This window comes from Trifolium pratense, linkage group LG1, assembly GCF_020283565.1.
Source record: "Trifolium pratense cultivar HEN17-A07 linkage group LG1, ARS_RC_1.1, whole genome shotgun sequence".
NCBI lineage: Eukaryota > Viridiplantae > Streptophyta > Magnoliopsida > Fabales > Fabaceae > Trifolium > Trifolium pratense.
Window position 1 is genome coordinate 364622 of NC_060059.1, and position 57833 is coordinate 422454.

Here is a 57833-nt window from a genome sequence, read left to right on the forward strand (position 1 = left end):
GCCTCAATCCACTTGCGATTTTATTGACAGAATGGCGAGGAATTTTTTATGGAAAGGATCATCTGATACTGGTATGCATTTAGTTGGATGGGACAAGATTACTAAGCCTAAGAAATTAGGTGGTCTTGGCATTAGAAAAGCTCGTGACGCCAATACTTCTCTCTTGGGTAAGTTGGTTTGGAATGTCCATCAAAATAGTGATGCCTTATGGGTTTAGGTCATCAAGCAAAAGTACCTCAAGGAGGAGCCTTTTCTCAATATAAATAAAAAGCCAGGTTCTGTTACTTGAAATGCTATCATGAAAGCTTTATCGGCTCTCAAAGATGGTTTCCACTATCGCATGGGTAACGGTAATAGCTCATTCTGGTTTACTGACTGGTCTGGGAACGCCATGCTTGTTAATCAGGTTCTATTCGTTGTCATCCATGATCTCGAGATGAGAGTGAGGGATGTTCATATAGCGGGTACTTGGAATTTTAATTTTTTGTATACGACCTTGCCTCTGGAGATAAAGGAGAAGCTAAACTCTATTATTATTAGTCTCTCAATGGGATCTATACAGCGCGGGATGGCTATTATTGGCTTAACCGACATTCTTTCTCTGTCAACACTTCAAATGTAATCTCTTGGTCCTTGCTATGGCATTTACCGGCGCCGGAGAAACTTAAATTTTTCCTCTGGACTACGATTCACAACTCGCTTCCGACTAGAGAGATGCTAACTCATCGAGGTATCCTCCATGGGAATTTGTGTCCTAGATGTAATACTCATCTTGAAACCACGCTCCACTGCTTAAGAGATTGCGACTTCGCCCAAAGCATATGGAAATCGACTGGCTTTTCTTCCAAGGCGACGACCCTTATGTTTGGATTCGCAATGACCTTCGTTGCTCCCCAATGTTTCTTTTTATGGCAACCATCTGGCGGATTTGGAGGGCAAGGAATGCTCTGTGCTTGAATAGTGAGTCAATTCCGTTTTATTCTCTTAAATTACGTATTATGGATTATGCTCTCTTGATTGAAAATTGCCACTCTAATCATCATGATACTTCGACTTTGAAACTCGTGAAATGGAATGCTCTTGGGGGTACTGGATGATTTTGAATGTTGATGGAAGTAGTATTGGCAATCCTAGTATTTCTTGTTTCAGAGGGTTGATTCGTAATGCAGATGGAGCTTGGGTTCATGGCTTCTTTGGAAACCTCGGAGTCACCAACATCCTTCGTGCGGAGCTTATGGCTATTTATAAAGGTCTCCTTTATATTTGATCTATATTTGCTTGCATTTGTTTTCAATTCTAGCACGGAATTTTCTTGATTGTTGACCCACTTTCCCCAAGGTGTTCGACCATAGCACTTCCCATCTTAATTCGACAGGTTGGACCAATTGCTAGGCTTCTTGGTTGAACGATAGAGAAAAAGGAGTTTATTTTGTTCCAATATCTTTATTGATCACAAAAGGAAAAAAGTGAAAAGGAGAGACTATTGTCCTATGATAAAATGTTGTGGTATTTATAAGGAAAATATACAGGCTCTAGTAGCAGCTTCTGACTCAAGAAATATTGCTGCTGGGGCACTTCTCAAATACAACAATATCTGATAACAACTTTTTCATCCAATTCTCTCATAAACTCCCTCGCTGAAAGAAACCAATTTATCAATTTCAAACATCATAGAAGTCATTTGAAAAATTAAAATAGCAAAAAAACTTTTATGAAGTTTTTTTGCCTTGAAAAAAAATTCCGGTTTATAGAAACCGAAATTCCTCCGAATTTGGTTTCTACGAACCGAAGTTTCCTGCAGAGGCAAAATTGAAATATTGGGGGTATAAAAGAATGGCGAGGGTCGAAAGAGAAATTTTCCCTAAAAGTGTGACACTCTGTCACTATAGTCCTTGTATGGTCACCAACATTTATAAATTTTATATCCATTATTTGGTCATACTAATACAAAAAATACATATTATTTAATTATTTTCTCTTTCTATTGGGTGTTCAATGTTGAGCCAACACTTGCCACTCAAAATGTGTTTTCAGATGAAATATACTACGAGAATAATGTTTTCAATAAGTTGACTGACAAATCATCGAACAAAAAAAAATGACAAATGAGTCTAGTACAAAATAATAACAAATGTGTTTTCCGAAATTTCTCAACACTGTTCGCTACTTGAACAATGTTTTTTTATCAAATTTTTAAAATAGATTTTGTAGTGTTAGAAAATTTTGTATAAAAGCTTCAAATGAAAATTTTGTTTGAATAGTTATTCTTAAAATGTTATTTTTGGTATTTCTTCATTTTATTGAAAAAAATTGGATATCAAAATTTCAAAAAATAACTTAATTTTGAAGCTATTTCAAATAAATTTTCACAAAAAATCATTTTTAAAATACAACTTTTTGAAAAAATTGCAATTTGACTATATTGTGAACGTCAATAGTGTGTATTTATGTTATATGATATCAAAATTAGAATTTCAATTTAAAAAAAAATGAATACAAAAAAACTTGTAGTATTTTCAAAAAACAATTTTGCAAAATCTATTTTAAAAAATATAAATAAAAAATTTATTTTTTTAAAGCTCAAACAAACAGGTCCAATATGAGGCCCAGCGGTTACATTCACCCGCTTCTTTTGCTGGCGACGGTATAAAAAGAAAAGATCAACCAAACTTCATCATCTTCTTCATCAGAACCCTAATCCAACGAAATCAATTGATCTGTAGAATCAAGCAAGATGGTTCTCGCACAGTTAGGAGGGAGCATTACTCGTGCTCTTCAGCAGATGACCAATGCAACAGTGATCGACGAGAAAGTTTTCAACGATTGTCTCAACGAAATCAATCGAGCTCTTCTTCAATCAGATGTTCAATTCAAGCTCGTTCAAGACATGCACACTAACATCAAGAAGATCGTTAATCTCCAAGATCTCGCCGCAGGCCATGACAAACGCAAAATCATTCAACAAGTAACAGATTCTATAAATTTTCAGGTTGTAAATTCAAAAATTTACTAACTAATTTTTTTTGTTCATGCATGGTAGTTTTTTGTTGTAGGCTGTGTTTAACGAACTCTGCAAAATGTTGGATCCTGGAAAATCATCTTTTGTTCCCAAAAAAGGGAAAACAAGTGTAGTCATGTTTGTTGGATTGCAAGGTTTGTTAATTGTTAATTCAAATTTTGATTCTTTATGTTTATGATATGATATTGAATTTAATTATTATGTAATGTGTAGGTGACATAGATTAGGTTATACGAAATGATAGATATACTAATGTTATGTATATTTTTTAAATGAATTTAGGTTCTGGAAAAACTACGACGTGTACAAAATATGCGCATTATTATCAGAAGAAAGGGTGGAAGCCTGCTTTAGTTTGTGCAGATACATTTAGAGCTGGTGCATTTGATCAATTGAAGCAAAATGCTACTAAAGCTAAAATCCCTTTTTATGGAAGGTACATGTTTATCTGTAAGATCCCGATATAGTATTGTTGTCTTGTTGACGAGGAACACAAAGGTGGATTAATGAACCGAACTGTAGAGTAATGGATCATAGCCTTAGTTATTATTTATTCATGGCTTGCATCTTAGCCACTTACATTGTTTATGTTAATTATGAAACTATGAGATGAACAATCTTAGGCTTAGCCATTTGAAGTATTTTCGGTTTCATGGACTCCTATGAATATACTTGATTTGTGTTTTCCCTCTTTTTCATTCTGCGTGCTAAAAGGGCGAGAATCTTATGTTCCCGTGGAATAGAGGTTATTTTCAAACTTAGCCAACTGTAATTTCCCACCTTCACCCATTCTACCACTTTTTTTAACTAAATACATTTAAAATATTCGTGGGAATATTATGAAATTGCACCTGGATATTATATTCATGGTAATATTATTCCTGGGAATATATGTTCTTATACCTTTAAACAAATGCACACTATGGAAAAAGACGAGGGTGAACTTAAAAGGTTAAGGAAATTGTTGGAATCCTCTCCATTTCTTCAAAGAAATGATGGCAAATGCAATTACTATAGTTTTGATGTAAATCAAGAATATAAATGCACTTCTTTTGAGAATAATTGATATTATTGGAATATTTAAACATTTAAACTTTAGTACTTGCATTTGCCATTTCTTTTAAGAAATGGAGAAGATTTCTACTCCCCCTTTCTCTGTTTAGTCTTTTTTGTGGTTTCACATTTCATTTTTCTTTATTCTTTGGAGGGTGCATCCATGCCAACCATTTGTATTCCTGTTAAGTTGTTACAAGTCCTTACAGATTAGTTATGATAATGCAGTGCTTAATACAATTTAGTTATGAGTTGCATTTAATTGTCAATGATTTCAATTATCAAGTAATTATTGCATTGCCGTGCCCCCATTCCTCTACAGCTATATGGAGTCAGACCCTGTCAAAATTGCCGTAGAAGGTGTGGAGAGATTCAAGGAAGAAAACCGTGATCTTATAATTGTTGATACCAGTGGGCGGCACAAACAAGAAGCGGCTCTTTTTGAAGAAATGCGCCAAGTGTCGGAAGCAACGGTATATCTTGTTTTTGCTATATGCATTTGATATCTATTTCAAAGCTGCAATAAATGATAGTATATTTTCTTTGCATTGTTCAGAAACCAGATCTTGTTATATTTGTCATGGATAGCAGTATTGGTCAGGCTGCTTTTGATCAGGCCCAAGCATTTAAACAGAGTGTTGCCGTTGGAGCTGTAATTATTACCAAAATGGATGGCCATGCCAAGGGCGGTGGTTCTCTTAGCGCGTAAGTGTTAATACCAGGGGAAACTATATTTACTCTCAATTTTTGCAACTATACACAACTGAATTCAACAGCAGGTTATAATACACTGTTATCAAAATCATACATGCAAGTGTATTGCATATATTTTCGTCTAAATTTTGAACTATCCTCATGGTTTCAATTCTATAGTATATGGAAAATATATTTGTATTATTTGAAAGAATTTGGAAAATTAGTATCATACGCTTTTTAAATTATCGTGTTTGTAGAATCCAGCTCATTTAAATTCAACAATTCACTCTAGAAATTAAAGCAAGTGATCTTAACTGTTATTAACAAACTCAATTGTTTAATATTACATGCATAACAATTTATGATTGTTTTAAAATATCGGCAGTTGACTTTGTCATCGAGAACTGAGATGTCCTTCTAAAGTGAGAGCTCATCTTAGATGAGGCAAACCTGTATTTGTAATTTTGTATGTAAGTATGTATTATGTGCTTTGGGTACATTGCTCTTGCTAATGTTATATGTGCAGTGTTGCAGCAACAAAGAGTCCTGTCATATTCATAGGAACTGGTGAACATATGGATGAGTTTGAAGTTTTTGAAGTTAAGCCATTTGTTAGTCGTCTATTAGGTGTGTACTTTTTTATTTTCTTGTTTCTGCTCACTCAATATTATACATCAAGGACATGCGATACCTACCAAATTCATATAAATATATAATTTTTAATCATTGTCAAATGCCTTTTGAACTAGGCATGGGGGACTTGTCTGGGTTTGTGGACAAAATACATGACAATGTTCCTATGGACAAACAGCTTGAATTTCTTCAAAAGTTATCAGAAGGCTTCACCTTGAGGATTATGTATCAGCAATTTCAGAACATGCTTAGTATGGGTCCTATGAGCCAGGTTAATAACCTTATTATGTTTCATTGACTATTTATTTCGTGATATATTTACATTCGATTTGCCATAAGATACTAACTAATAAGCGCTTGTTTGATTGTTTCCATATACTAATTAACTATTAGGGGTGCTATTTTATTTGACTGATTTCGAGTTGATATGTGTAGGTCTTTTCTATGCTTCCAGGATTTAGTTCTGAGTTAATGCCAAAAGGCCAAGAGAAAGAAAACCATGCAAAAGTTAAGCGTTACATGACAATAATGGATTCAATGACAAATGAAGGTATGCGTGATCGTTGAAAATACCAACTTTATGCATACAATATTTATGCTCTCATTTAAATAATGTATAATATATCTTGATGTTCCAAGCTTTAGTGGCTAATGTTTCAGAGTTGGATAGTTCAAATCCAAAGCTCATGAATGAATCACGTATGATGCGAATAGCCCGAGGTTCTGGTTGTCCAGTTAGGGAAGTGTTAGACGTGATGGAAGAGTACAAACGTCTTGCAAAGTCATTAAGCAAAAAGAAAGGACTTAAAATACCAAAGAAGGGTGACATGAGTGCCCTATCTCAAAATATGAGTGCACAGAGCATGGCCAAAGCCCTCCTCCCTCCATCGATGCTGAAGCAAATTGGTGGCATGGGCGGGTTACAAGACTTAATGAAGCAGATGGGATCTTCTAAAGACATGATGGGAATGTTTGGTGGTGGTAAATAGTTGGTTGGGCAGGACTTTAATAGTGGAGCATTCTTCCTGACGACTACGGACATTTCAGAACTACACTATGTTTCACAAGTGATGCAGTTTGACGGTACTTAATCTGTTAACTGCAAAAGCCTCAAACGGATGCTAGTTTCTTTATTGTACATTTTTTTTTCTTTCTTGTGTATATGTTGACTTATTTAGTTTTGGATAGCAAAATCCAAAAGTAATCCTGATATAAATGATAATTTTTCATAATTGAGTACCATGTAAAACAAATGCTACATTAGTTTTCCGTATTTGATTAAAGGAAATAGGGCATGACAACGGGTGGGGGTGGATTTTGACCTCCCCAAACCCAAACCCATCTCAATTCTAAGCGGGGATAAAATGTATAACTCCAAACTCATACCCAACGGGGATCGGGTATCCCCAACGGATTTCGGGTATCTCCGTTTACGCTTCTTTCCACATGAATTATGATTGCATTTTAATATTTTTTTTATTAAAAAATAGTTAAAAGTCCAAAACTATTTCGTTTGAACAATTTTTTTTTTCTAAATAAAGAAAAGAAATAGAGAAAATGATTTGTTTATTACTCAAATTAAAAATAAAAAATAAACACATGAATATAATTTAAGAAATTGTTTAAGGGTATGTAATTTAAAAGAAGTAAAATCTAATTTTAATATAAGCGGGGCGGGTTCGGGGACGGGTTTGGGGTGGGTATCAATGGTCTCATTACCCGCCCCAATTCCATCTTTTGAAATCAGGGAAAATCCATACCCGAACTCAAACCCAATCAACTTGAGTTTTCCCGTCAAAGCGGGTAGGGTTTGGACGGGTACCCGCGGATATGGGTTTTATTGCCATGTTATAAAAAAAAACATAGGAAAATAGCATCAAGTTGATATTAATTGCGGTGGAATTATAAACACTTGAAATAATTTATAGCATCAAGGTAGGCATGGTTCCCTGTTTTTGAAAGCGACCAATCTTTTTCAAACGCAGGGAATCCTATACTTTCACCGAATCTTCATACCAACTAACATCATATCTAAGAAAATCCTCCCAAGGTGGATCTTCTATTTGTTGGCAACAAAATTGAAACCAATGAGTAGCGTTTCTTTCGATAAGATGACCACCGATCTTAGTTTCTATGAACTCTTCACATTCAAAGGTGAATATTTCCACTTGTTTTCATCCAAGAGTGCGGTTGTTCTCGTTTTTCACCATCAGTCCCGTGCCATCCATCATTGTTGTTAACAGATTTCACTACAATTTTAGGACTTTTTATTCTTCTTGAGTTCAAAAAGTAACTCATCATAATCTTATCAAGTAATCATTCTCTAATTTGATCTATATTAGCTGGAATTTGTTTTCAATTCTAGCATGAAATTTTCTTGATTGTTAACCCACTTTTCAAGGTGTTCGTACGATTATCTGTAGCACTCACCATCTTTGATCTGACAGGTTGAACCAATTGTTAGGCTTCTTGGTAGAACAATAGAGGGAATGGAGTTTATTCATTCCAATATATATATATTGATCACAAAAAGAAAAAGTACACAAGAGAGACTAAGGTCCTATGCCCGATACTCTCCGGTTCAAATTAAACATAAAGTCAAAAGATCTTCCCTAAAGGCAACCTCATTCTCTTTGTATATGGAGAAAAAAGATTGGCATTACAAGCTAACCAACTCTAACTACATGACAACCTTTTATTTGGGTTTTCCCACTCTTTCCTATAATAGACCTTCATTATTTTTTTGAACAAATAGACCTTCATTATTAATTACCCACAAGTCTATCATTCACTGAATATGATAATTAACTTTGAGCAAAAGGCATACAGAAGTAACCTGGTAACATACATACGGTACATACATTAGTAACATTACATAGTATTGAACATGTCATGTCTCTAAGAACTTGCTTAGAAAAGTTTTTTGCAAATGGATTTCGTCTTCCTCATTCTCCTCAGATTTGATATTTGCAATTAAAGCACGACGGATAACAGAATTGACTTGTTTCCTTAAACTGGCGTTGTCTACAAATATATCTGCCAGCATTTTCCTTAATTCATTGGTTGTCCCAGTATCATCTGTAGTTGTATTTCCTTCCGCAGCATCCACAACATTTTCTACATCTTGTGCCAAGAGCTGTGCCTGATCCCATAAATTTTCAGACACCATGCAAACAAAGTTGTGATTAGAGGAGACACCATATAGAAGGCTAAGGGGAAGCAAGCAGTAAACATGGTACAACATAGATGATAATTGCTAGGTGAAATTTCAGAATCTTGTCATAGGAAAATTGAAGAGTGTCTGCTTTTTAATGAAAAAACTCAAATTTGACAGGACTAGTGAAACACAAATTATCATAGATTCATGCTGGCAAAACAAAATTGAGTGTAAACCCTATATCAATTGTATTACTCTGGAAGATCCGCCCTTTGGTATGGTTCTCGTGAAAACAGATGCCAATGAAAATAATAAATTGTTAAAAGAATAGAGTAATATCCAAAATAGGAGCTCCAATATAGATCGTAAACGCAGCTTGTAAAAACATGGGCCTTTAAAGAAGCATAATGCATAAATGAAATGCAGATGGAAAAAGGAAAGCTCAACTTAAAATTACTAATTCTGACGACAAGTGACCCAAAAAATATTTTATCTCAAACTTCATCATGATGTTTCTGCACGTGCTTAAGTTGCTCTCTAGCCACATCTAACTCTTGCTGCAACACTTGCTTCTCCTGAATAATGGATGCTTTTGTTGATTCAGTGTATGTGAATACTATGAATACTATTATGTTTTATTCATGAGTTCAATGCTGGTATTTATAATAAGAGTATAACTGATTATAAAAGGAAATAATAGAAAACATATGAAAAACTAGAATCTTCTATAAATAATGAAATAGGAAACTATATATTTTCCAACACCCTCCTCAAGTTGGTGCATAGATATATATCATGTCCAACTTACCTATCAAATGCTCAAAGGTGGGTCTTGCTAAACTTTTAGTCAAGATATCCGCAGTTTGCTAACTCGAAATTACAAAAGGTAGACATATAATTCCGGCATCTAACTTATCATTTATGAAATATCGATCAATCTCTATATGCTTGGTTCTGTCATGTTGAATTGGGTTATGAGCTATGCTAATAGCAACTTTACTGTTAGAGTATAATTTCAACGGAAACTCAATTTTCATCTTAAGCTCTTTTAGGATTTTGTGGATCCATAATACTTCACAAATACCTTGAGTCATAGCTCTAAACTCGGCTTCTGCACTACTTCTTGCTACGACGCCTTGTCTCTTCTGTCAGTGATTGAACCTGCCCAATCAGCATCGGTAAAGATAGACACATTTCTTTCACTAGTCTTTTTAAAAAATAATCTCTTTCTAGGATTTGCCTTCAAATATCTCAGTATCCTATAGACTGCCTCAAGATGTTCCTCAAAAGGAGAATGCATAAACTAACTTACTACACTAACCGAGAAAGCAATCTCAGGTCTGGTGTGTGACAGATAAATCAATTTTCCAACCAATCTCTAGTAGCTTCTAGTATCAATAGGAACACTATATTCTTCCCAAAGTTTTGCATTAGGATCAATGGTGGTATCTGCTGGTCGACCTCCAGGCATTCATGTTTCTTTCAATAAATCTAAAATGTATTTTTGCTAGGAAACTACAATACCATCCTTTGATTGAGCAACCTCCATACCAAGAAAATATCTCATGGATCCTAAGTCCTTAATTTTAAAGTCTACTGTTAATTTCTCTTTTACTCTTCCCATTTCAACTGTATCATTTCCAGTAAGAACAATATCATCGACATAAACAATCAGGATAGCTATTTTCCCATCTTGGGAGAACTTTGTGAACAAGGTGTGGTCAATTTGTCCTTGAATTTACCCTTGTTTCTTCATGGACTGGGTAAATTTTTCAAACCAAGCTCTAGAAGACTGCTTTAATCCATACAAAGACTTATTCAGTTTGCATACATTTGATCCAAACCTATCTTCAAAGCCAGGAGGAATGTCCATATATACTTCTTCTAAATCTCCGGTGAGAAATGCATTCTTAACATCCAACTAACGTAGGGGCCAATCCAGGTTAGCCGCAAGAGATAAGAGAATTCTGACAGTATTCAATTTAGCAACAAGAGTAAATGTCTCTGAGTAGTCTATACCATAAGTCTGAGTAAAACCCTTAGCTACCAATCGAGCCTTATACCTTTCAATTAACCCATCTGAATTATACTTCACATTAAACACCCATTTGCATCCAATTGTCTTCTTCTCATTCGGTAGTGTCATAACACTCCAGGTTTTGTTCTTTTCAAGGGCTCTCATCTCCTCAAGTACAGCTTCCCTCCACTTTGGAACTTCTAGTGCAACCTGTACATTTTTTGGAATTTCTACACTAGACAATTTTTAGGTGAAAGCATAAAAAGATGAAGACAAATTTGAATATGATGTGAAATTGGATAAAGGGTGTTTAGTGCAAGATCTAATAGGTTTTCTAGAGGCAACAAGATCATCTATATCGGGATACAAGATACGACTCTCAGAAATAGAGATAGACTTGTCTTTTCTGGTTTTAGGAGGTTGATCATTCCCCGGTTCAGATTCATGACGCTGTTGAGATGTGGACTGATCACTTTCTTTGCGCGCGGTTTTTCCTCACAAAAATCTTTCCTTTCCAAATAGCGTTTCCTGCTTTAAACCTATTCTCTTTAGATGGCTCATTACTTTGTGACATTTCAATTAGATCATCATTATCACCACTTTCAAAATTCTCAAATTTTTCTTCATGGGAAAATGTATGCTCAGATTCACCAATTTCCTTACTCATAATAGGAGTAGGATCAGATAAAGAATCATGGTCATTTTATGTTGGTGCAAAGGTATAAGTCTTAGAACTTTGTGATTCATGCAAAGATAAATTATTAAAGAAAATCATGTCATCGGTATGAAACGAGTCTTCGTTTAAATTCCCCCTGAAGATGAGTGTCATCAAAAAAATATTTGTTTTCAAAGAATGTAACGTCTATAGTGACAAACATTTTCTGGTGTTTTGGTTCAAAACATTTATACCCTTTCTGTGTTGGGGAGTATCCAACAAAAACACATTTTATAGCACGTGGTTCAATTTTTCAACATTTTTATGTTCATGAGCAAAGGTTGTGAAACCAAATTTTTTTAATGCCAAATCAATTGAAATTAGAGTACCTATGAAGCCCGGATACGTGACACGATACCGATATGGCGATACGTGAAAATTTTCAAAATTCCCGATATGATACAGCCGTGATACGTTATTTAAAAATTAAATTTAAAATTAAATATATAAATGCATAATATATAAACACGAGGAGTGCTAGCAACACACTTTCTAACACATACCAACACACTCTTTTTTATTGGTTGAAATTTATATGGGACCCATGTAAATTTTAACCAATAAAAGAGAGTGCATTGAGATGTGTGTGTTAAAGAGTGTGTTTTAGCATTATTCTATAAACATAACAAAAATTGGTAATGATAATAAATTAACATTCAAATTACTCAAACTGAGCAAACAAGTGACAATTACATATCTTAAGTTAAATAAATACTACCCAAAAAGGACATAACTTGTACTATCTAAAATAATATCATCAGTACCACCGAACGAACATCATACTTTAACATTCATATTGTATCAGTCTCATCTCCTCTAATTCTATCATCAAAGACCATTATTTGTCTGATACTTCTCTTCTCTGATACGCGTATCGGAGAAGTATCCAACACATATCAGTAATTTGTTTTAAAAAAATAATGTTAATTGTCTGATACTCTCCGATACGAGTATCGAAAAGTATCAGACGAGTATCGGGGCTTCATAGACGAGTACTAGGAAAACATTCTTTGAAAGTATTAATTAGAGTTTGAAAGTTTGGAACTTTTGAATGCATTCTATTAATTAAATATGCAGCAGTTAAAACAGCCTCACCCCACAAATAGTTTGGGACTTTACTTGAAAAAAGTAAAGCTCAGGCTACCTCCAATAAATGTCTATTTTTTCTTTCTGCAACTCCATTTTGTTGAGGAGTATTAAGACATGAACTTTGATGTATAATTCCATTTTAAGGAAAAAATCACCCAAATTAATGTTAAAATATTCTTTGTAATTATCACTTCGAAAGACTTCAATATTAGTTTGATATTGATTTTGCACCGTTGCACAAAAATCTTTTACAGCCTGACAAACATCTTATTTCCCTTTTAACAAATACACCCAGCATACCCTTGAATGGTCATCGATAAAGGTGATAAACATTTATTTAAGCGAAAGTGTACTTGTACGGTTATGGCCCCAAACATCACTGTGAATAATAGAAAAAATTCTGATGGTTTATAAGAATGTATTGGAAAATGGGAAAGATGACGTTTTGGAAATTCACATGCTTTACATTTAAACAAAGAAATATCCTTATTATGAAATAACTTTGGAAACAAGTGTTTTAAATAGGAAAAACTAGGATGACCTAATTGTAAATGCCACGACATAATATTGTCATCATTATTATTCAAAACAAAAAAAGACTCAAAGCAGGAACTGATTGTTTTAGAAGGTAGTTGTGATGCAGATTAAACGTCAAAGTAGTAGAGTCATCCACTCCCCTTAGCGTTGCCAATCATCTTTCCCGAGTTCAAATCCTAAAAGACACAGTGAGATCGAAAAAAATTAGTTTGACAATTTATATCTTTGGCTAATTTACTAACAAACATGAGACTACAATATAAATTTGGGACATGAAGGACATCTTTAAGGGTTAGGCTTGGAGACAACACAACTTAACCTTTAGTGCAATGGCTGAAAAGAGCCATTTGCAACTTTTATTTTTTGATTACTAATAAATATGACATAGTTTATACACGTAAGCACAATAAGAAAGGAGGAGGGAATCACTCCTAAATAATAGTAACAAACTCAGTGGATTTGGCCAAACTATGCCAGGTGTCCGAGAGAGAAAATAGGATTTAGATACTATAATTATGGAGAGCACGATGGGGAATATTCATTCAGATATTTTGTTAGTATCGGTACTACTCTGGGAGATCCAAAGCTTCTCGAATTGCCTTCCTTATTTTTACAGTCATTATCGTTTTTTCCTTTCTCATTTATACTAGTTAGTTGAACCCCATATGAACTTCAGCTTCCCTATTTGGCTATTGTTTTGTTGATTTGTGTTAGCAATATAGAATTGATCCTATGAATTACATGCACATGGATTATATGAAGAAAACAAAGTAGAATCACCTGTCATGTGATCACTTGCACCTGAATCTACTATCCAAGCACAACTGAGACTGACACTAAGAAGGAAAAAATTACCTTTTGGGGCAATAGAGCAAGAAAGAGTGTCAAATTCAAGAATTTTGTACTGTCTGGCTAGTTGTGAAAGGAAGCTGAACTGAGGAGGATGATTGTCATTTACCAGAATTACTAGCTTGGAATGTATGATCCTCGCCTCCACTTTTATTCTTCCGATTTGAATTTTCGTGGAAAACCATGTAATCTCCAACATTGAAAAATAGTATGTCCCTCTTTTCTATAATTTCTCTCTTGTATATGTGTATGTTTTGTTGTTTGTTTGTTGTCTTTCTTGATTGTCTTAATTTAATTATACTTGTTGGAAGAGAGAAATTAATTAAAGCAAAAGACATTCTTATATATCCTTATAGCTAGCTTCAAAAGTACTCCCTCCGTCAGATAATATAAGCAGAAAAAATAATTCACACTTATTAAGAAAAGTAAAATGTGATAGTTTGAAGTATGATTTTTTGTGTTTTTCTTGAAATAAATTTCATTGGAAGAAGTAAAAAGAATTTTGATTGATTATTGATTATAGAGAAAAAAAAAGATAGAGTAAATTTTATGAGAATAAGTAAAAGTAAACTTTGGAAATGGTAAAATTGGTAAAAATAGTTTTCTTTACTTATAATATGGACCTGAGGGAGTATATACTAATTATGAGTATAAATCAGGTGAGGAAGAAGTTAAGTGATGTAATGACAGAGCTGCACCAACTAGTTTGCCCATTTGGAAGGGTAATTGTGAAACTAATTAATCACTCCATTATTATTATTATTTTACACAATTAAGCATAATTTAATATTCCCTCTAATCTTGAATATTAGAAACAAAAAAAAAAATGCACACTCTTTAAGAAAAGTGGATAAAGTATAAAAAAAATATGTCATTTACTATTTTACCCTTAGTTTTATATGGTTTTCAATGTGTACTTTTTTATACGGTTTCCAAGGTGTAGACTTGTAGTAGTATAGAAAAGTAAAATAAAGAGTAAAATTGAAATATTCAAAATAAATGTAATGCTTATAGTAAATTTTTCTTATATTTAAGACTTTGTAAAAAAAAAATTGTTTCTTATATATGATAGAGGAGGGAGTATCATAAACCATTGTTTGTGTTAATTTGGTTTTCAAAGTAGCCTTTCATGATTCAAGTTATGTGTCCCTCTTTTGTCATTAATTAGAATTTCGCTTGATGTGGTTCACGTTTGCAGACTGACACAGCTTCTGTATTGTCTGAAGTCATTGGATACATCAAGTTTCTTCATGGTCAAATTGAGGTCATGTTTCTTATTTATTAATTTATTTTGTTGGACTATAATAATTAAAAGGGATAAATATGTTTCTCGTCCCTATAAATATTCCGAGTTTTGTTTTTAGTCCCTCAAAAATTTTCAATTAACACTTTTAGTCCCTCAAAAATTTTCAATTAATACTTTTAGTCCCTACTTTCAAATCAACTCATGTGTAGACTTCATATTTTTTAATGAAATTTTCAAGAAAAATGTAGAATATTTTAAAAAGTGTAGAATATTTTTCAATGAACTCTCGATTGGTTCGGTTTTTAGTGTTTTTAAAAAATAAATCCAAACAAAACTCATCGGTTTGGTTCGGATACTTTAATCGGTTTTAGAGCGCATTTTTTCCCGATGTATTTCATTTTTTTTTCCCCGATATATCCTTTTCTCATAACTTCATCAAATACAAAATACAAATTTTTTCCCATAAATTCATCAAATACAAAATACAATTTTTTCCCATAAGTTTATCTAATAAGTTCTCATTTATGTAAGGAACACAATTATTGATTGGTAGTTTTATTATATGACCAAAACATGTTTATTCTTATGTGGTAAAATACTCAAAATCAAGAACTAAGACCAAAACATATTATATAACTAATCAAACTAGCTGCTCTATTTGATTATCAGAAATCACAGAAAAAAGTATAGCAGACTAGCGTTGAGAGTAATTCGATACAAAAAATCAAAACAGCTTTTGATAGGAGGTTGTTTGCGGCTGTTACTAAGAGAGAGAGAGAGAGAGAGAGAGAGAGAGAGAGAGAGAGAGAGAGAGAGAGAGAGAGAGAGATTATAAAAGAATTATGGGAACTCAATTTTTTGTTAATTTTATGCAGATTTCATACTCACTTGTTCTTACTGTAATTTTTCAAAGTCATTATCATGTCATGCCAATTTTTTTGTTTGTTATAATCATGATACTGGTTGACGAAGCTTGTTGAGAGAGTGAATGAATTTGGAATAGGGAAAAAGATGAATTGTTTTACTTATTTTGCAAAAGGAAAGATATGATTTGATTTGTTTTAGCTGGTTTTTTTTTTTTTACAAGTTAGATATTAAATGAATGAAATTGAGCCATTAGATCAAATAAAAATAAATGGATAGGATTTTGTGTCAATATAAATTCTGATGTCAACGGATCCTGACTCATATATATATATATATATATATATATATATATATGATTAATTTTGATGTATCTCAATAACATATCAAATGATTTTAGATTTGTGTTAAATTTTACACAAATGATCTATATGTTATAAACTTTCTATCCAATGGTTGATTTTATAAAATTAATATCGGTTAAAACGTTATTGAGAGGTGTAACATTTGGTGTCAAACAAATTGGTGTCAGTTGATCCTGAACCATATATATATATATATATATATATAATTATCAATTTTTTTATATATATATTGGTTTGGTTTGGTTTGGTTTGGTTTGTTCATCGGTTCTTAAAATTGGAACCGAGAACCAAACAAACCACATCGGTTTTTAATTGGTTTGGTGCGGTTTTTTATCCGAACCATAAATATCGGGTTTTTTTCGGTTTGGAGCGTTTTGGATCGCCGATTTAATTGGATTTTTCTGATCCGCTTACGCCCCTACTTATAATAAGTGGTGTAAATAGATTAACAAACTAATAGAATGTTGCGCCTGTTTTCCGAGAAGCCACTCTGCAACGAGAGGCACTTGGTTCGAAACTTGTCACATGAGAGAAGAAGTAATAGTGTTACAAATAAGTGGTGTAAATAAGATTTTTGTAATTATTAATCAAGCCCGATAGATTTAGAATGGTCTATTGGAGCAAATTAATGCTTGTACAATTTTCATAACATTGAAATGCAATCAGACATATTTTCTACATGGTATCACAAGTTTCCAGTTTTGGGGGGCTTGCTTCCCAACATAAACCTTAGTTGTTGTCATTGCAGTTTCCTTCCTTTCTTTCTGCCTTCATTGCGGTTTCTTGCCCATAATTTTCTCTCCGCCGTTGCTGCTGGCCTTTGACTACTATTGTTCATGCGTCAGAAACATTGTTTGTGCTATTTACTAAATCATTGTTCAGACTTCAGATGCCATCAACACGAGTACGAGAACAATGTTCACACAGACGCCACTGCTTGTACGTTGGTGGTGCTCACTTGGTTAAACAACATTGCACTGGGCCCCTTTTGTTGCTGGTTTTTCTGTAGGTCATTGTCTTCTTGGTTTCTATTTTTTGTAGGTGTTCCTTTCATTTTTCTGATTGCTTTTCTCTAGCGCTTATTCCTGTTTAGATGTCAGGTGACGTTAATTCTAGTGTTATTCATTTCATAATGAAGGTTGTTAGAATATATTAAGATATGTATAAATTTTATATTATATTTGTTGAAAAAATATATTTAGATTTTTTTATTTTATTCTCTATAATTAAGGGATTTAGTTTAGATTTAAATTAGTTCACTTAGTTATAAATACCAAGATCGTCATACTGTTTTATTATGTAAATAATGTAAACACTTATTTTAGGTCATTGTCAATATTATTCTTATTCCTTATCATTTTCTTCCATTCCTTTGTTTAAATTACTAAAATAAAGTATAATTTGAATGCGGATTATACCCAATTTCAACAACTGAAGCACTATTAACCATATTAGAAGTTGAAACAGAGTACAATTGGATTTGGAATAGTAAAAATCTAGTTTTTTATATCTCACAGGCTAACTTCTAATATGAATGCTTCCTATATGTCCGTAACTCTAACTTATAATTTCGACATAATTGGGTATCGGATTCAACCCAACTTGATCATATTGACTTATAATTTAAGGTTATTAAAAATCTAGTTCCAAATATCTCAGACAAACTTATAACAAAAGGGGAGAATATGCAAATAACAATCACAAAATTTAAGTGGTGCCACATCAAGAGAAGGCACACCTTAAGGAAGGCAACCTAGTCCACACCATCTTATAATCATCTATCTATAGATAACAAAGTGAACTTTGTAAATTGAACCACACCATAGAAAATCAATGAGACAGCCAATATGGTTCAGTGTTTGAAGTTCACCACAGTAACGGCCACCACATAACATAATAATCAGTTATATATCATTTTACGGGAAACCATAAGAGAGGGATAGGGATAGGCAGAGGGAGAGGGAGAGAGGAAGAGAGAGAGATTTGTATTATTTGAAACATTTGGCCAATATCATAGAAAACCAGTGTGGCGGCCAATATGACTATGGTTTAAGATATTGACCGTTATTTTTTAATTCACTATGATTGTTCAGTTTTTGAAGTTCACCACAAATAACGGTCATCAGATAACATAATCAGTTTTATAGTATCATTTTCATGGAAACCAGAGAGAGAGAGAGAGAGACTCCGACACGCTTCCATGAGATGAGTGGAAGATAAAAACAAAAGCTTAAATTTTTCAAGGGACAATACTACCATAAACTTGTCACAAGTCATAACCAATATAATGTTCCGTGCAAAAATTCTTAGTTACCACACAGCTTATTTAAAAAGACAAACAAACAGTTCTTAACTAACACCAGCAGAAGTAAACTCAGCAACAGACAAAGAAATCAGTCAACATGCAACATATCAAACATAAACATCACCATAAAGGCAGCACCAGAAGCAGCAAACTCATCAGTCAGGGACCCCGCATAATTTCCATCATAAACACCGCCATAAAAGCAGTTTCATAACTGACACCAGTAGCAACAATCTGATCAACAGCTCGCGCAAAAAAGAAGGCTTCATCAGCTTCATCTGAATCATACCCGGATTCATCAGGAGCATCAATGTCAACTAATGGAGTGCCAACTCCCCACAACATGGAATTTGGATTGCCAGATCGTTCAACGGTGTCGATGTTCAGAATAGAATTAAGTTGAGCCCATGGCGTTGTGAGCTGGTTTACGACGCAAAAGTTATGGTCTCTGCGTATCTTCTCCCGGACCTCTTCCACAGTGCGATGTCTCAGATCATCACAATTTTGTACTGCAGTGAAATTGCCTGAATACCTAATGTACCTATAGTACGCCACCAAACACTCATTAAATGTCCAGCCATCAGCCACGTACGCTAAGGAAATAGGTCAAAAAAACAATAATGAATTAGGGAATAAAATCACACTGAACTATTGAATTCAAACAATTAAAATTAGTTTGCTCATTAGCACAAATGAAGCCACCAGAACTCAGCAAGTAACATAAAAATTAATCAGCAGCAATTAATTTAGTTATCTAAAGAAAGTAACATAAATAGGAATTCAAAGTTCACTAAACATTTTGTATACATAAAAGAAATCACAAAATCAGCAAAGCCCATAGGAAAACGATTTTTGTGATTTTGTGATTTCTTTTATGTAATTATCATCAGCTGACCCATTTCCGTAAAAAGTACTGATTTATTTACCACCACTAATAGCAAGATTATTGTTTTTGCTTTCTATCATTGCCATAGGTGTCAATACAATAATTTTTTTATGGTTTGTTTGAAATTTTCAAAAATTGTGGCCCAGTAATTAACTGTGGCCCAATAACTAACTGAGGCCCAATTAGTTAGGAATTACATCAGTATTAGTTCTTTGATATTGTTTTTGCTTTCTAGCATTACCGTAGGTGTCAATAGCATACTTTTTTTTTTTATCGTTTGTTTGAAATTTCCAAAAAATTATGGCCCAACAATTAACTGAGGCCCAATTTTTTGGTTATATATAATCAACAAAACCCTAATTTGGCAGAACCCTAATTTGGCAGCTGCCTTAATGGATAATGATAATGTGGCTGTTGAAAATCCTCATGCTGCGATCTTGGCAGGTAAATCCGATCTTTAATTCTTTCCCAAAGGCCTTGGATCTTTGATAATCATAACATCTCCAGGTTACACTAACAAAGTAGCCATACAAAGAACTGAAGAATTTGAATCCCGATCTATGATTTTACAATTAAGTTTTTCAGTTATTTTGTATGTGTATTTTGTTAGTGTTACTTAGAGATCTTATAATGATATTATGATGGTATTATTCTGAAGATCTTTTTTCTTTCTCAAAAAACATCTGTTCTATGATTTCTCTTTTGTTTTTTTTTTTGTGAGTTTGTGCTTGAATTTTTATCCAGATCTATGATTGCACAAATAAGTTTTTCAGTTCTTTGTATGCGTCCTTTGTTAGTGTTACTTGTAGATGTTATGATTATCTTGAATTAGTTTATCAGTATTGTTTTGAATATTATTATTATGATAATGTTAGGCTCAAATGTTAAAATGTCACATTGTCACACAAACAACTAATCTGAAAATGTTGAATCAAAATTCAAATGTAATACAGCCTAAGGAGAAATGAAGTATCTAATGTGTCTGGAAAATGTTTGATAAACTTAATTTTGATATGTAAAATTCATCTGGTTATAAATAAGTTGAAGCTTTGTGTTTTTTTCAGCTCTATTGGCTGCGCCTGCACCGTTGAACTAGAGTTCTCCCTATGATAGAGCTCTAGTTCAACGGTGCAGGCGCAGCCAATAGAGCTGAAAAAAACACAAAGCTTCAACTTATTTATAACCAGATGAATTTTACATATCAAAATTAAGTTTATCAAACATTTTCCAGACACATTAGATACTTCATTTCTCCTTAGGCTGTATTACATTTGAATTTTGATTCAACATTTTCAGATTAGTTGTTTGTGTGACAATGTGACATTTTAACATTTGAGCCTAACATTATCATAATAATAATATTCAAAACAATACTGATAAACTAATTCAAGATAATCATAACATCTACAAGTAACACTAACAAAGGACGCATACAAAGAACTGAAAAACTTATTTGTGCAATCATAGATCTGGATAAAAATTCAAGCACAAACTCACAAAAAAAAAAACAAAAGAGAAATCATAGAACAGATGTTTTTTGAGAAAGAAAAAAGATCTTCAGAATAATACCATCATAATATCATTATAAGATCTCTAAGTAACACTAACAAAATACACATACAAAATAACTGAAAAACTTAATTGTAAAATCATAGATCGGGATTCAAATTCTTCAGTTCTTTGTATGGCTACTTTGTTAGTGTAACCTGGAGATGTTATGATTATCAAAGATCCAAGGCCTTTGGGAAAGAATTAAAGATCGGATTTACCTGCCAAGATCGCAGCATGAGGATTTTCAACAGCCACATTATCATTATCCATTAAGGCAGCTGCCAAATTAGGGTTCTGCCAAATTAGGGTTTTGTTGATTATATATAACCAAAAAATTGGGCCTCAGTTAATTGTTGGGCCATAATTTTTTGGAAATTTCAAACAAACGATAAAAAAAAAAGTATGCTATTGACACCTACGGTAATGCTAGAAAGCAAAAACAATATCAAAGAACTAATACTGATGTAATTCCTAACTAATTGGGCCTCAGTTAGTTATTGGGCCACAGTTAATTACTGGGCCACAATTTTTGAAAATTTCAAACAAACCATAAAAAAATTATTGTATTGACACCTATGGCAATGATAGAAAGCAAAAACAATAATCTTGCTATTAGTGGTGGTAAATAAATCAGTACTTTTTACGGAAATGGGTCAGCTGATGATAATTAAACAATTCCACAAAAATATTGGTCAACTGTGTAGTCAAAATTCTACACAAATAATGACAAAAATACTCTTAGAGATCTGGATAAAATAATCCTTTCAAAAATTAATGAGTAGAGGAATTGAGGCAAACAAATATAGATCTTAAGAATGATATTCTCATAAGATGTCTAAGAAACAACTAAAGATCTAGATAAAATCAATCAATAGATGCAAAATCTCAAGAACATAACAATTTCAATTGATATATAAAAATAAAGTCTTGATACAAAAATTGAACCATCCTTAAAAGTATTTCTTAAAATCTTCAGAATAGTATCATCTCATAAGTCTAAGTAAACCTTAGAGATATGGATGAAAAAAATTCATCAATAGATCTTAAAATTTCAAGGACATGGCAAGAAACAAATTCGAAAAAACCAAATACATGAGAAGTAGCATTTGAAAAATAAATAAGATCCTATAGATCTATATGAGAAGTCATCCATAGATGAAGAATTTCAAGGACAGCAATATTACAACCAAAAAAACATAACAGGACCTTAAAAAACAAGAATAAGATCACCATAAGATGTTTAACTAACACTTAGAGATCTCGATGAAAATTCATCAATAGATATATAAACAACCATTAGAGATCCAGGTGAAAATGAAAATTCAGATGCGACAAATTTCATGGACAAACTCGAACAAAGTACACATAGAAAGTACATCGATAGATCATTATACGATCTCTATGTAACGCTAACAAAGTACACATACAAAAAACTGAAAAACATATTTGTAAGATTGATCTGAAAAGTAATTCGATAAGAGATGAAAGAGCTGAGGCCTTTGAAAAATAAATATAAAAATAAATATAGATCTTCAAAATAATATTATCATCAGATCTATAAGTAACCATAAGAAAGTACAGAAAACCAAAGTACATGAGCCAAACTAGTGAACGACGGCCAACTGATGAGTTGTTAGATTTCACTTGAAAGCCTTATTTATAAAATACTTGTTTATGGGCTTGGTGTTTTTTGTATCTATATGGGCCTTGGTTGTGGCCTTTGTGCCAAAACCTTATTTTCTGAAATTGATTAATAAATCACATTATTATGTTTGTAAAAAAAAAAATCACATTATTTTTTTTCAATCTAATCCAATAGCATAATAATAGTGAAAACTTCACCTTAAAAGTGAATAAGGTGAGTGTCATTATGTTCGAAACTCTCTCATTCATAATATATCTGATGTTCTTGCCATTATTTTGTGTCCGTCATAATTTCATTAGTATTTCCTTCGGCCCATAAAATCTAAGTTAAATATGAATGATTTTTCTGTCCAAAGTGAAAATGTGCAACTTGCTAACTTATAACTTCATGTTTTTAGGTGGGTCTAAGTCAGCAAACCCTAATATTATATTATATTTAATAATTTATTTAAATATGAAAAATGATACAAATTTTAGATATTTTAATTTTTAAAGACGAATAGCGGAATGGAGAGTGATATTCCACTCCCATTTTCAATCCACGTGTTATTTATTTTCCGTAATAATCTTGCAAGGATTTTATCAACATAAAAAAATTGAATAAGTAAATTCTATATTATTTTGTAGATGAAGGTCAACATACTTCGTATTTTTTTTTGTTAATATATATTACTGTAAATTTTATGTTTTATTTAATTCAAGATGTATTTATTATTTTGATAAATTTAATTTCTTTTAGCATATTTTTACACATGTACGACAAATATAATGAACGACATATACATATGAACGCGGTAAAATGTTATTCTATATTTGTTCTTTTATTTTCGTAAAAATAGAAGAACTGGATAAAATATATGAATATAGATGTTGTCATTATTAATTATTTTTTTTATAAGCGTGATTATTAAATTCAGATCAAGAATTATGAATGATGGTATTATAATAAGAGTTGGTTAATCAAATTTAAAAATAAAAATAATTTTCTTCTGATGAAGCATGAAAATAACAAGGATGGATTCCCTCCCGTGAAATCTCCTCCGGTGAAGTTCTAGTAAGATCCCGACCATTGAGTTTTTTTTTGCTATTATTTAAGTTTTTAAAATTTTTGTGTGGTTTAGATTCCACGGGATCCCTCCTTTCACTAGAGATGATCTAGTCTCTAAAATAAAGTAGGAGTGATGATAATTGAGAAAGAAAGATACCTTGAGATAACAAATTCACAAGGTTTGTATAACACTTGTCTCGGATCAGATAGAATGTGCGCAAAACAAAAAGTAGTGATTGGCATTGACTTTTTCTCGCAATCGGTAAAAGCACATTTGCGGTTGTAATTTTCTGCTACAACATTAGTTGGTACTTGATCTTCCTGGAATGCCGAAAGACATGTCTCCGCAATGTATACTCTTAGTAAGAACCTTAGTTGGTTCATGAGAAGCCAATATATGTCTTGATAGTATCTGGACAGGCGTCTGGTATTATGAAGACGACGCCTTAGAAGCTCAGGGTGGGTGAAGTGGGAGGCACCTGAGAGTGGACGAGATCTGCTTCCGCTGGAAATGGTTTCTAATTGATCAACATTCTCATCATTTTGGTTTGGATTGTTGATTGGGAGATTCATTTTGACTGATTCACTAAGTGACAGACAGACGTTGTGAAGATAGATGAGAGAAGGATTGAGCAGCCGCAACAACTTTAAACAAGATAGAGATAGAAGAGAAAGGCAAGAAATTAGGTATACTACAAACCTATAAATATTTCCACATTAATAACTTTGCATCTCTCTCTTGTTCTGGGCTCGTGGGCCGGATCATTAGTATGATTGGGTCATACATATAAATAAGGACATATTTTTATGACTTTTGTTATCTATTACTCTTTTTTGTTCTTTCTATAAGAGATATTTCACCTTTTTAGATTCATTAAATAATTAATGTATATAGTCTATATTATAGACCAAATACATTAATTATTCAATGAATTTCAGGATATTTTAACATTTTCATCTATATCAAATTATTTATCATCTTAAAAAGTAAAATTAAAATGTTTCACTTTTTAACTTTTTGGTCAAGGTTTCACTTTTTATTTTATGTCCACTTTTTTAATATGATTATAAAATAAAATTCTACAATGTAAAGTAAATTATATGTTAACATGATATTTTATATAAATTTTAGAATATTTTTTTTGTTTATAAAAAATACAGTCTCTAATGTATATATATAGTTAGTCAAGTTAGTCAAAGTATAATCATTGACTATCTATTCTATTGATTAAATTTATGTTAAATTTTTTCTGTTCATTTGTAAATAGTCAGTTTTATATTTTTGGCTTAAATGCAGTTTTGCCCCCCCTATTTTGATTAAATCGGAATTTTACCCCCCCTGTTTTAAAACGCGGACTTTTACCCCTCTGTTTTATAATTTGTTGGATTTTGCCCCCCCTAAAATTTTGCTTTCGAGTCACAACTTTAAAGCTTCGCACACAACTCAATTTTGATCAATAATTTACCAAAAAGATACTGAAATGACCGTAATCGAGTTATCTTTCCACATAATCAAACCCCACTGAATTTGGAGTTACAAAGAGAGATTAATTACCGTTTTAGTGAAAGTATGTCCCCCAAAATTCTGCAAAAAATCTGCTTTCGAGTCACAACTTCAAAACTTCGCATACAACTCAATTTGGATCCATAATTCACCAAACGGCTACCGAAATGATCGTAATCGAGTTGTCTTTCCATATAATCAAACCCCACCGAATTTGGAGTTACAAAGAGAGATTAATTACCGTTTTAGTGAAGGTATGTCCCCAAAATTCTGCAAAAAATCTGCTTTCGAGTCACAACTTCAAAGCTTATCATACAACTCAATTTGGATCCATAATTCACCAAATGGCTACCGAAATGACCGTAATCGAGTTAGATTTCCACAGAATCAAACCCCACTAAATTTGGAGTTACAGAGAGAGATTAATTACCGTTTTAGTGAAGGTCTGTCCAATTACTAATTCTGCAGAAATCTACTTGTGATCTTCAAATTCAACATCGTCTACCGAACACATTGTAACTCCAAATTCGAAGAAATTGAAATGCCAACAAGGGTAATTTCGTTAGATTTCCATACGATACAGGGTGAGAGGAATGACGAAAATACCAGTAGTAGTTTCATACGATAATTAATTTGAACATACCTTCACTAAAACAGTAATTAATCTCTCTCTGTAACTCCAAATTTAGTGGAGTTTGATTCTGTGGAAAACTAACTCGATTGCGGTCGTTTCGGTACCAGTTTGGTGAATTATTGATCCAAATTGAGTTCTGTGCGAAGCTTTGAACTTGAGGCTCAGAAGCAGATTTTGTGCAAAATTTTGGTGGGGGGGCAAAATCCAACAAATTATAAAATAGGGGGGGTAAAATTCCGCATTTTAAAATAGGGGGGGTAAAATTCCGCATTTTTCAAAATAGGGGGGTAAAACTGCATTTAAGCCTATATTTTTTAATTGTAATTCTTATGATTAAAAACTAATTATTTTAAGAATTACTATTTATTGTCCGGTCAAACAATTATTTTTTTATTAATGGTCAAACATAATAATTACTATGAAAGTGTAAAATGAGAATATTGGTTTGTTTGTTGGGGTAGAGGGATAAATGTTGAGGTAGGAAAACAAATTTTCATAAAAAAAAAAAAAAAAACATTGAATCCCGCATCTGCATGATGATTCAGAAATCCCGCATTTCAATCATCACATTTCTTAGTAAGCTAAGCATGCTTCTCTTTGTTAATGAAGTCCTTCGTTGAATCAAAATTCAATGTACTATACTATAAATTATCATTTATACCCGTAAGGAACGTGTACTACTTCTTGGTATGAACTATGAAGCTAGATACAAGACATTGATGGTCAAAACTTGCTAAATAAATGCCTGTCTGTCTAATGCATAAATAAAATATGACATTGTTGGTTAAGTACTGCGTGCAAACCTAACCGGGGTTAGATTTCAACGGATTTTGTTTTATATGTATAATAATAACAATAATACAGTAATATATTTCGATCTCTAAGTTGAAGTTTACTAAGTAGCTAGCAACCAACGCTGGACCACTAGATAAACACCTAAAAGATACGTGTTCAGCACAACGAGTACCCTCATTTTCAATATTATTTACCCATATATAAGAACATTATATAATATCATGAAAAATGGATGTGAAAAATGGATGAACAAGACCCGTTGCTTTGTATTGTGTGTATGCATGCAAATATCATTCATTTTCTACAGAATCATAATGGTCTTTATCAACACTTTAATCTCATAAAGACGAAATACCCACATTATGTAATAATAAATGTAAAGAATAACACAATATAGATAGAATGGGTTTATCAGGAAAACAAATATAATAAGGAGAAATCAAATGCCCAAGATATAAAGAATAAATGTAGTACAAGTAAATCCACATTGATATGCCAAAAGCTCTTGCGAAGCCATTTTCTATGCTCTATCAAAATCTTCAGCAACGGAAAGCACTGGCTTGTTCACCAGCTCACGAAGCCGATAATTCATGCCTGCCTTTATGAAACCTACTTTCTGCGGAAAGGTATCCTAGAAAGGCAGCAAAAACTTTTTTACTTTATTATTATGACTTTAAACTGTGTGGATCATAGCTATCAGATATCACCAAAAAACATTCTTTGAAAATTCCTGCAATGATATGATGCACACATAAAAAACAAGTGGATTACTTGAGGTATATAAAAATACGTCATAAACCATTAGAAAGTGACATATCCGAAAAAATCATTTAACAAGTTGACAAACTATCTTATTAAATATATGAAAATAATTAACCAGGATTTCACAGAGGCAACTATAATTGAAATGGACAAAAAAACATACAGTAGGTCAATCTAGGTGGGGAGAAGTGGCTGTCTCTCATCATGCCCCACTCGATGACTGGCCTGGAAATGAGCACATCAACCACAAAATAAGAGATATCAGTTTCATGCATAGGAGACACTCAAAATAAAACAATATATGGTGACAGTCTGTACCTCCTCATTTGCTCCAGCTGCCATATTTATAAATGAATCCTTTGACCTGAAATAAACACAAGAATTTGTTATTGCAAAGGAAGAAGGAAATGGGTTTCTTTTCAGAAGTTTTGATGTCATATGGCCACATTCAGAATATACAACAACTATGCAAAAAAATTGTTTTTTTCTCTTCCTCCCCAGAACAAGCATGTGGTTAGTCACCATTTCATAAAGTCCGGCTATCAAATATATAAACCACAATTTTTCTGGGGAGCCAAAATTAAGCAGATACACAACATGTCAATGATAACATTTTGCACAAACAAAAAGATAAAAAATTGAGAGCAGTAATGTGGTAGCACCTTTGTTTATCCTGAACATCATGCAGTTCCATCACACCATTCTGTTCATCTCTGACTTTTGACAATGGCGAAAAGAACTGAAGCGGCAATGAGCACGGTGTCATAAAAAAATAGCATTAACTAAATTAAAGAAAGAGAAAAAACAAGTCGCTTATTTTTTAGTCTTTAAGATGAATACCTGGTGCATTGAGATGAATACAATAGAAATGCCAATAAGAAAGTTCATTGTTAATTTATGTCCAAATAGTACTGCAGATGCTATGCCCGTAAAGATTGTTGCAACAGTTGATGAGTACTTCTTCAAAATTGTATCTGCAACATATTAAATAAGTTATTGAGAGAAGGGACAAATAGCATGGCCATCTACAAAATAGAAGGCAGTCCAATGGAAAAAATAAAAAAAGTAAATCTGAATTATTGACCTGCATATTTGAAGAAGAAAGAGGATAATATCCCTTGGGCGGCATTGTTTGCAATCAATAACATAGTGGCTTTTGAATGGCCTTCTAGGATATCAAAGCTGCTAGGACCTGGAACATTTGAAACCACATTATTAAATATGTTCATAGTTTGGGCATCAGAAAAAAGAAATCTATATGCTGCAGGTTTAAAAGCATTAAATAACTTTTCTATCAATAGATCTCTCATTTGTACATAATAAACCATCAACAGTTAAACTATCTAATAAAGAAGTTATCAACGAGGTTAATTAAACCCAAAACTGAAATGTGTGTATCATAATCTGAATAAGTTTATATCAGCAGATATCAAATTCCTGATTATGGTCATCTTATTTTTTAAGTTTGTGAGAAAAACTCAAGTGCCGTCTGTATTTATGTATGATTTGCTCACTAGAATTTTCAACTGGCTCTCAAATGGATTACAATTGAATTCAAGAGTTCAGCTTTCAAGGGATCATTTTTCTTACCTTTGAAAATAGCAGTCACAACTATTCCGAGAAAATTGAACATAGCTCCATACCCATATAAGAATAAGTTCTGCAAATCAAGAAATAGAGAATTATTATTCTATAATATAAAATACATTAAAGCAGTTAAAAGGGTCCTATCAGTCTGGCACCACTAAAGTGCAGTTCTTGAAACCACCCATTTATCTTATCTTATTCTACCGTTCATTACAATTAAATCATGTTAGTTGCTTTTCGAAGACATAGTTGACCGAGGTTATATTTCCAACATAAACTGTAATACATATCTATTTCGTATACAGCTTGAGACAGTGTGTCTCACCACAATGGGCATGTGCGTGGGCACAAACTGGATACTAATTAAATTGTTGACCAAGATACATGAAAAGGCATAACTAGAACAAATTAACATAATTTGGTCAAAAAAATAAAAGAAAAAACTAACATAGTAGACTGTCCAACATTATAAGGACATGATAATTTAAAATCCTTGAAGAAACACAATTTTTAACTCATCAAAACATATTCAGGACTTCATAAAAATGTGGTCCACTTATGAATTATGATAATTTTATTCCTAATTCTCTATACTTCACCTGCAAATATATGCTTGTATCATATTGGCTCTTCAAAGCATACTCATTATAAACAGAGGCCATTGATGGAACAGTGACCTGCAAAATATTTCCTAAGTTAAAGTTCAATAAATAAAAAAGAATCTTAATAGATGAAAATGCACTGGTTGCATAATATTAATAATAATCAACATACCGAAGGAACAAATGAAAAACATCACTTACAAAAATAAAGGTATAGAGATATGCACCCATTGTGACAGGAAGACCCAAAGCTGTAGTTCCCTCGGGTAAAGATCGTAGCTGATTAACACTTATACCAATGAGCAAGAGAGCAAGAGCTTCCCACTGTAGCAATGAATAAATCAATTTTCCAGCTAGATAAAAGGAATAGAAGCAATTGAGATTTATGTGATGATTTCAACTTGTTAAACTCGGTAGTACAGAGCCAGGCCAGCGTGCCTCTTAAATCCCTTATCCTATAGACATGACAGATCTTATGCACTGACCTGAATGATAGAAAACCGGCGCTTCATAACCACCTTTAACAAAAGTGCTATCACTAAAACCTGCAACATGCACAGTCAACAGCCGACCATTAAAAACAGGTTTAACTTCAGCAAATTATCAAGAGAAGAGTATTTCCAATTGTCTCAAGGAATCATTGTCAGAAAACAGCATAAAAGAATAAAATATAATGAAAAGAAAAATTTGATTGAAAACAATGTCTCAAAATATATGAAGTATCCATCAGCTGTCACCGGATTTATCGTGCAATGCCTAAGCAAGCCACTATTTGGCTAGCAAAAATACTGAAACCAGTCATACAGCACAGTGAACGAGAAATTACCTTCAAATTACTTAACATCTTCACAGTAGCAGGATTAAAATAAAGCTGCAGGAAATATGAAATCAACCCATAAGTTACCTCATTAAGACAGCGCCAAGTAAATATATCAGGTAGTATATGGATGCACAAGCAACACAAGAATTCATCAGCTGATTACAATATGAGCAACATATTGAAATTAGAGGGTCTAGATGGAAAATTAGGAAAGAGAGAAGATAGATGTGTCATAACAATCAATGTCAAGTCCTAGTGTAGTACTACTAATACAACGCTAGCACTATTAAGATTACCAATAAAATAAGATTCCTAATTCCTAACAACTAAATAATCCTAATACTCTAACAGACAATGAGAAATTCATCTTGCTTTTAGAACAGCATTGAATTGCTAATATGGAAAAATAATCCACAGCACAGGCACTGGATAAAAGTATGTACCTACCATATGTGGGTCACATCTATTGACTTAGGACAATAACTGTCAAAAACAAGAAGTTACCGACTCTTGACTTTATAGGTATGTGCATATCAAACATAAAAGAAAGAAAGATCTCTAAAGACAAGCATTCTTATTCTAGCCTAAAACCTTATATATGGCATATGCAATATTTTGAGGGATAATTCTATATACCTGCATGACAAACTTCAGATAGTTGTTTATAGCATACAGAAATGCTGGAACGGCAAGAAGGACATTGTTGCGAGCTGCCTACAAGAGAAAAAATGACCACATAAAGGAAAAATATCTAGAAGCTATTGGGAAAATCTTGCATCTAGCGTTTTGGAATTGTTTAATTTCAAATATACAAGTAATGAAAAACTCAGAACATTAAAAACAAGATGCTCTCCCTTATTCCTTATTCATTATAGATATGATTCATATGGATCACAGCTTATAAAGTAATCAATATCAGGTAGCTAAGAAGAAGAGTGAGAATAAACAATTGGATATATAATCTAACTAGTCCCAAGAAGCAGGAAACCTAGACCTAGTAATTCAAAAACAGTGAAGAAATATCTTATATCAATAAAACTAAGTAATATATGGTCTTCAGATATCTGTCAATCCATGCAACATTAAATGTTATAAATAAATCATAATACCTGCATGAGTGTAGAAATTGAGAGAAGAGGTTTCTCCCCAACTTTTTGATTCCTAGCCTGCACAAATAATCAGACCTTCGATAAATGGCAAGATATATCACTCGATAAAGTTTTCTAGATCTTGAATTCTTCAGCATTATGTTACCAGCTATTATATGCTGCTAAGGTTTAGTTTATATTTTCAATCTCTAGGGGTTTTAAGTGTTTTTGCAGTCGTCAAGACCTGGGTGTGGGCTTGAGATTTGTGCTACCCATGATGTCTTACTGACTCTTATTTTGATGTTCAAGTGTTCTTCACTAGTTTAGGATCATTGAGAAGCATAAAGCTTTATGCTTTTGTAAATTAGGATTCCATTTTTTCTAATGCTTATAAGTTTGGCCAAAGTCTCCTTATAGATGTAAAGCTGCTGATAAGAATAATATGATTTCACAAGGAACGACAGGCCTCTAATCCATTGTGAAAAACTTATCAACCTAGAATGTGGTGCCTAAGGAGCCCAGAGTGAAAACCCTTTGGCCAATTTAGTCCTACAACTTAAAACATGTTTCCCTTCAATTAACCAGGCGTCCAAGATCTGTTTTCGTCTGCATAAGAATTTATAACTATCTTTCCAAAACTAGGATTACCTTTTGCTTGAATTTGACATTATCCAATAAGCCTAAAATATAGTATCAAAGATCACCACAAAACACTCAAATGATCCTAGCATGCCCTAAATTATCATTCAGTAAACCTACTTTTCTTCCATTGCCATGGGTGCGAGAAAATTGAGAGATGTTGGTGGGTTTGTTTTCTTATAGAAAAGATAGTTGGAGGCACCGCCACATGGATAACTGGCCTGCATTTTATTAATAGTATGGATATAGAAGTATAGATGATCAATGAAAACCCAAACTCTAGACATTCACTGTGACTGACAAAGATAAATGATAAATCCATACCCTGACATCCACTATAGAGCAACTCTAACCTATTGTGAAACATCTGATCTATTTAAGTAAGTAACTGAGAAAAGGATAATTGCAAACCAACAAAACTCTTTTTTGAGGTTATAAATTCTAGTGTTCTATTACCCTTAACCATAACCATGGAAAGTAAGGTGGTATACTGATACTGCTCCCACGACTGGTGATTAAATCCTAGATGTTTGTTTCGTTAATAATCTATGTAGTTGCAGTTGAGACGTACAGGTTCTGTAATTAATTAATTAATTAATTAATTAATGTGATGGAAAAGACAGTAGTATATATTTGAAAGGGAAAGTGATGTTTACCTGGATAAGAAGCATAACAATAGCAAAGAAAACCTTTGTGATCTCAGTTAAAAAATTAACACTAATTGGGCTAAAATTGAATTTGCCATCCACCTTGGACATATAGACTAGAATAGGCTGGCAAAAGAAAGAAAGAAATAGTATAATATATGTGAGTGAGGCAGTAAAGAAAGAAGAATATGAAGAACACACACAACACAACACACAGAAAGAAACAACAAACAAACCTGGAAACCAACTAACATACAGTCACCACCAACCAACAAGATGTTAAGTACGCGTTGTTTGGATGTAATTCTACTTTTGTGGCGATCATAAGCCCTTGATATAGTTTTGGTGGCTGGCGTTACCAATTTAGAATGGCAAACACTGCATTCTATCATCCCGTTGTTATTCGTCTGCATCTGCATCTGCATCTGCATATCCCTCCTCCCACACACACACTAACTAACTAACTGTGATGAACTCGATCTGCATCCCGTTAAATCAACAACATACATTCATCATCATCATCATCATCCATCATCCATAATAATAATAATAATTGAAATAAAATAAATAAAAAAAACAGGTCTCATTAATTATTCATTCGGAAACAGCTAAACTAAACATGTGATTTAAAATAAAATAAAATAAAAAAATAGAGATCGTGAAGGATAAAATAGTAGAAAATGAAACAACATAGGCAGGCATATGCAGAAGTGAGATCTTACAAATCACCGACAGACAAAATGAGAGAGAGAGAGAGAGATGGCGTGCGTAAAGAAGAATTATAGAGAGAGAGATGTGAAGAAAGAAGAGAGAGAAACCAAACCAACCTAGATCGAGTCCAAACTGTGCATTGACGGAAAAACGATTCTGATCTGGAGCTGCCGGAACGTCAATTCAGATTTCAAATTTGTATGAATGAATTATGAATCTATCAACGGAATTTAGGAGAAAGAGAGAGAGAAAGAGAGAGAAAGTTAGATTTGTGAATTTTGAGAACGTTTGTTTAATTATTAAGTTTGTTATATGGTGTGGTGTTTTGGTGGTCGATAGCTTTGAACTCACACAAAATTAAAAACTTATGTAATGTAATGTAATGTGTGTATGCGGTGTTTGTGTTTGTTTGGGAAAGAAAGAAAGAAAAGAAAGAAAAAGAAAAGAAAGTATACTACTACTGTGATTAATGACACGTGACGGACCAATGAGAGTAGAGTCAAAGGGGGATTTTCTTTCTTTCTTTATTTGTTTGGTGTCACTCACTCGCTGTCTGTCTTAAATTAAATCTTAATGCTTCATTAGTAGTAGTTCGGTGGTGGAATTTTCATTTTCATTTTTTATTAGTATTATTATTATTACACATGAAATCAAATTATTAGTGTATTTTATTTTCAGGTTAGATGTTTCTTTCGCTTCAGTTTGCAGTATTGTTGTGAGCTGAGCTGTGCGGATGCGTGCACCAAAATTTATAATTTACTTTTATTAGTGTAGTAGTAGTAGTCATTTATTTATTTATATACCAATTATCAGAATATTCTTCTTCTTCTTCTTCTTATAAATAAATAAATAGATGCCGACACTTTCCATAATTCATTACTCCATCTTTACTGTTGCTCTCATTATTTTTACCTTACTCTCATTTCTTCAAATCACAAAATTACATGAATTACTATTTAAATAATAATAATAATCATCTCCTTTGAACTTTTTATTCTTTCACTTTCTATCCCTTATATTTCCTTCATCAATTAAACTATTTGTAACAAAAAAAAATAATAATAATAATCATCTCCTTTTCTCTCCTTTGATCAAAAAAAAAAAATCCTTTATATTTCTTTCAACAATTAAACTAATAATATAAATAAGATATGGACAAAATATTGGATATCCACGTTAAGATCATTTTAAAAAATAATGTTCTTAATTTTTAAAAAGAAAAATAAAGTCTCTACTCAGCTTAAAAAATCAAGTTGCAAACAAAGATTTAAAATGGAAATATTGTCCTAGAGAGAGAGAGCATGGCATGGGCATATTGTTGCATTCAGAGAGAGCTCCCCAACAAAATGAAGGCTCAGTTTCACGTTATTCAAAAAATATACTAAAACGGATCTTCCCCTTATACTATTTGGGATCTGCCTGTCTTATTAATCATATATGTCATTCTTGTGTAAAGTACAACAAATCATGATCAACTTTATGGCAAAGTTGGTATTAGTATCACCATTTTCTCCTCTTACTTTTCAATAATCCTAACAAAACAAATGTAGGAAACTATTTGTTTCATTTTTAATAACAAACTCAAGTGTAAAAGAAGAAACCTTTTAATGATGATTATGATAATTACTATTATTATTATTTTATTCAATAGAAATTATTATTATTATTATTATTATACATCACTAAAATAAACCAACCATCTAAATATTATTATTGCATAAACAGAAAATATTCTAAAAGAATAATGCATTCTAAAGTATATGTAGGCAGATATTATCTTTCATGGTGCTATGCTATGTTGTCTTCAAGTTGACCGGCGCCATGATTTTGAGAATGGATCTACACAAATGAAGGAGGATTAGATTAAAGAGTTGGAAGCTAAACCAACACACGATAACTCACATGCAAATTGAGGGAGTAAATCAAAATTTCAAAAACACAAGTGTAAAAAACAATAATTACATCCACATTATTATGCTTGTCTTCTCTCACAATAGCACATCTAATGTCAAAACTGACTTTTCAAGTAGTCGCGAATATAAATGTACATATGGTATGACTGTTAAAAACTTTCAATCATGACCATTCGAGAATATAATTTTTGGTGTACTGTAGGTGCAAAATGGTTGACACTGTCAACACATCGCAATGTCGTTAGTGGTTATAATAAAATTCAAAGATTTGTAATGATCTAACGGTTATGATTGATTGACGGTGTAAAAACTTTTTACACCGACAGTTTATATGAATAAATCCTTTAAGTAATGGTTACATGTCATGATTGACCCCTGAGGCCCTCATATAAAAATCTTTGTAGTGTCATCATATCCAATGTGGTAATACTCTTTAAGAAAGATTAAACTTTCAATCTTTCTAGACCATTTAAGTAATGGTTACATGTCGATATTTACTCCTCAAAAAAATCTTAATAGTATCATATCATCACACCTAATCTGGAAATTCTATTTTTTCAGAAGGGTTCATTATGACTGCGTCTAATGATTTAAACAACTCATGCTAGTTCCAGATACAATTATATTACAATTGAACTGTATGTATGAAGCCAGCAAGCATTCATTAGCACAAGATCTAGAAAATAGGGTTAGCAGATTCATACCAAACCAAGGGCTTCTCTTGCAATCCCATGACTGTCCTCGCTGCAAACTTGACCAAAGAGAAACATAAGGTGTTTTCTTTGTTCTAATTTCAAGTGTTTCTCTAGTCCCCGACTAACCATCTCCATTTCAGGCTGCAAGGAGACACAAAAATAAGCTCTGTTAGAAAGCAACAAGTCATTTCATAAATCATAGGCTGCAGCAGCATAGGTAAGCACAAAAGTCCCTCTATCTACTAATCCAAAGTAACATCTAATGCTTATCTCTAGGGAGTGGCCAGTTCACACATGTATTGCGATTGAGCAGATTAGTTGCACCTTTTACTTTTTTTAACCCAATGTGTTTTGTTCTCTATACTACAGAGGATTTCTTATTCACCACTTCCCCGAACTTTCATATGTTATCTTTCTATAAAAAAAATACTTTTCTCCAACACCATAAAATATTAAATTGAATAACTTCAATGAGTGGTTATATTACGGTACTTGTGTCATTATCTCAAATTGTCCCGGCGAAGTATTCACTCCCCATTCATGCATACAATAGGAATTATCAATTATGGGTGAATTTACATTTACTGACAGCATTAAAATATCTAAAACTGATAAATATGAATCCAAATATCTAATAGCCAAGACATTGTAAATGGTAATGCCAATGTTGACAAAGGATAACTGTGAAGAGACAACTAAACCCAAGTCCTATCATACTGAGTGAGGAATAAATAGAACAGTAAGTACATATTCATTTGAGAGAACTGGAGAAATTCAACGGATATTTTTTGCAAATTATTGTTTTAAGGTACAAACCGAAGATTCCTCGGGAGGAAATATTCGTAGAAGTAGGCATATCTTTGACAGTTCTCCCAAAGCTTCAACATGTTTGCCTTGCATTTCCAGAGCCTATAGAAGAAACACCAAAAAATCATGAATTCTAATGGAGCATTTAAGAGGATACACATAAACTTCGTAGAGAAAGAGTTATTGAAGGCCTATACTTCAAGCATTGAGTTACACACTTTCAGGTAATCACTAGTGTCCATCTAATTATTTCATTTGTGTAACCAAATTTAATGGCATTCATCATGTCATACAACATTTAAGAAAGGTTTAGGAATCTAGGGCATATTTCTAGTAACAGAAACTAATATAGATAGCCAAACAGTATTCTAACTGAAAATATAACTGTCTTTCTTATGCTAGTAGTTACAATAATGTAATCTTGTAGAAAAAGAATAAGAATATTACCCAAGCCTGCAAAAGACAAGAGCGTGTGCGTGCAGCCACAGCTGCAGACACAATTGTTGCGGCACGAACATATTCAAGGCCAATGTTTTCAGCAAATCCAGCAAGGAATTGTTGAGAATCCTCACCATTAATATGAACTGAAGTAGAGTAAGTCGGTGCACTGAATATAAACAAAATAATCATTTAAACAGAAGTATAGAGCATGATTAACAGCTGCTACCTAATAGTAGTAAACAAAGGGACAGATACAAATGCAGGGCTATCGAAGATCACACCTGCTACAAGCATCTAAAACAAAATTAACAGATGCTCGATACAAGGAGTCCCGCATATTTGTTGGTTCAACAGACACTTTCACACCAGAATTTCTGCACAGTTGACGTAACTGTTGATGCATACAGAAAGTTCACATGAGTAAAAGAACAAATCTGGTTTTATTATATGCACAGTTCAATATAAGAATTAGAAAGCATGGAATATGGTATTTTAATTATTGAATGCTGATGAACTAGACAAATGCTTCACCTGCATTTAAAAAGTATTACACAAAACCTAGGTAGGTATGACGTTTGGTTATGGCAGTTAATATACTGACTAAAAGGAATAGGTTTTTGAGTTTAATAACTATGTAGTTGCACTGCAATGTTTTCTTACTAAGGCAGTAAAGGAAAAGCAATATGGAGCTAAGCAATGTAAATAGTTATTTATCTGATAGCAACAAAAATCAGACGATGGAAAGAAAAAACTAACTTGAATGATATCGTTCTGGGAGATGTCTTGTGCGGCCATTCTACTGTCGATAATTGCTGGAAATGAAGTTGAATTAAAGGATAGGAAAACAGTATATAAATTATATATGAAGCTGAGAAGTGTATCATCATTACCTCGAACGAGTCTGTAAGCATCCGTCTTGTATTGGTCTTGCTGATTGACATCCAAATCAAAAGCATTGGCGTTATTGTTATTATTATTATTATTAACAGTTGGCCACCATTTGGGCAATTTCCTTTGAGACATAATCTTATTATTAATCTTCAAAGAACGCTTAATTGATGATGATGATGATGATGATGATGATGATGATGATGATGATGATGATGATGCAGAGGTGCTCCTATTATTATTATTGTGATGAATTGGACCCAATCCAACAACCACCTCTTTTCCCCCAAGACTACGGTCTCTACGCACCATAGTAGTCTTGTTATTGCTAGAGGCGTTTCGACTCCACCACGCAAATCTAGAAACCAATTGAAGCAATACTCTCATAACAGAAAAAACGAGGAGGGTGAAAACCGCTGAAGTTCCTACGAAGTGTAAGGTAGAAGGGCGACATGAAACGACAAGTTTGCGGTTATCGTCGAGAGTGAATAGGGTCTGTAAATCGTGATATGCATCTGTGGCGGAGGAAAGGAATTGACGAACATTGGAATGGAAGGAAGGGAGGTCTATGACGGTTTCGAGCTTGGGTTCTGAATAGGGGGTGGTTCTGAAGAAGAGGTTGGGTTCTGAGGAGTGTTTGAGTTTGTTTTGACGTTTGCGGCGGCGGCGACTACGACGTACAAAGGAAGAGGAGGAAACTATGAATGATTGTTGTTGAGAAGGAACAAGAGTTGAACAAGAAAACAACAACATGGATGAATTGAGAGATATTATCAATAATCAATAATCAAATCATGTAGTAGTAAGTAATTGCTTTTCTGTGTGTAAACCAAGTCTCCTCAAAGCAGCAACTAAATACACCGGCCACAATTTTGTCTTATTTATCATCTCCCCACTACACTACACTACACTACACGACACTACACTCACTAACCCTGCACCCAATCTCATCCATCCATTCATTTGGCCTCCGCAAATCTAGACTTGTGCACTCAAATGACTAAAGGCAAATGCTAAATAGTGCCCCGGGGCACTCTTTAAGTCCTTAAATAGAAAACTTTTTATAGAATTTTTATCGGAATGCGTAAAGTCAACGCATTGGAAATTGTAATGTTTAACTTTTTGAATAAAAAGTTTTTATAAATGGAATGCTTAAAGAGTGCCCCGGGGACACTCGTTAGCTAGACCCATAACTAAAATCTGATTTTTCAACCAAAAATCAAATTTCACATCTTAAGAAAAGCTCATTAACCACCCGAGTAAATTCAATTTCTTAACAACTCAACTTCAATACACACTACTCATCACTAAAATAGTTGTTGATGACATTTTGCTGTGTCAAGTAAACTTATGACTTATATTTTCATTTTTATCTCAAATTATATTTTCTGTGTCAAGTACACTTTTTTTGGCTGCCTAAGATATTCCTATTTCCTACCCAAAAGCTAGAGAATGAATAATCAAAGTAGGATGATCCATTTAAGGGGCTTATAAGATACATAATACGATACTATAAAATACATAAACACATGTTTTAGGGACCCCTGCAATCCATTTCTCTGTTATATGTAGTATGTCAAGTGTGTGTCAGACCTGTTGGTATTCCCATGTATTACTACTTTTTTTCTCCTTATAGTTATAGCCGCCTTATAGGTTTTCTCCGACGGAGGTAATCATATCCGTAGTGTATCAAACGCTAAATGTGGTAGAATGGTAGTCTAGCCCCTTTTGCTAAATGTCGAGCAATTTAATTGTAAAGAACTTCATTAAAAGATTACATTAGTACAATATAAAAAATAAAAATTAAAAACATATTTATAAACTCTTAGAACCATACAGTATATTTTATGCATCATCTAATAAATTATAACCTTAGAACCATACAGTATATTTTATGCATCATCTGATAAATTATAACCATACATGTTCTTGGCTCCATCCCAGATATAAAACATAAGACCTCAAAAAGTTGCAAACTGGGAATTCAATTTTCAGATTGTCCAAAATATCTACCCGAAATAGTGGCCAATATATTCAGCATTACAACCTCGTCATCCAGTTCTGCCTTTCCAGCACGGATGCAGGCACACTTCCGCAGCAGACTCCTCAGAGCAGCGCACGTGTCTGCATCTAGCGGAGCATCTACTGCTGCACAGAGAGCAAAAAGCCACATGCACTCAATTCTTGGGATGGTGTTTTCAGGCTCTAGCAGGCGAATTCGTTTCAGCAGCATTGATACTCGGGATACAGAGTCCATTCCTAGGATTGCAGAAAGCATGGGAGGAGTGACACAGCTGCTGCTAGTTTGATCTGTGGAAGTTTTCAATCCAGGATTCTCCATAGGCACAGTGCTATCCTCATCTTTAGCAGTCAAGTTAGAAGGTTGATCAGCCTTACCAATGCTCATGTTATTAAAAAGTAGCACATCTCTGTTCACAACTCCAACATTATTGCCAGGTAGCTTTGACGAATGAAGAGATTGTAGATTACCAGAATGCATGGCACTTGAACCTTCATCAAGACATGACAGATTCTGGAATAACAAATTAGGAAACAAAGGTAAGTGCTAAATCAGTACATGCATATATAGTATTAAAGCAAAATCAGTACACGCCACTCCCAAACCGGACATTTTGTTACCGAGAACTTCAATTAGCATCCCACAATAATTAATAAATAAAAAAAGATGAGACTCTATCATAGAGCATCAATCATTCCAAATGAAAATGAAGGAAAACGAAAAATGGAGAGAAAAAAAAAAGAAGATAAGTTCTAGAACAACATACCGCTCTTAGTGCTGAAAATTCTTCAAGAAATACATCCTCCCACTGTTTCAACGGTAACAGATGCTCAGAACACTTGGCAATATCAGGAATCTGGGGCATATAAGGACTTTGTTCCTTATTAAGTTTACTTCTATCAAGTTTGGATACCTTCACTTTAGGAATTTGATGTGCCTCCCACCTAAGCAATAAAAGAGTTTAAGAAACATGTTATTTCTCCTACTAGAGGTAGGCAACAGTGAAGTTTCTTCTACTAACCATCATTTAACAAACCAGAAACCTAGATCTATACCAAAGTTGCTTAACTTATTGCCCTAATGCTAGTATTTTAAATGTGTTCTTGGAAACCATTGCATGAAATCAGTCTCCAATTCCATCCCCACAAGATAATTTCCCAAAATTTAACCCACAGAGCTCACAACCGTATACATACTTTGAACAATGATTGAAGGAATTTAAACAAAATGTAAATACCCACTGGCAATTGTAAGTTATAACTTATAACTGGAACCCTGTCTTTCTTAATAATAAAATTTGTGAGGAGGAATTAATACCTTCAGACTTTTTATTTACAATTTCAAGAAAATATGTCCACAATGATTGTAATACTTGTCTTCATTTTGAATTTCAAGACTAACTAGATGTTTTACAATACTGTAAGTTCACCATAAGTTTGATGTATGTGCCTACTCAAAACCTTTAAGAAGGAGCTAGACCCATCCACAATAATATTGAGAATCACTATTATAGGCAGCACAGAACAACAAAAATAAATGATCAGCAATTGGTAGATGAGAGTTACAACAATACCTGACACGCCTAAGATATTCCCATCCGTCTTCTGGTGGACCAGAATCAAAATTAGGTTCTCCATCTACCTGAAACGCAGGCCTCTGGATGCTAGCATAATCATCCTCACTATCATCGTCTTCAATGCACTCTTCTGAAACTGGACTTACACTTCCACTGTCCATATTTCCACAATACACTGCACCTGAAAGCAATAACAAAACTTTCAACATATGTAGACGGGTTGAAGAAGGAATAAAATTTTAATTTAGCACATGTAAAATCAATAATCAAGGCAAAAAGTGTACTCATTCAAACACAATGTAGAAAGGAAAGTGAAATTTTTATTGAAAAATTGACTATATCTCAATATACAAAAGTGGACAACAAAGCATCCTTATTACTGTATGACCTAAGTAAGTAGTCTTTCAAATTTACAATCAAGCCTACAACACAAGACTTTTCATGTACAGTGACTTTATACAAGTAACTATGCAACTGAAACAAGTGCCTAAGTACAAAAAATTTAGAACATAGTGAACTAATGTGGATCTTTCTGGGGTTTCCTTTGCTCATTCTTCAAAGTTCAATGGACAAAGACATTCATATATCTGCATCTTCCATTTGCAGCACCCACACCTGTCCATCAGAAAACATCAAATTGACACAATATGAGCTAACAACCAGGAGAGACAGTTTGGACACGAAAAAATCAGACAAATAGAGTTTTACACAGTTTAATCAGAAAGAATTGATTGTTATCTTTGCAGAAAAAAAAGCTTCTTAGATCAACCTCAACACCCCCAATATACCCAATTCCCAAAACAAACAAAAAATCAAGTCTTTATACCAGTGTTTTAAAAACCGGACCGGTCGTCGAACCGGCGAGGACACTGGGTCACTGGTTCATTGGTCGAACCACTAAGTCACTGGTCGAACCGCATGATAAACCGGATTAAAACGGATTAAACCGATGGAATGAACCGGTCTCTATATAGTTATTGAACCGGTCTATATATAGACTATAGTTAAAAAAAATCATAAAAAATATGAAAATTTAAAAATTTCATAAACTCATAATGTCACAAGTTCTTAAATTTAAATCTTAAACATTGTCATCACACATTAAAATAGTACAAAATAGAAATCAAAATAAGTTTTAAACAATAACATAAATTTATAGAGTTTAACAATTGACATAGTAATAAATTATGATAACAAAATTGCAATTTTCTTGTCTAAAAAATGTATTAGTAGAGTTATTAAACACACAAAAAACATAGGAAAAAAAATTAATATTTATTATAATAGGTATAATAGGTATTTTTTATATTGATTATAATAGGTATTTATCTATTCAATATAGAAAGGACAAAACTTATATGCATTTTTTTTTTTTATAATAAACTTATATGCATTTCTTTAGATGTTGTTTTTCCTGTTCCTCTCACAAAAAGGTAGTTATTTATATTTTTTAAATAAAAAAAAATATATATTTTTAAATAAAAATAATTTTCCCATATATCTAGCATAATAAAAATTGTGTATATGAAACCGTATATAAGTTTGATCCATATAGAAACTTTCTTTTTTTTGACATAGTCCATATAGAAACTAATTATTATAATTTATTAGTCTTTATCATTTTTTAATAATCTTGTAAGGCTCATTGACTCATTCAATTCTAATATAATTGTATAATAGGTACTATTAATTTATGAATTTAATTTATCAAAGTTATTGGCCCAAGATAGAAAGAAAACAGGTTGCTATTATGAAGGCCCAATATACTCCTTAGATTATATTAAAAAACCCTAAAATTTTGATGGAAACAACATGTTTTCTCTTTCTTCCTGCTGCTGCTGCCTCCTCTTATTCCCTCTTATTCTCTTAATACGCAGAATATTATCCTCTCATTTTTGCCTTCCATCTGTTCTCCCTTTCTTTATTATTTCTTTGTTATGCATCAAATTGTTAATAAATATTTATTTGAAAGGTAATCAGAAATATATTTTATCCTTTGTAGCTTCTCAACGATCCACACCATGCCTCTGCTCTGTTTCTTTATTTTATTTTTTTTGGTATACTATGCTCTGTTTCTTTCTATTTCTTCCTTCTTCTTCTTCTTCTTCGTTTTTTTTAAATTATAAAACGGCGTCGTTTTGTGACTTAGGTAAAGGAAAAAAAAAAAAACATTCAAACCGCCGGTTTTCCAAAACCGCCGGTTCATCGGTTTTGACCGGTTTTGACCGGTTTTTCCGGTTTTGACCGGTTCAATAACATACACGGTCCAACATTCAGACCAGACCGGTGACCCCTCCGGTTCGCGGTTCAACCGGTTCAACCGGCCGGTCCGGTCCGGTTTTTAAAACACTGCTTTATACCACACGGTTGGGCTATGATCATGCAAGAAACAACTACAAGAATGGATTAATTTGATGTAACAAGAAATAGAAATGAAGAAGAATAGATTACTGACCGGTGAGAATCGGTTTCTTGTTGGGGATAAATGGAAGAGGCTGATGGTTGTTGGAAGCCAAGGTATCATACTCGTCAGCGAAAGCAGATTGAAGTGCAGCGTATATTGTTATCCAGAAATTGCGCTGTTTTGAGACATCCACAAACCTCAGAGCCTCCATCTCATCACGAGAGTACTTCTTCTTCTTGTTGTTCATCTCAGAGCCTCCTTCAGTGACGGTGGTAACAGTGGTCTTCTTCTTGTGAATCTTCTTGGAAGGCCTTTTTCTTGATTGTTTCCCATTATTATTATTGTTCTTCTTCTTTGGAATGGAATCGAGCAATGCAGTTTCGTCAATCACCTCAATTCCAAACCCTAAGCAGTTAGGTGGTTTTGGAATCGGAGTGACCAAAGCAGATTCGAGTTCTTCCAAGAGGCGTTTCTTCTTGCCATCGAGTTCTTCTTGCGGAGCAGCAAATGAAATCTTTTCATTTCCGGTGGTGGCGGTGGCGGTGGCGGTGGCGGCATCAAGGACGGGGTGTTCTTGCGAGTTGGAAACGGCAACTTCAGCCATCACTGTGTAAAAATCTTGAATGAATGAATGAATGAAAGGGGTTTATAGTTTCTACTTCTAAAATGAGTTTCGGTTCCCATTTTATAGTTCTACATTCGCCCCTAATGGGCCGTTATCCATCTATAATCCATTGGCTCATGCCACTAATCTAAACAATTTACGCTAAAGTGTGTCAAAACTCAAAACAAAATACAGTAAGAGTTTTGTAAAAAAAAAATAAAAAAATACTGTAAGAGTGAGTCAATTTTATGAGAATAAAAAAAAAAAACATTCTTGAAATCTTTTTTCTTATAATTTGAGACAAAAAATGCGATTTTTTCTATATAATTTGGAACGGGGGAGTATTTAGTTAATAGTTTTATAAATTTTGTTCGAACAATATTTAGAAGTATATTTTCCAACAAATTTCATTCTCAGATATACATCTTAAGAGGGGCAATTTTGTCAAAAAAGAGACACTTGTTGCTTCAACATAATATCATCATAAATAATATTTGTAGTAAACATAATATCACCGTACACATAAACAATCAAAGATATTAATGGTGTTAATTGAAGAATTAGGAAAGTAAAAATTAATGGGTCAAGAATTCAAAAATAAAAACATTCTCTTAAAAATTATGCAATTAATTTGTGAAAAGTTTAAAAAATTGTATTAAATGCATTGATTGATTATCATTGAACATGATTTGTTTTGGTTACCTATAGGTTGAACTTCGATAGGTGGCTCTGCAAAAAAAAAGTAAAACCATAAAAAAACTAAAGGAAATTGAAAGTCACCCATTGTTCAATACTTTGAAGCCAAACCACAACATTTTCTTAAGCATTACTTAATCACTTCTTATCTCAGTGGTTCTTACATACCTTTGCATAATATTTTAATCATCCAGTCCCAAGTCATACAACTATATTGCACTTTGTGTAATAACATGTTCAAATCAAATATAATAATCTAAAATCTAAAGTTAGTAATAGTGTTAATTGAAGTATTACAAAAGTTAAACATAATTTAACCTTGGTTTTCTTCTTCAACAACTTATTAATTCAACATTTTCTTCAGAAAACCAGCAAAACCCTTTTCTTCTTCAACAATCCATTTCCTAGAAGGCGCGGTGGTACTCAATGGTAGATTCGCATACATTTATGGAGGATGCGTTGCAGCTGCGGGAGATTATGCAGTCCATTATTTTTCCTATTGCATGGGATTTTGATATGGAAAAGTACCGTGATTGTCCTTGCAAAGAAGTTCGGCATTTTTTAAGATTTATTTCTTTATACCCGTAAGTGTTCTTTATGTTCATATATGATTAATGAGGGATGTATGTATAAGTATAATTTTAATTATAACTTTTTAGGTCTCTTGATGATGAATATGTTTCGTGGATGTTGGATCATCCCTTGCTATGAAGTTCGTACGAGAAAATATTGTTAATGAAAGAATTGGCAAGAATTCGTAAAACTAATCAAACTCCATATAATTGAAGTATTTATAAGAGGGAAAAACAAAAGATGCATAAATATATCCAAATCATGACTAAAAGGGATTTCAAACTGATTTAGAAATTCCTCAAACCAGTGTCATTAACACATCTCTATAAAAAAGCTTCATTGTCGTTGTTTGACGATGAAGAAAAGAGACAGCGATGTAGGTATTTAGGTTTGTTAATGACAATGAAGCTTTTTTCAAGAAATTCAAGGAGTCCCTAGAGAAGTATAAAAAAAAATGTTGACAATGAAGGTTTTTACAAGAAACTCAAGAGTCACTAATGAAGTCTCGGAGAAAGATATAAATACAAGGTGGGAGAAATACAAGGTGGGAGAAAGACTGAGAGAGACGGTGGCTGCCGGACGGTGGTGGTGGTGGGTGAAAGACTGAAACCACCGTGGCTACCATTACTCCCGATCTGAAGCACCCATTTTCCATACATAGAGAGATGCAATCGTCAAAATCAATAAAAAGATCATCATAGATCAAGATTCAGGGTTTAGCTGGGGAGCTGCTGCTGACGTACCTATTTCTGAAAAGTCCCGCTCCGACGGCCTGACGAGTCGTCTATTTATTACAATTTTAACCAGAAACAAAGTAATTTTTGAAAGCTCTAAAAAGATTATTGCAAGTCTTATATCTTTTTAACAAGAGAATAAACAAAGCGCTTCTATCAGTACTAAATTTTATAAATTAATGAAATAACACGGTTTATTCTAGTTAATGAGGAGATTGCTCAAAGCCTCAAACGTTATGTTTTTATGCATTCTTCTCTTATATGAATCCTTCCTGATAAAGGACAGTGCTCAAAAGTGAAATACTTCACAACACAGCCTAAGAAGTCGCCTCTATAAAAGGAGACTATAAAAGTGCTTAAACAAACATTGGACGAGTAAGAGTAAAAAAGAATGCTAACATTCTGAAGAGTATATAAAAAATCAAAACCACATCTTGTATGTGAATCCTGAAACTATTATAACCCAAAGAATCGTGAACATTATTTGTCACCTTTTCTTTTATAAAGTGATCCAACTTGCGTTCCTCCAATCCACAAGTAAATTGACATGACAAAGAAAATCACAACATCGAACTATAACCCAGTAAACGTATAACAGAAAAGAACAGACAAACAAACAAATAATAAGTCCAACAAATATAGGTCTTTAAATCCCAGTTCAGTCAAGAAACAAATAAAGAATATGGGGGGATTAGCGTTGAGTGACAAGCAACATTTACCAAACAAATATCCACCACGCAACCCAAAGTCGCACTATATGGCTCTACAATCGTCTGCATTAAAGTGCAATAGCAGAAATACATGGAATTTAACAATGACATGAAACCAGCCAATCCAATCCTACACATCCAATCTCAAACAAAAATAAAAATATATATTATATATATATATATATTATTATTTGCAGTATTTGATAATATCTGACTCAAACTGTGGAGAAGATGCAGAAACTCAAGAAAAGCTTTTTAACTTGAATCTCCTTCAAGTTTCTGGTGCAGGTGCGGGAGCCTTCAAAAGTGGTTGGAGTGCTTTAACAACAATGCTCATATTAGGCCTAAACTCAGCTTCATATTGCACACACAGTGCTGCTACAGCTGCGAGCTGCACGATCAATCAACGATATTCATTGTTAAAACCGAGCTCAGAATAGAAGATCCAAGGCCCATCCGACAAGTATTACATGTGTGTGCGTGTAAAGGGAAAGAGAGAGAGTGTGTGTTACCTTAGCAACTCCTTTTGGGGGATATTCTCCTTTCAGTTTTGGGTCCACACATTGTTTCACTTTATCTTCACTTAATCTTGGGGTAGCCTACAAAAATATATACATCTGTCAATGAAATATCTACACAGGCAACCATTGGTAAATAATTGAAATTGGGCAGAGATGAGGTATGAGATTAAGAAGGTAAACTGACCCATGTGACAAGACTTTGCTGTCCTCGAGGCATGGTATGATCAACGGGTTTCCTACCTGTAAGAAGTTCAAGAAGAACAACGCCAAAACTGTAGACATCACTTTTTTGAGTTAACTGACCAGTCATGGCATATCTGCAAAGTTTGGCAACAAAACATAAGCTAAGAGCCAATCAACAAAATAAAATCTAACAAAGGCAAGTTTAGACGAGAAACCAATAAATTTAACATTAAAAAAGAAAAACTCGGCAGGGAAATGATACCAATTCGGTTTCCATAAAATCATTTTAGAAAAAGAATACAAGATAGAAGATACCATACACAATTTATACACATGACAGTGCCACTTTAATGAATTCTTAGAGCAAAAAATATGCACATAGAGATATAAATTAAATTCAAAGCTATAAGCTTATGGAAGCTTACTCTGGAGCATGATACCCAAAGGTTCCCAATACACGGGTAGAATGAAGACGTGCAGCCATGTCAGGGGCCTGATTAGAGAGGTTAAAATCAGCTATCTTAGCTCTGTAATCTTCAAAGATAAGCACATTGCTTGACCTGATATCCCTGTGTATAATTGATGGTTGAACTTTCTCATGTAAATACTCTAATCCCCTTGCTGCATCAACTGCAATTCTAACTCTCTGCATCCAGTTAAGAGTTGGCCCTGGTTGTGCCCCTTGAACTCCCTTTCTACCTGTAATAGAAAGCCAACCCAAATTACCGATGGAACTTCTTATATAAAACGAAATATAAGTGAAGAAATTATATGAATCTACTTACCGTGCAAAATGTCATGAAGAGAGCCCATAGTAGCAAACTCATATGCAAGTACACGAAGATTTCCTTCAACACAGTATCCATGCAACTCAACAAAATTGTCATTCTTCAATCTTGAGACCATGGAAACCTGAAATAGGAAATACTGAATGAGAAAGCTAATAAACTGAAAATAACCATGCAGGAATCAACAGACTTCCCATGTATATATATATATATATATATATATATATATATATATATATATATATATATATATATATATATATATATATATATATATATATATATATATATATACAGTTTGTTTAGCTGATAGAAGAAAAATGCCTGGGTAAGAAACTCGTTATTTGATTCGGGTTCAGAAGAAACATCAAGCTTTTTCACAGCCACAGCTTTTCCATTGTTTAATGTTGCATAATACACTCTCCCATACGACCCTTCACCAATCAATGCCTTTGACCCAAAGTTGTCAGTTTTCTCCTTCAGCTCATCTAAGGATAATGCTGGAACTTCGATAGGTGGTGGTGCCTTTTGTGTTTCAGGTTTGGCAGGAGCTGACCCCCTTGAGCCTTTTTGGTTGCCTAAAGCAAATAAAATACAAAACATAAGGAATCTTAATCAAGAAATGACCCAATACATCTATCTGATATGTTGAACTATGAGGGCAGTGCCATTTTGAACTCCATATAATTGAAGTATTTATAAGGAAAAAACGTTTAATATATATGAGGTAAAATGAAATCTAAATGTTGAATCGACTACAGCTTGATGAAATAAACAGAAGACATAGTGGTGTATTAAAATAAAATGGCTGGCAATTAACAGCTCTCCTCTTGATACTTTTTATGGTTTATTTTTGGTTCTTTCTGGAGTAATTAGACTACAGCCATGGATTAAATTAAGGAACTGACCTTCTCCAAAACTCCTTGGGCTTTTCAGGTGTTCATTTTCATTTGATGGATAAGACTCCTCCACCTGACAAGTGCAGCATAGCCAACGACGCATCCTTGTTCTCTTCCTCAAATAGATATCGTCTTTGTAAGTAGAGACAAAGTAATCAGGAGTAGCAGCATGCGCCTACATGATAACGTCACAAGACGCGTAAATATCCAAAACATGACGTCATTCGATAATCAAACTAACTGATTTAGAAATTACTCAAACCGGTATCATTAACATATCTCTATAATAAATGTCCATTTCCCAAATAACAATTAACAATTATGGCTTCATTCCCCGTTGTTATCCGATTATAACTTTATTCATTGAAGTTAATAATTAATAACGAATACATCCAAATGGTAAAAGCATAAATTTTATGAGCTGAGACCACAAAAGTTGCACCAAATCCTTAAAAAAAAAATAGTTGTGCCGAAATTCACACCTAGATGGCAGCATAAACAACAAAATATTGTTTAAAAAATCATACAATATTTTGTAATTCAAAATGTAATCAATTGATGGCAGATTTCCGACAGGAGGTTAATTGTAGAATTAGAAAATGAAAAGGTAATTTAGCCAGCCCCTAAAGGATGAATCATTGAAAAGGAATTGTTAAATAAATAAATAATGGATGATGAAATTGATTAGAGGTACATGCAAGCAAGCAAGCAAGCAACAACAGAAAACGAAATTGACATAAGAATGATCGAAACATAACATACCAAATGAGAAGGACGATGGTGAGGGTCTCTGCGGTGGTCCATCAAAAGAGAAAGAGAAAAAGAAATTAAACACGAATCCAAAAAAAGAAGAGGCAAAATCGGATTCGGTAAAATGCAGAACACCCAAAAAAGCCCAAAAAAAATAATGAAGAGGCAAAAGCAAAGAGAAAAGGAAAGAAAGAATGATAGAAATAATAGAAACGAGAGAGATAGGTTAACCAAAATTAGAAGCGAAATAAAAGGTAAATAAAAAAGAATGAATGAATAGAAAATATACCTTGCAAACGCAAACACGGTAGCGTAGCGTAGCGTAGCTAACTAGGGTTTCATTTGTTTCAGAATTTATGCTTATGACTTTATGTTTATGTTTATGTTATGCAGAGAGAGAGAGAGAGTGTGTGAAAGCCAGGTGGGTTATGCGTTGTGCTTTTTGGATCATCCGGTTGACAAACCAAGCTACGCGCACAACACCCTTTCATTCCGGATTATTACACATTAATCACTTTTTTTTTTTTGACTAAACATTAATCACAATTTAATTAAACTGTAATAATTCATCTTCATTCAAAATTTTGTGGAGCATTAGATAAATTTATGTTTTTTAACCCAATTTTTCCATTTACTCTTGATTACTATCTATCTATTTAATATTAACACTTTGACCATTTACCAAAAAAAAAAAAATTAACACTTTGACCAATTTATTTTTTAATTTTTAATTAAAATATAATTTATGCATAAAATAATTTTATACTAATATTCAATAAGCATTCTTGGTAGTAAAAAAAAACAATAAAAAATTTTAGTGTTTAGCAAGTGGAATTTCGACCACGATCAAAATAAGTTTTTTTTTATCAACCGATTAAAATTGGTTTTAAAATTAGTTGAATTTCAACTATTTTAAAATATAAATCATTTATCAACCGGATCAACTTGTTGAGTTATTTAAAAAAAAAATTATGAATTTTTATATATTTTTTTTTTTGAAGAAGCTGTGAATTTTTATATTATAATTATGTTTTTTTCTAGATGTTAATATAAAATTAATTCAAATTATGCATATCATTTTTTCCAATAAGTATCACGGCTATTACTTCATCATTTTTTACCAAAAACATAAATATTACTTTAATTTATTTTTTACCAAATAAATATTACTTTTATTTTGACTATCATTACTTCTTTTTTTAATCAGATAGTCTAGTGGCTTGAAATTTCACCTTTAAAGATAGATACGTCATACGTGGAATGTTCGAGGTTCGAACTTTGGCTCTTGCATATAAAATGTTGATGTCTCTACCAATTGAGTTAAACTCAGGGTGACTTTTGACTATGATTACTATTACTCCTTTACAAGTATATATACTTATTTGATTTTTTGTATTCATTTAATAGTACTAAAATTTGGGTACTTTTACTCAACTAAAATAATGAATGAAATAGTAAATGTATTGTTTATTTGGATATTTTGAATTTGTTTACTTGGCTTGGTAGGAAAGGAAATGATGATGATGGGAGAAGGTATCTCTATCTCTCTTTCTATGTGGCCAAGCCAACTGTTATTTATTCGTTAGTAGGAATTGGTCTTTGGTCGGGAGTTAGTTGGGACCCTTTCTTTCTTTATCTTTCCCTATGCGTTGGCTTTGGCCGTTTTTATCTCCTTCTTCTTCTACGAGTACTTGTACTTCCATTTTCTTAGGATCGCATCTCATTACGTAGGTTTGTTTCAGAATTTCAGACCTTCCGTACACCCTTTTTTTTATACACTAGAGGAAAAACACAAATAGTACTTTTTTCTTTGAAGAAAAATAGTACTATGTTGGGAATAATTAGTTTGGTTTGGTTGAGTTGAGTTGATTGTGTTGTCTAAAAATATAATTAAAATAAATAAATAAATTAATATTTCGACTCCCTACATTTTCAAACAACTTCACAATACATCCATACTGCATTTAAATAAAATAAATTCATACAACATCAAATACAAATACATCCCTCACGAAATTAAATAAGTTCATACTGCATATTCAAAAGGATAGTTTACCATCTCAAATTACAAATACATCTAAAATGATACTTCACTATCCTAAAATTAAGTCAGTCTCAAATTATTAAGCTTTGGTTAGTCCTAATTGCATGATAGATTTCTGAACTACCTTTGAAAGAATGTAAATGTAATAACTTCGTAAATGCTCGTTGAGCTTTGAGGTCTTCTTTATCTTGAACGAGGACACAATTCCTTTACCCTGAATTTCTATTATAAGGAAGGGAAAAGAAAGAAAGAAAGAAAACCTAAAATGCGACATATATGAAATGAAAACTCAACTTAATTTTATTTATTTACTTAAGTCATTGCACAAACACTTTTTACGTCAAATATAACAACTTCAAAGTTTCTCACTTTGCATATAGAGTGCACAAGTTCATTTTGCATTGCATTTCCGTTAAGAATGATTGATATTTTTGTTGAAGAGCAATGCAATATAATGACCAAAATCAAAGGTGCATATCATACCTAGCCAATTATACCGTTGGTTGAAAACTAGTACCCTTACAACTTGCGGAAACGGGAAAAACTTTCCGTCTATAGTTTAAATCCTCAGTTGATCACAAAATGCATATCAATGTTTTCCCTCTACGCTTGAGTCAGCAAATTACTTAAATAATTTAAAAATAGAGGAGAGGAGATGAGACCAGAAGATTCAATCATCAACCTCAGGGAACAAGTATGGTGATCCAAAAGAGTGGAAAATAGAACTTGTAAAACAATATGCTTATAAATATCAGAATCCTTTTGTCAAGAAAAAAAAATCAGAATCCAAATTTACGTTTTAGACGCATTAAATGTTTGATGCTACAACAAAACCAAAAATTATCACTAGACATGCACAGTGGTCAAAACTTAAAAGTGAGCAAAAAAAAAAATCCTGATCCTATCAAAAGCTCAAGAAGTCGCAACTTGCTAATTCAGACTCTGCTTGCTCCTGGTTCTTCTCATCTTTGCCTTAAATCTTGACTTTACCATCAGAGTCTGTACAGTATTTTGAAAGTTCCCAATGGCCATTATGACCAACAGGAGACCGCAAAATATTACCTGCCCAACCAAAGAGTTACTTTCATTACAAGGCTAGTTTACGTAACAAACAATATCACCGGAATTGGATTCATTTTCATGTGTTCCTTCTAGTCAAATTATGAAGTAAAAAAGCAAGCAGGAGCAAACTTGTACCTGCCATTCAGAAACCACCCCAACAAATGCAGTTTTGAGCAACAATAGTCCAACATATGCCTCAAATCCCTGAATAAAGACAGGATCAGAAATACAGATCATGATTATCCAAGCTTTTTCATGTTTAGGTGATTTCCAAAACGCGAAGAAATCAGATAATTCAATTTTAGCAAATTAACACTAAATAACATACAATGTCAGAACAAAAAATTTGAAAGCATGTATATGAATGAAAGGGTCACACTTTTCCAGGATACCACACGATCTTATGGAACCATATTGACACATGATATATGCGTCTCAACTAATTAACCATCACTCACAGTGAATTTATGAAAGACAAATCAACAATATTAAAGGAAGATGAATATTGCACACAAGAAGCATCATACTAAGTACTAACACCAAAAAACGTAGGCTTGATAACAATTTTGATATCTCTAGTTTGAGCTATGTATGAGTACGACTTTGGTGCCTCTAGTTTTTTCCAAATGGTTTTAGTCCCTTTGATTTTGTATATAAGTAACTAACATATATTGTAAGTAGCCATGCAGTGTAGTTACCTGCAATATGAAAAGTATGGGACACAGCAACCACAGTTGGCCGTCCACACCAGCTGTTTCTCCCCATACAACATCCATCCTCTTAGCCTATAATTCAGAGAAAAACGAGAATCAAAACTACATATCTATTTCCAATCAAATATGCTTGGAGAGAGTTAACTGTAAAATTAATGCCATAGGGAAAAATATGAGTTTAATCAAGTTTATATAAAAAACTGTGGAGTTATGACTACACTAAAATAACACTAAATAGCGAGTCAAAGACTTGGGAATTGAATAGACAAGGCATGATGCCGGAAAAAGCATGTGATATGTGAAGGTAAAATATAACTACAAAAGAAAAAGAAAGCAAGTAAAATATAATATTTAATAGTGGCACCTTTCCCAATGCAATACGAGTATAAAGTCTTTGCCGTTGATATCTATTTTGCAAAAGCATTGCGACTCCTTGCATCATAGCCCACTGTAGGAAAAGTTGTACACCTCTCTGCACGCATTATGGAGACATATATGATAGATGCATATTATCATCAAAAAGAAAAAGCTAATGCTCGGGGAAAGAATACTAACCTGCTTTTTTGCACAGTCTGGTTGTCCTTTTATTTCCCAAGTGAGACTCACAAGGGCCATTATCATGGCACAATAATGATGGTATATCCACCTATAACCGTATAGTAAGTTTATTTGCCAAATCGTTTAAAAAAAAAAGAGTTTATTTGCCAAACAATGTTATCCCATGTAAAAAAAGGAATGATAATCTCAACTCTCACCCCCATCCGATCACGCTTTACAAGGATGACAATTTTAGCAGGCCAAATAAAAAATTCCCCTCCCCTTATTTGTACTCAATCTAATATGGAACCAAGGGGTGTCGATTATAATTCTCTTATAAGATTATAAAGGAAAGATGTCCTCTTTAAGAAAAACATAAAAAGAAGAAATGAGCTAAAAAAAGTGGACTAATTGCTTTGAAAAATAGCCAAAGGAATCCACAAAAAAAAAAAAAAAAAAACCTCAAATAAGTTAAGAAACAAGCCTGTCCTAACCTTGTTTAAAAAATAAAAACCCTGTCCTAACGAAACACCAATGACCAACCAATAAAACAGTTCCCAAACAGCACATTCTCCTCACTACCAAAACCTCAAAAACAGAAACAGTTTAAAACAAAGGCATCAATTTAGTCGTTGTTTCGGCCATGCTTACAAAACTGTAACATCAGGAAATTTGGGAAGAAACTGTAACATCAATAAATTTGGGAAGAAACTGTAACATTATGAAACTGTAACACCCATTCCAACTAATTCAATAATGTATGTAATATCCTCGAAAGCATAAATCGAGTTGTAGGATTTGAATGGTTGAATATAGAAGAGATTAAGTTATACAATTTGAACATGCGTGATTAAACAACAACGAAGACTGAGCACAGAATGAAGGCAGGCTCTATTACCCATTAATTAACGCAGTCCATTATTGTTACATAAATATATATGACTAAAATACATACTATTAAAAACCCAAATGAAAAGGGTTTGAGGACTGTACCATGGACGAATATCACTTCCATTTACTCTCAATATGTTCTCTCGCAATGCCAAACCAGTGTAAAGAAATAGCAGCCAGGCCTGAAAGATGGTAATACTCAATGACATGTTGTAGACATATATTTCATGTAAACAAGTAAATACTAACAGCACATACATCAAGCAAGAAGGGTTTAAAAGAAAGTACCTGGTAAATCTGTACTGGGAAAGCCGGCAAGCATCCCTCCCAAAGCCAAGATCTTAGAATAAGAAGTGCTGCCGGAAAAATCAGGAATAGCAGAGCAGTTCTATCCTGAACAAAAGACGTGTCATTTTCATAAAAGTTTCAGAAACGTTGTGTGTGTGCGTGTGTGTTTGCAGAACAAGGTAGTTAATTGTGGGATATAGCGGTGCTATTGCGAGATCATGATGTCACGTTTTGACTTTTGACAAAGCAGCCGTCATGCCTGTTAAGCATCACGGTAGGTGATGGTGGATTTGATTCCTCTCATGTCATGGCTACCCATCTAGTTGTAATTTGTGTTAGATCTACTGCTGTCTAGACTATGTAAACCTTAAACTTTGCATGTCTTTGGTATAGTGGCATCAATCTGCTATCCACCCACCTAGAGCGTTTTAATGGCAGGGCAATATCTAGGATGGCCTAAAACAAAGTGGAGTTTGATATGATGAATATAGTTTATTTGAAATGAAACAAACACTTGGTATGTATATATTCCATCCATATGTTTTTGTTACAAATGCTTAACCATTGGCCGCCCCGGGCAGTGCTTATGTATATTCCTAAAAAGAGTGAGATTTAAAAATTGACATACTTGCGAGAGTAGAAAGGAAAACGGAAATTACCCACCCTGTAACTGTTGTATTCCTCTTTGACCTTGAGCTGAACATCTTTGCGAGAGGCACGAACATTAATAGGACCCAAAAACATTCTGAGAAACTTACCCTGAGCATGTCCTGGAAGGAGAGAAGAAGCATCTCCATCAACAATGATACATCTGGCTCTTTGTAAATCTTCATCTAACTGTGAATGGATCGAGCGAGAAATGAATGAATGAATTAGCAAATTGAGAAATTGAACAAGAAGAAGAATAGAATATAGAATATACCTTATCGGCAAGTGATGGATTGATGAGTTTATTTGAAAGGAGAGAATCGAGAGAAGAACGAAGTGAATGAATTTTAGAGTCGAGACGAAGGGATCTTTGTCGAAGTGGCTGTTCGTCGCTATTAGTTTTAGAGATGTGAGCTGAGATTGAATCTTGAAGCTCTTTTGCTTCTTCCAATACGCTACCCACTGATTCTTCAATCTTCTCTTCTTCTCCTCTTGAATCTTCCATTATTTTCTTCTTCTTCTTCTTCTTCTTCTTCTTCTTCAATACTCACTCATTCACCATACGCAATAACAACAACAACGCACCAAATCAAATCTAATCGATCACTCTATTCTATTCTTTTTCCCTTAATAATAATTATAATAATAATAATAATTAATAATTGGTTTTGTTTTTCGCCCACATAAATTTTGGATTCGATGATTGTATTGTATTGTAGGCTGTAGGGTGAGTGAGTGAGGGATATGATATGATGTATTTGTCCAATATAGAGTAGACATTCGGCCACCCCCCAGATTTTTATTTTTTTATTTTTTTTTATTTTAAATCAAAAAGTATCCCCCTGATTAATTTAATTACCCTTCTTTTTATTTATTTTTATTTTATATATCCATCTTTTTTGTTTGCACTAAATTACCAATTTATTTTCGATTTCATTTATAAAGTATAAACAAATTTTCACATTTCCATAAAAATAAGATTGCG

General features: G+C 33.2%; 6 protein-coding genes across 9 annotated transcripts; 1 reads left to right on the top strand and 5 right to left on the bottom strand.

Moving 5' to 3' along the window:
* The first annotated feature begins 2586 nt into the window (after positions 1-2586).
* LOC123903077 (signal recognition particle 54 kDa protein 2-like) lies at positions 2587-6633 on the top strand. 2 transcript variants are annotated; one of them, XM_045952949.1, is made up of 9 exons: positions 2587-2965; positions 3054-3153; positions 3302-3455; positions 4395-4545; positions 4629-4777; positions 5295-5395; positions 5518-5672; positions 5837-5951; positions 6062-6633. In XM_045952949.1, exons 1-9 carry the CDS (start codon positions 2735-2737, stop codon positions 6388-6390), a joined length of 1485 nt encoding a protein of 494 aa, XP_045808905.1. In that variant the 5' UTR covers positions 2587-2734; the 3' UTR covers positions 6391-6633. The 2 variants fall into 2 exon arrangements, with proteins under 2 accessions (XP_045808905.1, XP_045808904.1); XM_045952948.1 differs by having other exon boundaries at positions 2627-2965; positions 6047-6633.
* Positions 6634-26945: 20312 nt separating this feature from the next.
* LOC123908700 (CMP-sialic acid transporter 3-like) lies at positions 26946-34009 on the bottom strand. 2 transcript variants are annotated; one of them, XM_045959416.1, is made up of 16 exons: positions 33580-34009; positions 32989-33232; positions 32762-32878; positions 31488-31544; positions 31015-31092; positions 30385-30429; positions 30044-30103; positions 29760-29882; positions 29556-29633; positions 28960-29029; positions 28454-28561; positions 28210-28343; positions 28032-28108; positions 27688-27733; positions 27533-27594; positions 26946-27337 (listed from the first exon to the last, which is right to left on the bottom strand). In XM_045959416.1, the coding sequence occupies exons 2-15, from the start codon at positions 33181-33183 to the stop codon at positions 27544-27546; spliced, it is 1239 nt and encodes a 412-aa protein (XP_045815372.1). In that variant the 5' UTR covers positions 33184-33232; positions 33580-34009; the 3' UTR covers positions 26946-27337; positions 27533-27543. The 2 variants fall into 2 exon arrangements, with proteins under 2 accessions (XP_045815372.1, XP_045815381.1); XM_045959425.1 differs by having other exon boundaries at positions 26946-27238; positions 33580-33914.
* Positions 34010-35065: 1056 nt separating this feature from the next.
* LOC123908691 lies at positions 35066-39064 on the bottom strand. Its single transcript, XM_045959407.1, has 7 exons — positions 38210-39064; positions 38076-38131; positions 37601-37710; positions 37326-37485; positions 36888-36980; positions 36081-36212; positions 35066-35302 (listed from the first exon to the last, which is right to left on the bottom strand). The coding sequence occupies exons 1-7, from the start codon at positions 38958-38960 to the stop codon at positions 35252-35254; spliced, it is 1353 nt and encodes a 450-aa protein (XP_045815363.1). The 5' UTR covers positions 38961-39064; the 3' UTR covers positions 35066-35251.
* An 869-nt stretch (positions 39065-39933) lies between these two features.
* LOC123908714 (gem-associated protein 2-like) lies at positions 39934-44915 on the bottom strand. The gene is made up of 4 exons (XM_045959437.1): positions 44259-44915; positions 41801-41984; positions 40994-41171; positions 39934-40740 (listed from the first exon to the last, which is right to left on the bottom strand). Exons 1-4 carry the CDS (start codon positions 44809-44811, stop codon positions 40192-40194), a joined length of 1464 nt encoding a protein of 487 aa, XP_045815393.1. The 5' UTR covers positions 44812-44915; the 3' UTR covers positions 39934-40191.
* Positions 44916-47438: 2523 nt separating this feature from the next.
* On the bottom strand, positions 47439-51122 carry LOC123908726 (PTI1-like tyrosine-protein kinase 3). Of its 2 annotated transcripts, XM_045959443.1 has the most exons (9): positions 50955-51122; positions 50678-50705; positions 49925-50090; positions 49341-49594; positions 49014-49140; positions 48654-48927; positions 48230-48362; positions 48037-48123; positions 47439-47915 (listed from the first exon to the last, which is right to left on the bottom strand). In XM_045959443.1, the coding sequence occupies exons 3-9, from the start codon at positions 50016-50018 to the stop codon at positions 47796-47798; spliced, it is 1089 nt and encodes a 362-aa protein (XP_045815399.1). In that variant the 5' UTR covers positions 50019-50090; positions 50678-50705; positions 50955-51122; the 3' UTR covers positions 47439-47795. The 2 variants fall into 2 exon arrangements, with proteins under 2 accessions (XP_045815399.1, XP_045815407.1); XM_045959451.1 differs by lacking the exon at positions 50678-50705 and having other exon boundaries at positions 50955-51121.
* A 2307-nt stretch (positions 51123-53429) lies between these two features.
* Positions 53430-57592, bottom strand: LOC123908741 (transmembrane protein 120 homolog). Its single transcript, XM_045959462.1, has 9 exons — positions 57123-57592; positions 56864-57037; positions 56201-56305; positions 56015-56094; positions 55040-55130; positions 54849-54956; positions 54470-54556; positions 53907-53975; positions 53430-53771 (listed from the first exon to the last, which is right to left on the bottom strand). Exons 1-9 carry the CDS (start codon positions 57351-57353, stop codon positions 53640-53642), a joined length of 1077 nt encoding a protein of 358 aa, XP_045815418.1. The 5' UTR covers positions 57354-57592; the 3' UTR covers positions 53430-53639.
* Positions 57593-57833: the final 241 nt, after the last annotated feature.

Excerpts from the sequence above, each read along its gene's own strand:
- LOC123908726 (XM_045959443.1), bottom strand. The coding sequence starts at position 50,018 with ATGCGTCGTTGGCTATGCTGCACTTGTCAGGTGGAGGAGTCTTATCCA. Across the intron at positions 48,124-48,229 it reads AGCAAAGTCTTGTCACATGG|GCTACCCCAAGATTAAGTGA; the intron begins GTCAGTTTACCT and ends ATATTTTTGTAG. Across the intron at positions 47,916-48,036 it reads CCCCAAAAGGAGTTGCTAAG|CTCGCAGCTGTAGCAGCACT; the intron begins GTAACACACACT and ends TTGATCGTGCAG.
- LOC123908714 (XM_045959437.1), bottom strand. The coding sequence starts at position 44,811 with ATGGCTGAAGTTGCCGTTTCCAACTCGCAAGAACACCCCGTCCTTGAT. Across the intron at positions 41,985-44,258 it reads CAAGAAACCGATTCTCACCG|GTGCAGTGTATTGTGGAAAT; the intron begins GTCAGTAATCTA and ends TATTGCTTTCAG. Across the intron at positions 40,741-40,993 it reads AATTTTCAGCACTAAGAGCG|AATCTGTCATGTCTTGATGA; the intron begins GTATGTTGTTCT and ends TTGTTATTCCAG.
- LOC123908691 (XM_045959407.1), bottom strand. The coding sequence starts at position 38,960 with ATGTTGTTGTTTTCTTGTTCAACTCTTGTTCCTTCTCAACAACAATCA. Across the intron at positions 36,213-36,887 it reads TTCCTCCCGAGGAATCTTCG|CCTGAAATGGAGATGGTTAG; the intron begins GTTTGTACCTTA and ends GTCTCCTTGCAG. Across the intron at positions 35,303-36,080 it reads CAAGAGAAGCCCTTGGTTTG|ATCCATTCTCAAAATCATGG; the intron begins GTATGAATCTGC and ends TCATTTGTGTAG.
- LOC123908700 (XM_045959416.1), bottom strand. The coding sequence starts at position 33,183 with ATGCAGATGCAGATGCAGATGCAGACGAATAACAACGGGATGATAGAA. Across the intron at positions 29,030-29,555 it reads ATACAAGCATATATTTGCAG|AACTTATTCTTATATGGGTA; the intron begins GTGAAGTATAGA and ends CTTGATTTGCAG. Across the intron at positions 28,344-28,453 it reads TTTCTTCTTCAAATATGCAG|ATACAATTTTGAAGAAGTAC; the intron begins GTCAATAATTCA and ends AATATGTTGCAG.
- LOC123903077 (XM_045952948.1), top strand. The coding sequence starts at position 2,735 with ATGGTTCTCGCACAGTTAGGAGGGAGCATTACTCGTGCTCTTCAGCAG. Across the intron at positions 5,396-5,517 it reads ATTTGTTAGTCGTCTATTAG|GCATGGGGGACTTGTCTGGG; the intron begins GTGTGTACTTTT and ends CTTTTGAACTAG. Across the intron at positions 5,952-6,046 it reads GGATTCAATGACAAATGAAG|TGGCTAATGTTTCAGAGTTG; the intron begins GTATGCGTGATC and ends TCCAAGCTTTAG.
- LOC123908741 (XM_045959462.1), bottom strand. The coding sequence starts at position 57,353 with ATGGAAGATTCAAGAGGAGAAGAAGAGAAGATTGAAGAATCAGTGGGT. Across the intron at positions 56,306-56,863 it reads AGGAATACAACAGTTACAGG|GATAGAACTGCTCTGCTATT; the intron begins GTGGGTAATTTC and ends TCTTTTGTTCAG. Across the intron at positions 56,095-56,200 it reads TCCCAGTACAGATTTACCAG|GCCTGGCTGCTATTTCTTTA; the intron begins GTACTTTCTTTT and ends ACCATCTTTCAG.